A 72,089-nucleotide genomic window follows, 5' to 3' on the forward strand; every position below is an offset into this window, starting at 1 on the left:
ACAAGGACTCGGTCATGGTCGACATTTGGCTTGGCAATACCTGTACCTGTGACGGCACCATGTCTCCTGTCAGTTCTCCATCTGCTACGCTTGTATATATTCGACGCGATGCCGCTTCCTTTCGTGACTTATAATAAACTGTCTGCACGTTTACTGCTTAGCGTCGAACAAAGGGCATTTCTAACTGATCCTCAATACGACCATAAAAAAGTAAAAATTTTGATTTACTCCTTTACAGCAGACCTAGCCGATCATCTAAAAACGTTAACAGAGTAAATTTTTTACTCCAACTACCCATTCCTTCCACAATTTTCCTAAATATACTCCATCGTGCGGCGGTCGAGTAAAACTCCTTCTCGCCCTCCCGCGCCGCACTGCCTCCCGCCACCGCCACCACCAACCCCCTGCCGTCGCCGCTGCCGATGACCTCCGAGCCGGTCGGAATGGATAGCCACCCCACCCCCTCCCCGCTCACCCCGCCGGCCACCAGCGCCGGCTTTTCGCCGCCAGAAATCACCAACGTGCCGCTGGTGGTGCCAAAGAAAAAGCTTGAGGATGACAAAGAACCACCGGGGCCAAGCTTCGCCTCCAACCGCACCAATGGTGTCCGGGTGGCCACCGCTTCTCCGGCAAATGGCACGCCGCACCTACATGAGGAAAATGGGCTCGAAAGCCGACGACGGCGGCGGCGGCGCTCGCCGAGGCGGCCGCCAATAAGAGGATGAAGAAGACTGCGGTGGCGCCTCGTCCAAAGCCTACGCCTCGTGCGGCAACTCTGGTTGCCTCTACGGCAACTGCTCCGACGTAGGCGGCGGCCGCAGCCGACAACAAAAAAATGCGGTCGTCAAGTGCTCGATGAAATGCCAACAAGGTAAAAATAAAACCTCGCGTCCCGTTGGTATTTGATAGTGATTGTTTATGGTGCTTACCTTTGAGATTGTAGAGCGGACATGCATGTGTTTAATTTGAATGTTTTTAAGATATGTATTATGTAGTGTTTGAAGTTGGTGTGATTAGGACACAAAAATCAAGTCAATTTTATTTTTACTCCACTAAACATTTAGGGGATCGACTAGGTGCGGCCACGGTTACTCCAACTTTACTCCACTAACTTTTAGGGGATCGGCTAGGCTTTACTTCACTAATTTTTAGGGAATCGGTTAAAAATGCCCTAATACTGGCGGAGGTTTCATGCGCTGTCACGATGAATAAGATTCAAGTGCATGCTGCGGCAAGTGTCCTGTGCGGTGGTAGCTTTTGCAGCGGGCTCGATCGTGATGGCGAAAGGGAGAGTGAAATCTAACCAAGTCTAATCGGACAAACACATGCACCTCACGCACATCAGTGCTGTGAGAGCTAAAATTCCTTGGGCATCATCATGCGTGCGTGCCATTTTTGTGGGAAGCACGAAGCTCGCGGGTGGGGTCGGCAGGTGCGTGCGCGATGCGACCCGTTCGCCTCGGGCGTCGGGCGGGTCCCATCCCCGGTCCCGGGGGCCGACAAGGATCAGGTGACATGTACATTTGCATGTCACCGTGTGATTTGTGGCCCAAATTCATATTTAAACATTGTAAAAAAATCTAAAAAAAATCATGCATGTTCATAGCACATATTAAGATAATTCTTAAAAAATTTAGATCAAAATTCGAAACATACATCAAGAAGCAAAAAAGAGAAACTCGTATGTGAATAGTATACAAAGAACCATTCGCAACTATTCATAACAGATTTCTCTTTTTTGCTTTTTGATGTATGTTTCGAATTTTGATCTGAATTTTTTAAGGATTATCTTAATATGTACTATAAACATGCATGATTTTTTTCAGATTTTTTTATAATGTTTAAATATAAATTTAGGCCGCAAGTCATACGGTGACATGCAAAGGTGCATGTCAGCTGATCCCTGTCCCCCGGGGCTGTAGCCGAGTCGCCGGTGCAGTGCGCATGCGTGCTGTGCTCTGCTGACCAGCGCCCCACAGTCGCGCCCGCGCGCACGTACTACGTTCTGCACGAGGTCAATGTTTTCGACTCCGATCAACCCTCTGCTCTCCCCGGTTGGTTTGGCACCACGGGCCTACGTACGTGAGCCCACCCTCCACAAACGCTAGCATCGAGTCAAACACCTTATCTTATCCGATCCATTTTTCATAATCACGCCTATCACCTGGATCTTAAGATATTCAGGCCACTCGTACTCCTAGATAATTTCGCAGGATCTAAACGGCAATCGAAGGCATTCGCTTTTCTTCTCATGTTTTTTTTTTCAGATTAAAAAGAAAAGTACTCTCTACGATAACGATCGCCCTCTGGGCTCTGGCTTTGCCTGTACGCTCCCGCTTCCCTGTCATGCACCACCACAGGCCAAGCGCCCAAGCCACGACCGCGTGGCAAAGGAGAACCCGAGCCATGGAAAGTGCAGCAGCGGCAACAGTCTCATGTGCTTGAGTTTATCGAGCGAAGCGAAGGCTCGTTGTCTGTGTCGACTGTCTACGCAGCAGTGAAAGGTCGGCGGCTACGAATCATGTCAAATTTAGCTCAGCTGTTTGCTTGCTTGCCCGACAGGATTGGACCGTGAACACATGCCTCCTACATCTGCGTTGCACTCCTCCCCGGCTCCTCTTCGATGGTGATGATGACGGCGACGGGTGTGTTGGATTTGATTCTCTGCCTGCCTTTCTAGGCCCCTCCTAGGTTGCCAAAGGTTCAAGTTCCAAACCAAAAATCAGAAGGTGTCTGTACTTTCTGCCGCTTCGTTGTTCCAACATCAATCAAAGCAAATGGCTAGTAGGAGAGTGTGGTTACAATGATCGATGCTGTTTGGAGTGTGTCACGAACGAGGGTTTGGAACTATGGGTGTGTTTGGTTCTTGGCTATGCTTGCCCTACCAAGTCTTTAGCTGCGGCTAAAATCTTGGTTGCTCGTAATTTGGCCAATATATTGGTAAAAGCAAGTGAAGTAGATTGAGCAAAGAGTCGTTGACATGCCAACCAATTACTCCCTCCGTAGAGAAATATAAGGACGTTTTTTTAATGATCTAAACGCTTTTATATTTTTTTACGGAGGGGGTATCAAACGTCAAAGCAAAGAGCAATTTTTCTTTTCATCTCCCAACATAATTTTCACCCAGTTTATAACATTTTTTGTTCTTAAATAAAAGAGAAAGAAAGCGTTTTCCAAAAAAAAGGTATCCAAACATGTGTTCAACTCTCTGGAGTATACTTCTCTTTGAGACCATATATTCATTCTCTCTCTCTCTCTTTTTTTGCGAAAAAGATTTATACCTATTATAAAATCTATCAAAATTATAAGTCATCTCAAACATAATAAAAATTACATCAAGGTGTCCAAACCATGCACGATCGCTACCGCCACCAGAACGAGTCGTCGAAACGTCGCTCCCCTACCGGAGCTGGCTTGACCTTATTGATAACAACCGGGAAGTCTTCATGCACATGCCCCCAAGAATCAGCGCCCTTGAAGTGTAATTGTCAACGCTAATATGGCCCTCTCTGGCCGATAAAAGGGACTTCCGAAACCGCCCCTAGGGAAATCCCCATTAGATCATTTGGAGCTCTCTATGCCCATTATAAACAGAAGAGCTCTCTCTCTCTCTCTCAACGCACAACCAAGAACACACAAGCAGAAGCAGAGTATTACACCGAGGGACGAAGCTAGAAAAAAAAGTATGACGGGATCATATATTTGGCAGTGGGTTCATCCTTCTATAAATGTTGGTGATTAGTATCAGACTAGTGAAGGATTTTCAAATTTCATTGGGGTCAATTGACCCCAATGCTAATAAGGCGGCTCCGTTCCTGATCACACCTCGTGGTACCCTGAACCTTGGTAAATTACCTCTGCGATGAGAAGTGACTTAAGTGTTTTGAACCCTAGCCGAACAATCTAGGAGTGCTCTCTAAACTTCGGTCTCGATTATCACCCGTCAACAGGCACCTTATACCATGCACACAAACTAACTGAAAACGACACCTCCGAAGCTAGTCAACCTCCCACTAGCATCGTACACAAGAGGTCGTGACCGCTATTAGGAGGGCGGGGGCTCTTAGGCACGTATGAAGAAGCAAGCATCCCACGAGACAATGAGTCATAAGCTTCACATGGCAGGCCGCCGACCAACATCGATGGCCACGTTGTCCTTGTATGACAACAAAGATAATGCCCTCGACCCCGTTGAAGCTTTGGGGGTGCCGCCCCGACTTTCCACCCTCGACACCACCTTCCGAGGTCGTCACCCTGACCTACCGGCGCCCACCCTCAAGCTACAGTGTTGCACAACCCGACTACATCCATCACGAGGCGCACTTCTTAATTGAGTCAGTGTTTTGCCAAAATCCAAACCTTTTGCTTGGGTGAATAATTGATGAGAATAAAGTAGTTGGCTATTTTTTCGATAGAAGGTAATATATTAATATCAAAACAATACCAATTACTTATGGCCTCTGCACTGCCACAATTTCAAGATCTAATCAAGACATCGAGGATGCACACAACCAAATACGATAAAATAAGAAGGAAAGTGAAGAAAGCCGACACGGGCTAACGACTTGCGACTGACCAACAACAACTGTCGGTGAATCTTGGTGACGTGTAATCAGAACTGACGGTGAATTTTTTTTCTGAATGCACACACGAGCGATTTCTAAAGACATGTTGTTATAGTGGTGGCCTATTATTATTGGAGGGTCCCCTTTGTTCCTTCGCCACAAGCTGCGAATTCAAAACGAAGGAACAAACATTGTGTCAAAAGGTAGGGCCAGGAGCTGTTGGTACTTGGTAGGTGTTGACTTGGGGATAACTCTCCGAAATCAGAACTGGCAATCCAGAGTTCTACTACACCTCAGTTCTTTTACAGAAGTTCTTCTGCGTTTCTACTGGTTAGCGGCACTGTTCTCCTCTGCAGTCGTGTTTCTTTTTTGCTTGCCTTTCTCTGTGGACTTGACACCACATTCAATTAGGACATGTACAATGGCGGCATATGGATACATATGTCGCATGACAAAAATTAATTTGAGGTATCTATATTATTTTTTTCTCTCTAATGCAAGCTATCATTAGTGGGCCTCATTAAGAAGTAGAAAATAAAAATTTAGTACATATGCATCTCTACTTTTCACTCAACCTTTTCAGCTTTTGTCACCGGACCACACTTTTTCTCTCAATCACCCGCCTCCTAGAAAGGATCCCGCTTCCCTATCCGATCCTACTTTACGTCATATCCGATTCTATATGGCATGCGAGGTATCACCTTAAGGCTACGCATTGTACATGCCCTTGTGCCTAATGCCTACCCACATGGCCACAACTGCTTAATTTCCTGTGAGAAAACAAGAGATTAGCACCGTTCATGATGATGTCTCGCTCTCATGTCTAATCATCGGTACATAAATTCCTCCAACACGAGGATTATCACCATCCATGGTTTTGGACAGGTCTCAATAGACAAGTTTTAGGGCTTAGACAGACAAATCTTAGACAAGATCGAATTAGATGCTCTCCAGATAGAGGTAGCGAAACATCGCCCTTGTAACATAGTTTATCATCATTATCAATATCAATCGAGCAAGATGTCGGCTTCTATCTCCTTCGTGAGGAGGCGAACCTAGGTAAAATATCGCGTCTTTCGTCCCGTTAAACCCCATTCAAGCTACCACTTGCGTTGGCCTCACGACGAAGTCTTCACGGTAGGACATCTGTCGTGACAAAACCACAACAAGGCGCAATTGTCACCATTCGTATAAATCCCCATTATATTATTTGGAGCTCCCTATGCCCATTGTAAACAGAAGAGCTCTCTCTCTCTCTCTCTCTCTCTCTCTCTCTCTCTCTCTCTCACTACAGAAGCAAGAACACACAAAGCAGAAGCAGAGTATTACACCGAGGACGAAGCTAGGAAAAAAAGTATGACGGGGTCATGTATTTGGCAGTGGGTTCATCCTTCTATAAATGTGAGTTATTAGTACCAAATCAGTGAAGGATTTTCAAATTTCATCGGGGTCAACTGACTCCAATGCCAATAAAGCAGCTCTGTCCCTGATTACACCTCGTGGTGCCCTGAACCTTGGTAAATTACCTTTGTGTCTGAGAAGTGACTTAACTGTTTTGACCCCTCGCCGAACAATCTAGGAGTACTCTTTGAACTCCAATCTCGATGATCACCCGTCGACACGCACCTTATACCATGCACACGAACTAACAGAAAACAACAACACCGAAGCTACTCAACCTCCCACTAGCATCGTACACAAGCGATCGTGACCACTATTAGGAGAGCGGGGACTCTTAGGCGCGGATGAAGAAGCAAGCATCCCATGAGACAACGCGTCATAAGCTTCCCATGGCAGGCCGCCGACCAACATCGATGGCCACGTTGTCCTCGCATGACAACAAAAATAATGCCCTCATACCTGTCGAAGTTTTGCGGATGTCGCCCCGACATTCCACCCTCGACATCACCTTCCGAGGTCATCACCCTGACCTACCGGCGCCCACCCTCAAGCTACAGTGTTGCACAACCTGACTACATCCATCACGAGGCGTACTTCTTAATTGAGTCGGTGCTTCACCGAAATCCAAACCTTTGCCTGGGTGAATAATTGATGACAAAATAAACTAGTGGGCTAATTTTTTCAATCGAAGATAGTATATTAATATCAAGACAAAACGATAAAATTAGAAGGAAAAATAAAGAAGGCCGACATGGGCCAACGACTTGCGACTGACCAGCAACAACCGACGGTGAATCTTAGTGATGTGTAATCAGAACTGACGGTGATTTTTTCTTTCTAAAGACGTGTTGTTATAGCGGTGGCCTATCATTATTGGAGGCCCCCCTTTGTTCCTTCGCCAGAAGCTGCGGATTCAAAACGAACGAACAGACATTGTGTCAAAAGGTAGGGCCGGGAGCTGTTGGTAGGTGTTGACTTGGGATAACCCTCTGATCAATCTGAACTGGGCAATCCAGAGTTCTGCACCTCAGTTCTTTTAAAGTTCTTCTGCACTTCTACTGGTACGCGGCACTATTCCCGTCAGCAGTCGTGTTTCTTTTTTGTTTGCCCTTTCTCTTTGGACTTGACACCACCTTTAAATTTTAATTATGCCTAACGGCTAATGCCTACCCACATGGCCACAGCTGCTTAATTTCCCGTGAGAAAACAAGAGATTAGCACCGTTCATGATGTCTGCTCCAACACGAGGTACATAAATTCCTCCAACACGAGGATTATCACCATCGATGGTGTCTGCTCCGGTAGAGTACATTCCGGGTACTACCTCCGTCTTTGTTTATTAGTCTCTTATGTAATTTATGCTAAATTTTGATTAAAGATTTAACAGATAAAATCAAACAAAAATTATATCATTGCATTCGTATTTGAACATAGTTTTCAATGATATAATTTTTGTGATATGCATGAACTTTTTGTTAGTTAATTTATGATCAAAATTTGGCATAGATTACAATGAAGACCAATAAGCAGCGTATCTTTCTTCCACCGAGTGGTGTTCAGTTAATAAACACTTAAACTCCACAGTCCCAACCAATCAACCGACAATTCCACGATTGAAATCCAGGCCAGAGAAAATTACTACTCGCTACTTGTCCAGTTGATGAGAAGAAAGAGAATCTTTGCAAGAAAAGCTCAGATGAGAATCTTGGGAGAGGCAGATGGGTGATGCGCCTGCTTGCATCATGCAACGAGCAAGTCTCTACGCTACCACCAGTAACAAACACATCAACACCTCAGCTCATCTCAGCTAGCTCTAAGGCTCTAATCATGCCGGTTACTAGCATCCAACCCCCATCAGTTTTAAACTCTGGGAATGTCAGATCCGCCAGCTTATCTTAACCCGGATTATTCCGCGGTGGCGATGCGGCGAGGACTACGCCCGCGGAACAGCTCAGGGCGTCAGCAGCTTGCTGCCGAGCCCGATCGATCCATCCACCCAGCATCCCATCGCATGCACGCAGCATCACGCTCACACACCCCGACGGAATCCCGCAACAGTGTCCCCATGTTGCCGCGCTGCGTCCTCCCTGGTTTCTCATTAGATTAATCGACAATATACGTGTGCCGATGCAGGGTTTGGTCGCCTAATCGCGCATGGAATTAGCAGACAGCCCTTGCAAAACGAGAGATTCAAGGTGTGATTGAGTTCTTGGGCAAAATTTGCAAAGAATTTGCGAGTTGCATGTGCTGCGTAGGTACATAGCTTATCTACACTTGTATGAGAACCTTTGTGGTGATTCACACACGAAGAAAGAAAGAATACAGATCGAGGAGGGCGAACCAAGCGGGAGCAAACGAATGAAACTGTTCTCTTTCCTTCTTTTTTCTTCTACTGCCAAAGTGGCCAGCATGCCATGCATGTGCGCGCGGGAGAGCGAGCTGCGTCGTCGGCCGTCAGTTGGCGGCGGCGGTGGCGCTCCGGCCGCGGTTGGAGTTCGACGAGGAGTAGCTGCTGAGCTTGCGGCTGATGGAGTGGATGGCCGGGTTGGACCGGAAGTAGCCGAAGAGGCTGTTGCGGTGGAACGGCAGCGGCGTCGTCGTCCTCCGCCGCATCTCCTCGGCCGCCGCCCGGCTCACCGTGTACGGCGCCATGTCGCTGGCCGACGCCGCCGAGCCCCGCCCCTTCCGCATCGACGCGTCGCCGCCGCTCTTGAGCATGCTGTACTTGAGCAGCGGGTCCTTGCCGGCGGTGGCGCGGCCCTCCGACGCGCTGCGGAACAGGAACAGGTCCTTGAGCCGCCACTTCCGGCTGCCGCTCCCGCACCCGCGCATCAGGGAGGCGGCGCCGCGCGGGGAGGGTGGGGAGGAGCAGAACTCGTCGTCGATCGGGTCGCCCCTGTACGGGGAGAGAGACCGCGTGGCCCTCCGGCTCCGGGACGACACGCCCGACGAGGACGACGCGGGGGCCGGCCGGCCGGACCTGCCCCTCGTCTGGCCCTGATCGGCCGACGCCTCAGCCCGATCCCCTGCGCCGCCGCCGCGCACCGCGGACATCGTCCTCGCTCTTCTCGGCGACCGGGGGGAGACGGAGAGGGAGGCGTAGTCCTCGTCAGCGAGCAGGCCGCCGCTGCAGCGGGGGCCGTTAAGCGGCCGGATCCTGCCGCCCTCGAACAGCTCGTCGGCGGCGGCGAGGATGGGCGTGGACTCCCTGAGCTGGCCGCTGAACCCGAAGGCGAAGTCGAACGTCCCGGCGTCGCCCTGCTCGTCCGCGGCGTAGCTGCTGGCCCTGGACGGGCTGGTGGGGGCGCTGGAGAAGAAGTAGCAGTAGCTAGGTAAATGGCTGCCGCCGCCGCCGCCCATGGCAGCCGCGGTTCTTGGGCTGCACGGCGCGCTCGGCGCCATGACAGGAACCGCCACCTCCATATCTCTCTCTCTAGCTACGGCTCCTCCGCCACACCTCTCTCCTCACTCCCCGCCCCTGCTCCTCTCCTCTTCTTCTGCTACACTTCTTTAAAGATAGATGCCTCCGGATTTTGCTTATGTAGGTGTCCGGAGATGGAGATTGGAGAGGGAGAGGGAGAGAGGAAGGTAGGAGGAAGCTGGATCGATCGTAGGGGGTGGGGGGATGGTTGAAGGGAGAGGGGGGGAGGGTACGTTAAAAGCCGTCGCCGAGACATCGATCATGTGGTCTTATGCGCAACTTGCTCGTTTTCAATTCGATTGACATCAACAGTTCGTTAGAGAATTAGCTGCTTGGAGGTTTGAAAATAACACGCTCTTTTTGTTCCCGTGCATGCAGCCGCGAGCACGGTAAAGAGACCGCATGAATTGGTTGGTGAATGTGTGTGTAGCGAGAGGAATGGTATTTGTTTTAGTGATCATACAAAACCGTTTGGAATAAGCGGGTAACTATCTTAAAAAAAACAATCAGCAACTCAAAAAAATTAGTGAAAGGTAAATAAAAATTTAGAGAGATTAAGGGTTCAAAATTTGCCTCCTCAAAATTTGTTGTTCTTTTTTATGACACCCGGGAGAATCCAGGCCACTTAGGGATGCAAGTGGACGCATCCGCGTCGCCGCGAGGCCCTAAGTACACTAATCTTTGTTACTTTGATTTTTCATGCCAGGCTTAATTCACGTGACGCCATCCGCTTGCATGTCGAAAACCACTGTCTAATGTTGAATGAAATGAAAAAACTATTGCAAAGAAATATCTTCTTAAGCTTCTAGCCTAGTAGAACACATACCGAAAGCAAAGGGCCGCTATAAGATTTATTAAAGTTGGTGAAGAAAATACCAAATTTCTGCAATCAAAGGAAGCAATGAAATACAGTAGAAATCATATTGCAACGCTTTAAGATGAGCAAGGCAAAGAACACAAAGAACGTTAGACCAAAACAACAATCTTATGCATAGCTTTCAAATAGAGGCATGGTAGTGTGAAAAATGCCAACGGAGGCCGAGCTCCAGTGAGCTCGTTTTCAATTTTTATTTTTTTGGAGCGCGAAAAATTCCAAATTTATTTTTTGAACACACATGCACATGTATACTATGTATATGCAAAATTTCACAGTATTATACGTTTACATGTGGCGTACACGAAAAAGACAAATACCCATTTTTAATGGGCCTTTTATTTTTGTTATTGGGCCAGAAATTTGTTATTTTTGTACAGCCTACAAATCACAACATTGTTTCGACGAAATTTGACACATTCTTGCGGAATACATAAAAGTTTTCATGGTATTATTTTCAGATTTTTCTGGAACTTTTAAATACGCTTTTTGATTTTTTTTTTCAAAATACCGAGCTCACTGGAGCTCGGCCTCCAAAAATCCGCACTCCATGGTAGTGTCCCTACATATAACTTTTTCAGCTTGGACTTATTGATTACTAGACATAATGATCTTCAAGCTCTAAAAGAACCTTCCTCCAAAGAGAAAACGGATGCAGTGATCAAGGAACTCCCCTTGATAAACCTCCAGGCCCTAATGGCTTCAATCTGATTTCATCAAACACTATTGGGATATAACTTCTCCAAAATTTTACAAGCTCATTGCACCGACAAAATTAATTCATCTTACATCACTTTGACTCCTAAGAAAGGTTCTCCTGCTACTGCCAATGATTTTAGGCATATTTCTCTGCTGAAATGCACACTAAATGGCATTGTCAAGTCGTTGGCCAAAAGAATGCAAAAAATTGTGTTGAAGCTGGCACACACAAATCAATATGGATTCACTAATTCAAGATTACTTGGTCTGGGCATATGGATACATCCATCTATGTCATTAGTCAAAGAAGGATGTTGTGATTCTAAAACTAGATTTTAAAGAAATTCTTACTGCTAGAGGATTTGGACCTAGATGAATGACATGGCTAGACATGATATACTCCTTCGGTTTTTCCTCTCTTATGATAAAAGGGGTGTGTGGGAAACAATTTTTATGCAAGAAAGTTGTCAGTCAGGGTGGCCCTTTATCCCCTCTAATATATTTGCTAGTTGTTGATATCCCTCAATCGATTCTAAATGAGGCAATGTAACAAACTTGATTTTGCCCCCCCCCCCCAAACACAAATACCAGCACAGAATTCCCAATAATACAGTATGCAGATGATGTGGTTCTAGTTATGTCAGCCCGCTATACATAATTACAACAACCTAGGAATCTCCTTCTGTATTGCTCTGTTTACACTGGTCTCAAAGTGAATTATGAAAAACCTATCATGGGACCAATCAATATTCTAGTAAATCCACCTGAGGCCGGTGAATCGTCCTAGCCACCCAAGAAGCTTGCTGAAGTCTTGTAGTAATTTGATATGCAACTCCAGAAGCTGAGATCCGACAAGAGGAAGAAGAAAGAGGATGGCAACCGTGAAAGCCATCTTCATATTCCTCTGATCACCAGGAACCACATCGGGATCTATGCACCTTCTTGTACTCTTGCCATGGTTGCATTAAAAAGACGAACGAACGGCTCCTGATCCAGCCAGATATTGCGTTCCCACTGTATTATCAAGAGGGAACTCGAGCCCTTGCTGATACGTCTCCAACGTATCTATAATTTTTGATTGTTCCATGCTATTATATTATCTATTTTGGATGTTTAATGGGCTTTAATATGCCTTTTTATATTATTTTTGGGACTAACCTACTAACCAAAGGCCCAGTGCAAACTGCTGTTTTTTTGTCTATTTCAGTGTTTCGTAGAAAAGGAATATCCAACGGAATCCAAATGGGATGAAACCTTCGGGAGAGTTATTTTTGGAACAAACGCAATCTAGGAGACTTGGAGTGGACATCAAGGAAGAAACAAGGCGGCCACGAGGTAGGAGGGCGCGCCCAGGGTGGGTAGGCGCGCCTCCCATCCTCGTGGGCCCCTCGTGGCTCCACCGACCTACTTCTTTCTCCTATATATACTCATATACCCCGAAAATATCCGAGAGCACCACAACACCCTATTTCCACCACCGCAACCTTCTGTACCCGTGAGATCCCATCTTGGGGCCTTTTCCGGCGCTCCGCCAGAGGGGGAATCGATCACGGAGGGCTTCTACATCAACACCATAGCCTCTCCGATGATGTGTGAGTAGTTTACCAAAGACCTTCGGGTCCATAATTATTAGCTAGATGGCTTCTTCTCTCTCTTTGGATCTCAATATAAAGTTCTCCTCGATTCTCTTGGAGATCTATTCGATGTAATTCTTTTTGTGGTATGTTTCTCGAGATCCGATGAATTGTGGGTTTATGATCAAGATTATCTATGAACAATATTTGATTCTTCTGTGAATTCTTTTATGCATGATTTAATATCTTTGCAAGTCTCTTCGAATTATCAGTTTGGTTTGGCCTACTAGATTGATCTTTCTTGCAATGGGTGAAGTGCTTAGCTTTGGTTCAATCTTGCGGTGTCCTTTGATACGTCTCCAACGTATCTATAATTTATGAAGTATTCATACTATTATATTATCAACCTTGGATGTTTTATATGCATTTATATGCTATTTTATATGATTTTTGGGACTAACCTATTAACCTAGAGCCTAGTGCCAGCTTCTATTTTTCCTTGTTTTAGAGTATCGCAGAAAAGGAAACCAAACGGAGTCCAATTGACCTGAAACTTGACGGAGCTTATTTTTGGACCAAAAGAAGGCCATGGAGTAAAAGAGTTGGGCCAGAAGAGTCCCGGGCTGCCCACGAGGGTGGGAGGCGCCCCCCTGGGCGCGCCCCCTACCTCATGGACAGCCCGGAGACCCCCCTGACTTGTTCTCGACGCCAAAACCCTTTATATATACAGAAACCTCCAGAGATTAACCTAGATCAGAAGTTCCGCCGCCGCAAGCCTCTATAGCCACGAGAAATCAATGTAGGCCCCTCCGGCCCTGCCGGAGGGGGGCATTATCATCGGAGGCTATGGAGGAGGATCTCGGAGGGGCCATCATCACCATGAAGGCCAAGGACCAGAGGGAGAACCTCTCTCCATCTAGGGGAAGGCCATGGAGGAGGAAGCACAAGGGGGAGAGTCTCTCCTCCTCTCTCTCGGTGGTACCGGAGTGCCATCGGGAGGGGAATCATCGTCGCGGTGATCGTCTTCATCAACATCATCATCCTCATCTCTTTTACGCGGTCCACTCTCCTGCACCCCGCTGTAATCCCTACTTAAATACGGTGCTTTATGCCACATATTATGATCCAATGATGTGTTGCCATCCTATGATGTTTTGAGTAGATATCCTTTGTCTTTGGGTTGATTGATGATCTAGATTGGTATGAGTTGTATGTTTTACTTTGGTGCTGTCCTATGGTACCCTTCGTGTCGCGCAAGCGTGAGGGATTGCCGCTGTAGGGTGTTGCAATATGTCCATGGTTTCCTTATTGTCTGCGTTGCGTGAGTGACTGAAACACAAACACGGATAAACGGGACACGACGCATGGGAATAAAAAGGACTTGATACTTTAATGTTATGGTTAGGTTTTACCTTAATGATCTTTAGTAGTTGCAGATACTTGCTAGAGTTCCAATCATAAGTGCATATGATCCAAGAAGAGAAAGTATGTTAGCTTACGCCTCTCCCTCATATGAAACTGCAATAGTGATTATCGGTCTTGTTAACAATTGCCTAGGACAATTCCGCACACCGATCCATCATTATTCCACACTCGCTATTTATAATATTTAGTAATATATTATAACTTTATGATAACAGCACCTACTTTAATATTTTAGCTCTCCGATATAATACAACGTTATCCACTTCATACCCATAACGTAGTTTTATTTCTCGTTTCTAGTTGTAAGCAAATGTTCGATGTACGTAGAGTCGTATCAGTGGTAGATGGGGCTTGAGAGAATATTGATCTTACATTTAGCTCCTTGTGGGTTCGACACTCCATACTTATCACTTCCACCTTTGGAAATTGCTACGATGATTCCCTGCACTTGGGGATTATCGTCCTTTCCCAGTGACAGCAGGAGCAACAAGGCACGTATTGTATTGTTGCCATTGAGGATAAAAAGATGGGGTTTATATCATATTGCTTGAGTTTATCCCTCTACATCATGTCATCTTGCCTAATGCGTTACTCTATTCTTATGAACTTAATACTTTAGATGCATGCTGGATAGCGGTCGATGTGTGGAGTAATAGTAGTAGATGCAGAATCGTTTCGGTCTACTTGTCGCGGACGTGATGCCTATATACATGATCATGCCTAGATATTCTCATAATTATGCACTTCTCTATCAATTGCTCGACAGTAATTTGTTCATCCACCGTAGAATTTGCTATCTTGAGAGAAGCCACTAGTGAAACCTATGGCCCCCGGGTCTATCTTCCATCATATTATTTTCCTATCTACTTGCTATTTTTGATGCTTTTTATTTTGCAATCTTTACTTTCCAATCTATACAACAAAAATACCAAAAATATTTATCTTATTATCTTTATCAGATCTCACTTTTGCAAGTGGCCGTGAAGCGATTGACAACCCCTTTATCGCGTTGGTTGCAAGGTTCTTGATTGTTTGTGCAGGTACGAGAGACTTGCGTGTAGCTTCCTACTGGATTGATACCTTGGTTCTCAAAAATTGAGGGAAATACTTTACGCTACTTTGCTGCATCACCCTTTTCTTTTGAAGGAAAAACCAACGCATGCTCAAGAGGTAGCACTTGCTACCCCCCACCGCCGGCCTCCACCATGGAGATGCCAGTCGCTGTCAAGGCAAGTCCTAACACAACTAAACTATATCTACTATGTACAGGAAAATCACAAGCTCCTCTACCTGGCCATCGTCGGCCAACAACGCAGTCGGACAAGGTATGGTATTGGACCTGGGTGCCCTGTGAAGCTCTCAAGCTAACGGGGGAGGAGAGAGAGAGAGGGGGGGGGATTCGGTAACACGGTCGAGAGTAGTAAAATGATTGCATCAGTGATCACCTCTCCTCGACCTAGTGATGCTAATTGGATCTTGACGCATACTTAAGGCAGAGCCCTGGAGGGTTCAATACACAGTGATGTTGGATCTCAAGAATAAACCACAATAAGGGTCCATATGCAACCATGGATGAAGCTCTCAGAGAAAGGAGTCGCTAAAAAGACAATGTCGAGGCCAATAGTTGAGAAAGAGTTATTGGCCCACCAAATTGGAGATATTTGCATGATTGTCACCACCGAGTCGAAATAGAGAGATTCCGTACGTTGATGATTCCCAAGATTAGAGATTTTGAGCTCGGTATTTGCGGGCTACATGGAATCCACCCCCCCCCCCTCCTCCAATTTAGAATTTGGCCCTTTGCCACTTAGACTTGTGAACTGGTTAGTGGTGTAAGAAATTTAGTGTCGATCAATATAAGATTGCATGGATTTCATAGTTAATTACTGCATGGGACGTGGACGAAATGCCTCTCTCTGATACCATACCGAGTTGCTCGTACCAATTAACTCTTCTTTGGATTAATGTATCTCGTGAAAGAAATTCATCTTCCCACATCTCTTTTTTGTGAAATACCCAAATCTATTATAAAAGTTCACTTGAAGCACAAAATACATCAAACATAATAAAAATTACATCAAGGTGTGTTGACCACCGAAGAACCACTACCGTCGCGAGAACGAGCCGCTAACGTCGCTCTTATACCGCAACCTCTCTGAAGTTGTTGATGACAAATCGAGAATTCTTCGTGCACGTGCCACTAAGGACTAGCACCCTGGATCCGTTGTTGCCACCGTTGAACCCTTGAAACGGTTGAAGCACGCATGGCAAGAGACTTCAACCTTGCTGCTCAAAGAAGACTGCATGAATCTACATCGGAGTCCTGTTGGTTCCGCGCCGGTGGACGAATTTGAGTTGGATCGAAGTCCGGAAGACCAACTTGAAGATAAAGCGTCAGCATCCGTCCAAGTGCCGAGCCCCGCAAGGTAAACAAAATCTAACCTCAACTACTAGCCGGAGCCGAGCCACCGGGATTTCCCTCCCCGCCCCTAGCCGCCAGAGCGACACGCAGAGGGAAGGAGTATCCACGAATTGGCCGGTGAAGTTTGAACGGGAGAAAAACTTTACCCTGGCCGCTTTATGGCGAGGGGAAAATAGGTCTGGTGTGTCATAGAGACGTAGAGTATATTTTGTGCCCGTGCAACAACATACACACACACACACACATTTTGCACATTATAAATAGGACGCCGATAAGTGCCACACGTGTGGGCGTTAGGGAGTCTGCCCACACATTTTGTGTGGTGTATATGACGAACAGCCCACACACCTACGTGTGGGCAAAACAATTAGCGCCCACACGCCTCTTTTCCCCCTCCTGATCCCTCTTACACGCGTGCGTGTGGGCGAAGTTGATAACGCCCACACGCCCGTATTCAGGCCTCGTACCTCCTGGTCCCGCACGCCACGCGTGACGGTCACCACGCGCCCGCAGTTGCCATGGTCCAGACCCTCGTCCATGCTCGTTTAATTGCAGTTGCCATGTCGCTGAACTACGGTTGCCATGTCGGACAACTGCAGTTGCCATGGTTGCTCAACTACAGTTGCCATGTATGGTCTGATTTAATGTAGTTGTCATGATTTCATAACTTTAGGAGTTGCCACATACTAACACTAGGCAGTTGAGAGAGTTGCCATGTGCTCACAAGCATGCTAGGGCAGTTGCCATGTAAAAAGGAAGAGTTGCCATCTGCTTACGTGCACGTTAGGGCAGTTGCCATGTACCATGCAAAAACATATGGCAACTCGATAAAAGAGAGTTGCCATCTGCTTACGTGCACACTAGGCAGTTGCCGTATACCCTGCAAAACACATGGCAAACTCGGGTAAAAAAAAAGAGTTGCCACCTGCTTATAAAAGCACACTAGAGGCAGTTGCCATGTGCAGTGCAAAAACACATGGCAACTAGCAGCTTGGGTATGGGAGAGGAGAAGGGCGTGTGGGCAAGATGCAAAACGCCCACACACTAGCTCTTGTGTGTGCGTGCAAAGTGGCGTGTGGGCGAACTGCTGAACGCCCACACACCAGCCCCTCCTGTGTGGTGAAACGGCCGTGTGGGCGACCGGCTGAACGCCCACACACCAGGCCAGTCCTACGTGGCACTAGAAACATGCCAAGATTCGTGCGCTCACGAACGGACGCGGATCCACGCGTGTGGGCGAGAACGGACGCGGATCCACGCGTGTGGGCGAGATGCAAACGCCCACACGTGTAGGCGTTAACATTTCCGTATAAATATTGTATTAATGGAATGTATAATTCAGCTTTTCCGAAGCGAGGAACTCTGCAGCGCCAAAGGCGGCAGCTAATCACCACCACCGATTAATTAACGACGAGTTGGCGACTAGCGACTGCCGAGTTAGTGAGCGAGAGGAGAGGAGATGGATGAAGCAACGGCGATCACGTGGAGGATTCGGCGAGGAAAGTGGTCGAATTCTGCCGTCGAGGCGTCGATCGTGGACATTTCTTTTTGACGCCGAGAGCGGTAGGTGGATTTTATGGCGATGGCGACCCGGGGGCTGCTGTCACGGCGGACGGCGATCGAGCCCCTGAAAAAGCCCCGGTGTTCTAGAATCCGTTGAAGAGTTGGAGGTTTCGGCACACCACACAAGCTCTTGATCGGGTCGGGTTCTGTGCTGACATGCATACATGTCGCCGTTTTGTGGGAAGACCACAGCTGTTCCAGAAAACGGCAGAGCGTCTAGGGAGCATATCCACAGCTGACGAACGGGAACAGTCGCACGTACGTGTCTCATTTTTTCGTTGGTCGAGGTTATTATTATCCGTATATGTGGATCGATGCAGGAGGCGAGTGCTGGTAGAGAAAACGAACACCTTCACACCGTTCTGTCTTGTATCTAGAAGCAGAACGAGTCGTGACGTGGACCGGATCGGTTTGCTGCAGTGAAACCGGAACGGATGTATCGCGTGTGTCCGTGTGATTGTGTGAGGCGGCTTTCATTTCATGTCGATGAACGAACGAATGGTGTTGCTTTTGAATTAGGTGACCTAATAACTCGCGCTTGCAAGGTGTGCAAAACATCTTTTTCTAAACCTTTGAGGTACCGCACGGTCGGTCAGTTAATGAGGGGCGGTACAGTTAGCAACTCGCAAAATCGCAAGCAAGCAACCCCGGTGCGGTGAGGCTTCGAATTTCAAGGCGGTAGGTGCGCACGCGGTGGCTCGCCGTCGCCGAGCGCGCTGGCCATCCACCGACGTCTACACCCCAGCAGCAGCAACCCTAGCCGTGGGGCGATGCACATGCATGCATGCATGCACGCGTCGCACGGCGGGCGACGTGGCAGTGAAGGAAACCAGACAAAATGACGTGACGCGGGCGGCCCATGCCGTCCTCCCTCCGAGGCGACGTACCTTACGTTACGTAGCTCGTCTCATTCCACGCCCCGTCCGCCCGTGCGGACCGTGCGGCCTGATCTGGCTCGATCGTTCGCCGACGTCCATCAACGGCCTCTTCTGTCTCCTTTCGCTTCTCCTCCTTGGCCATCGACCGCTGGACGTGACTCGTGAGGCGATTCGACGGCCACCAGCCCAACTGTTGCGCGCGTCCGGCTGACTTCCGGGAACGTACGCACGCATGCATCAGTTCGCGGGAAGCCGTGGGACGGACGGATGGACGGGCCTGGGCGAGATCGTTCGTTGGGTCGACGTGGCGTGCAAGGCAGAAAACGGTGACGGATGATGTGATGCGGAAATAGCTGACCTGTAGCCACGGAAGAATTGATGGGAGCGGCCGGCAGCCACGGAGACGTTTGATGATGAGATGTTTCTTTGCTGCACGTTTTCCGTTAAGGAAAAAAAGGAGAGCTTTCAGAGCGCACAGTGCAGCGAGGAAGCCCGTAACGAGGCATCAGTCCTTGTCGTCTTCACGGTGTTTTAACTCCGTCGACTTCTCTCCCGCCGAGAGAGAAAATACTGTCCATTTCAGTTTTAGCCGAATGTTGTGATCTTTTATTCCGAGACAGGAGCATGCCGTCGGCAAACTGGACCCTCCCAACGGATGTCAATTTTCGGATACTGACTGAATCGTTATCGGCTCACGAAGCCTCTCCACACATGGGCAACTCTTCTTATTACTTCCTGCCTAGCTAGTATCCTCCTCTACTTATGGTCTTTCTTTTAAGTTTCCTAAATGGGTTCAAAACATAAAATAAGAGCTCTAAAGTGCTTTCCAAAGTGGAGTAGCATCTTTGGAGCAATAGTTTTTTCCCCACGACTTCCACGAATGTGATCCTATGGTAAAAATTTTGCAAGCACTCAAAACATTTCCTATTGTATGCCGTATTTTTTTTCTCCAGATTTTTATGAATTATTTTCATATTTTTCTGATTTTACTGTTTATACAGGCTCATTTGAGCCCGAGCTACATGTCCCACTGCTAATTTTCTTGAGGCAATTTGTTTTCCTTTTTTTAAGAGGATCTTGCGTCAATCTGCTTTTTTTAGACAACTGTGGCAATCTGCTGCTCTTTTTTTATAGCAAAATCAGCTCTTTTTTTGAGACAATGGCAAAATCAGCTTTTTTTTAGGGAAATGGCAAAATCAGCTGTTCCTTTGTCCCCTTCGACGTGAGGCCCACACAGCAAATGGAAATGCAGCCTCAAACAGCAGGCTGGCTAAAGACGAGCCATCCAGAGCCCATAACCCCGCTAACGGCCCACATACAGAAACAAAATGGAGGGAAAACTTCAGAAGCGAGGGAAAAACTCTTTCCCGTCCCCCAAACGCGCGCGCCACGCCGACGGAAACCCTGGTCGCGCGAAGCCGGCAATGGTGGAACCACGCGCCGGCGCCGGCGCCGCCGCAGCCCCCTCCCCCGCCGCGACCGTCGCACCCCCCTCCCCCAACCAGGTCCGCCCTCCTCGCCCGCCCTCCTGGTACCACTCGATGGACTCGCCGCCACCGGTTCCGTTGAAATCTCTGCGTTTTGACCTCGCAGGGCACCACCGCCGGCGCGAGGAAGCGGAAGGCCCCGGCGACGGAGAAGGCTCCGAGGAAGCCCCGCAAGCGGCAGGTCTGTACTTCACTGTACCCATCACCCGCCTCCCCGCGGCAATCTTGCTTGGTAGTCTCACTCGTCTGAATATTGTGGCATTGCTTGGTACTCTGATTCGTCTGAATGTCGTGGCATTGCTTGGTAGTCTGATTCGTCTGAATGTCATGGCATTGCTTGGTAGTCTGATTCGTCTGAATGTTGGTAGGTTGAAGAACCGATTCAGATCCCTGTGTACTACGGGTGCAGAAAAGGTGATTTTTCAAGCGTGCACGGCGATGATTTAGTTCAAGATTGCCCAGCCATTTATGCAGAAAACATATGTGCGCACATAATCGGCGAGCTGCCGCTGCAGCCACAGTCGATGTCACTGGTGGATCTACAGCTCTGGGTCTTCAAGCTGTTCAGGCTCCATCCAGAAACACAAGATCTCCATATTAAGGGGTTCCTCAAACAGCGCAAGAATGACCCGTATGACGAAGAGGATCCGGACTGGTATTTGGAGTACTACCAGTGGGACACCCATGAATTTTATTCCGACAAATACTGGAGATCCTTTGCCAACAGATTGAAGAAAAAGAGAAATGTGACACAGAAGTTCATGTTGTACGTGGAATCCTCTGAGATCAGGCACTATGACATATTGCGCAAAGCCATAGGTGATGGTTACTCTCAACAGCTGCCGCTTGTGTTGCCTGGGACAGAAAGCCTGACAAGGTGTGAATTCAGCTTCCGGTACCTTAAGGAACACCTGGCAGTTACTGCTGAGGAAATGGCAGTTTATCTCACTGGTCACAATGGCGAGCATGTTACTCCCGCCGAGGCGTGGAGGGCAAGACAGATGGCTCTGGAGAAGGAATTCGGTACCTTTTATGATTCATACAACTTTGCCCCGAGGTTACTCAAGGAAATAGCACGTAAAAACCCTGGTGGTTTTGTAGACATCAAGGATGCAGAGGTTTCAGGGTGTAAGGATTTTCGAGTCCTCCACCGTATATTTTGGGCGTTTGGACAATGCTTACAGGCCTTCGGTGCCTGTCGCCCTGTGCTGTGCATTAAAGGCGCACCCCTATGCGGGAAATATCAAGGGGTGCTGTTGACAGCTGTAGCATTAGATGCTAATGATTTCTCCATTCCAGTAGCATTTGCCATCGTCGAGTGCGAGACAAAGGAAAGCTGGCTGTGGTTTCTTAGGAATCTGGAGCGAGCAGTGGTTGATCAAGCTGATGTCTGCATTATACACGACTACAAAAAGGAGTTGATCGACGCTGTGGAGGATCTTCTGAATTCCCGTCGACGACAAGGGCTGAAAGCAGAAAGCCGGTGGTGCATGGAACACCTTGCTGAAAACTTCTATGCATATTTTGGCGACAAGAACCTGGTGATGATGTTCAAGAAACTTTGTCAACAGAAGCGACAACATACGTTTGATAAACTCTGGAAGGAGCTCGACGAGTTGACATCCAAATATATGACAGAAAGAATTTGGTGCTAGTGAGGAAGTGCAGCAGGGGTCAGTCAAGCATGATGAGGCAGAGCTTCAGGAGCAAAACCCATCCAGCCATACTGATTCAGTGGAGGATGGGAAGGAAGGAGATCATGCCGGTGACAGCAAGGGAAAGATAACAAAGTTCTCTGATTGGATTCGTCTGAAACCAATGGAGAAGTGGTCACTGGTGCATGATAGCAACGGAGCAAGATATGGCATCATGGGCACTGATATAACGGATGTATATAAGAACGATCCTGTATTGAAAGGTATAACTTGCCTTCCACTCAGTGCGATGGTGGAGGTGACATTCCTGCGCTTGGAAGAGTATTTCAAAAACACAAGTGCCGCAGCAAACAAAGCAATCGGCAACCCATCAGTCAGCTTCCCGGAACGTGTCCAGGATGACATGAACTCCAAAATGCAGAAAGCCGAGATGCATCAAGTTCTTGGGGGTGAAGAAGCTCTGAAATTTACGGTGAAGTCGGGGCAGAGGCAGGTTACCGTGAACTTGAAGTCGGAATATACCCACAACATGGATAAGTCTAAAGGATCCACAGCTCGAAAAACTGCTACCTGTTCATGCAACAAGCCGGAGCTGCTTCACAAGCCTTGCTCTCATGTCATTGCCGTCTGTTGTCATATTGGGGTTAGCACTGCTGAATACATGTCCCCATACTACAGCCTGACTTGTCTAGGCAGGACCTGGAGTAAAAAATTCAATGAGTTCTCACGCAACTACAGAAAGAATTTGCCACGCTACTACAGAGATATTAGACCATTCGAGCGTGAAACACCAACTTGGATCCCAGACAAAAGATTGGAGTGTGGTTTTCCTGTTTATCTGTTGTCGGACTGCGCACAAACTGCCGTTGTCGTTGAAGAGCAACAGTGCACAACTGAAGATGAATCAGTTGCAGACAATGAAGCAACAAAGGCACGCTCAGAAGAATCAAGAACCTAGCCAAGTTTGAGTTTCTTTTATCATCTGTGAAACTCCAGGCTGTTCATATTTTGGACCCTTAATATGTGGTGGCTGCTGTGCTTTAAGTTATCCCATGTAAACTCTGAACCTCTAGTATTATTTGCAGTACTTTCCATGCTGTCCTGAAAACTGAAGTTTATGTTTCTGTTACAGTTTGTTACTGAATTTCTTGGCTGGTTTATATTTTCTTGAAGCTCTTGTATGCCAAAATGCTAAATCATCCCAGAAGCCATTACTTGGCTGACGGCGTTTCAGGGAATAACATGCATACCAGTTCAGTTGAGAAAATCGTTGTCAGTAGAAGCAGATTCCAGTTATCTTACGTACGAGTATATATAACAAGCACACATACATGCACTCATAATTAACCAACTGCACAGTAGCAAAGCTTGATCGATTCTCCTGATTTTAGTACACACATTATTCTGCATAATTTGCCATGTCGAAGTTGAAACTAGAGCACACGACTCAAGGTGGTACTAGAGTGCCCACTAGGTGGTACTAAAGTTGAAACCGAGCTAGTTACCAGGCAGAGATCTTCATGCCGAGGTCTTTCTGCATTCTCAATCTCGGCGTCTTCAATGTAGCCGCTCTTGTCCCTGTAGGCGTGGCGGAGGGCTCGGCCAGCCCTGAGGGTGGCGAACCAGCAGCCCCGGCGGCGGATGGCCTGGCGGAGCTCCGCCTTGCTGATCCGGCCGTCGCCGTCTGTAAGACAATAAGTTTTGGGAACCAGCACAACCCTCTAGGGGTGGCTTATCTCATTATATATAATGGTTGTGTTACAATACGTACATAGGTACAGAAGTTATACATAGTCTAACACCCTCCCTCAATCTTAGCCACTTTCTAAAGAACTGAGAAGGGTAAGATTGCGCCTACAAGCCTCAAACTGTGGCAGTGGTAAAGGCTTAGTGAAGATATCTGCAAGTTGATTCTTAGACGAGATAAACTTGATCTGAAGTTGCTTCTGTGATACACGTTCCCGTACAAAGTGATAGTCAACTTCAATGTGTTTCGTTCGGGCATGAAATACTGGATTTGCAGAAAGGTATGTAGCACCGATGTTATCACACCAAAGAATAGGAGGCTGTGGTTGAGACAAACCCAACTCCTGAAGCAAAGACTGCACCCAAATAATCTCTGCAGTAGCATTAGCCATAGCCTTGTACTCAGCTTCAGTACTGCTACGTGACACAGTAGCCTGTTTCCGAGCACTCCAGGCGATCAAATTAGAGCCAAAGAATACTGCATAACCCCCCGTGGATCGCCTGTCATCTGGGCTACCAGCCCAATCTGCATCAGAGAAGGCCGAAAGGACCCGAGAGGAAGTCGACCGAATATGCATACCAAAAGTCAGGGTGAACTGAACATAACGAAGAATGCGTTTAACAGCAGCCCAATGAGTATCTCTGGGAGCCTGAAGATACTGACAAACCCTGTTAACAGCATAAGAGATATCTGGTCTCGTGATCGTCAAGTACTGAAGTCCACCAACAATGCTTCTGTACTCTGTGGCATCCGCAGGAGACAAAAGCTCACCATCAACAGCTGTTATCTTGTCGGTAGACGACATGGGTGTGGTGGTCGGTTTGCACTTCAGCATGCCGGCTTTTTGTAACAACTCCAAGGAGTACTTTTTCTGCGTAAGGACAAGACCAGTAGCACGAGAAGTGACCTCAACTCCAAGAAAGTAGTGAAGCTTCCCAAGATCTTTGACCGCAAAATCAGCACCAAGAGAGCAGACAAGAGCATCAGCAGCATACTGAGAAGAGCTGACAAGGATAATATCATCGACGTATACCAAAAGATACATAGTGACTTCTGGCTTCTGTAGAAGAAATAATGAAGTGTCAGCAGTGGACGGCACAAACCCATGAGCACGAAGGGCAGAGGCAAGGCGGGCATGCCAGGCACGAGGAGCTTGCTTCAAACCATATAGTGCTTTGGAAAGACGACAGATATAGTCAGGACGATCAGGATCAGAGAAACCAGACGGCTGTTTCATATAAACCTCTTCCTCCAAAAATCCATGTAGAAAAGCATTCTGCACATCAAGTTGACGAAGTGACCAACCACGAGAAACAGCAATGGAGAGAAGAAGCCGAATAGTGGTAGGCTTGACGACAGGACTGAAGGTGTCCTCATAGTCAAGACCATGACGCTGCCGAAAACCGCGAGCAACAAGTCGCGCTTTGTAACGCTCAATAGATCCATCCGAATGCTTCTTCATTTTGAATACCCATTTTGAGTCAATAACATTTACCCGTGGTGGTGGAGGAACGAGAGTCCATGTCTTGTTACGAAGAAGAGCATGAAACTCCTGCTCCATAGCCTCTCGCCAATGTGGAATGCGCAGGGCAGCCTGATATGAGCGAGGCTCAGAAGATGGATCCGCAATAGCAGCAGCCAAACAAGCAGCCAACCAAGCAACCGTACCATCCGTACGTTCCTTAGGTTTGAAAGTGCCACTGCGACTGCGTGTATGTGGTCGAGACACAGGAACCACCGAGGTCGACGGAGCAGCCTGCAACGGGCTGGAGGACGGCGACGTTGACGAGTCAGCCGGTGACGAGGAGCCAGGCACGGTAGCCTCGGACTCAGTCGGCGAAGAAGGCCGGCCCACCGGCGAAACCGGCAGAGCAGACGAAGTAGCTGGCGACTCCGGCATCCCAGACCGGGCCGATGGCGAGCCCGGCATAGTGGGCCGTGGCGCGGCCGGTGTCGCGGGCTGATCCGCGGATGAAGGCGACGTGAGGACGGCGTCGCGGACCCGAGCTGCAGGCGAAGACGGCGTGACGGGCCGAGCCGCGGGCGAAGACGGCGTGACAGGCCGAGCCGCTGAAGACTCGGCGGCCGCTGGCGAAGAGGGCCGAGCCGCTGGAGACTCGGCGGTCGCTGGCGTAGCGGACCGAGCAGTGGAGATGCTCGGCGCGACGGGCTCTTCGGGTGACCATGCATGGGCACGCGAATCGATGCCATGCAACATAGGGCAATCGACGTGCCCATCAGAAGGCGGCGATGATGATGGTGAATCCTCCAACAGCTCCAAACGAGCCCCACGTCCGGTTCCTGCACCATGGTTAGGTAACAGCAAAGGAGAGTATGCAACATCATCAAATTGGTCAGAAGCAACAGAGGATGAATGCAGAGATGGTGGTTCGACAGTGGACACAGGAAGTTTGGCAAAGGGAAAAACATGCTCATCAAACACGACGTCCCGAGATATATAGACACGATTAGTGGGAACATGAAGACATTTGTAACCTTTATGAAGAGAGCTATAGCCAAGAAAAACACACTTCTTAGAACGAAACTCAAGCTTGCGCTTATTATATGGACGAAGATGCGGCCAGCAAGCACACCCAAATACCTTGAAAAAGGTATAATCAGGTTGTTCATTAAGGAGAACCTCAATGGGAGTCTTCATGTTTAAAACACGAGTGGGAGTACGTTTGATGAGAAAGCATGCAGTGGTGAAAGCATCACTCCAAAACCGAAACGGAACAGATGCATGGGCCAAAAGAGTAAGACCAGCTTCAACAATATGACGATGCTTACGTTCGACTGAACCATTCTGCTGATGTGTATGTGGACATGCTAAACGATGAGCTATCCCAAGCGACTGAAAGAAGGAGTTGAGGTTGCGATACTCGCCCCCCCAGTCCGACTGGACATGAACAATTTTGTGCTTGAGAAGACGTTCAACATGTTTTTGAAACTGAACAAAAATATCAAACACATCAGATTTGCGTTTAATAAGGTAAAGCCAGGTAAAGCGACTATAAGCATCAACGAAACTGATATAGTAATTATGACCACTGACAGAAGTCTGAGCAGGACCCCATACATCTGAAAACACAAGTTCTAAAGGATGTTTCACCTCACGACTGGACTCCGAAAAAGGAAGTTGATGACTCTTTCCCTGCTGACAAGCATCACTCACTGCTACATCTTTATTACTAGACAAACTAGGAAGCTCATGACGACGCAAAATATGACGGACAATAGGTGTGGCCGGGTGACCAAGACGAGCATGCCACTGTGACGGAGAGACCCGAACTCCACTGAAAACACGGGCGACGCCAGGATGCTCCAGACGGTAGAGGCCCTGGCACAACCGCCCACTAAGAAGAATGTCCCTCGTGCCCCGATCCTTAATAAAAAGATCAAAAGGGTGAAATTCACAAAGCACATTATTATCACGTGTGAGTTTAGGAACTGAAAGAAGATTGCGGGTCACAGATGGAACTCGAAGAACATTGCGAAGCTGAAGACTCCTATTGGCATGTCTAGTGAGAAGAGATGCTTGACCAATATGAGAGATGTGCATACCTGCTCCATTGGCGGTGTGGATCTTGTCGGAGCCATGATAGGGTTCACGAGTGTGAAGCTTCCCCATCTCGCTGGTCAGATGCTCTGTCGCCCCAGAGTGCATGTACCAGTGTGGATCGATGGAGTAGGACTGAGTGTGTCCCTGTTGCTTCTGCGGCGCGGGACGATCAGCCATGGCGACCTGACGGGCATTGTTGCGTGTATCTTTGCCGTTATTGCCAAGACCAAGGAAGCTTCGCTGGAAGTGCTTATGACACTTGGAGGCCCAGTGCCCATCGCGGCCACAAAGCTGGCACACACGTGGACCGCCAGCCCCCGGTAAGGTCGCAGTAGGTGGGGGGGCCGAGGCGGGCGACGGTGGCAGCCCCAAGGGAGACCGGGGTGATGAAGAAGAGCGGCCACCCTTGGTGGCGACGTTGGCCGAGAGGGAGCCAGTTCCCCTGGTGCGGCGAGTCTCGACCCGTTGCTCAGTGAGAAGAAGCCGAAAGAAAACCTCGTGTGCCAGCATGGGTGTCGAGTTGCCCCGCTCGTTGATGATCTCGACTAAGGCATCATACTCCTCATCAAGACCATTGACAATAAACGAGTTGAACTCGGAGTCGGTGAGGGGCTGTCCAATGGAGACCAGTGTGTCGGCAAGGCCCTTGACCTTGTTGTAGAACTCAGTGGCCGTGGAGTCAAGCTTCTGACACTCTCCAAGCTGACGACGGAGTGCAGAGACACGAGCCTGGGACTGCGCTGCAAAGGTGCGCTCAAGGATGGTCCAGGCCTCATGAGACGTCTTCGCGAAGACAACAAGGCCGGCAACTGCCGGCGAGAGCGACCCCTGGATGGAGGAGAGGTTCGCCTGGTCCTGCCCCGTCCAGACGCGATGGGCCGGATTGTAGACCGGACCGTGCACGCTGTCTACCAGCGCGGGTGGGCAGGGAAGCGATCCGTCGACGTAGCCTAGCAGGTAGTGACTCCCCAAGAGCGGGAGAACCTGCGCACGCCAGAAGATGTAGTTGTCTGCGGAGAGCTTGATGGTGATGAGATGACCGAAGTGAAACGGCGGCGGCGAAGACGATCCCATCGAGGAGGCTGCCTGGGGTGCAAACACCATGGAGGCAGCCGGAGGCACCGAAGCCGATGCGGGAGGAGGCGGGACCGCAGCCAGGGCGGGCGCCGCAAAGCTCGCGGCCGGTGCGGACGCCGCCAACCCCGCCAGCGGGGCGGTGTGATCCGCTCGCGGCAGGAGCGGCGGGACGACGCCTGCGAAATCCGCAGCGGACGGCGGCGCCGCGGTGTGGACCACGAGGTCACACCCGAGCGAGGGCGCCGGCGGCGTGGAGAAGACAAAGCCGATGCTCCTTGTCCCGATCGGAGCCGGAACGGAGACGGCATCGAGCGGGAGGTTGAGCAGAGCCGCAAGAGAGGCCGGGAGGAAGCCCGCAGCAGTGGAACCGGTGATGGCGGCGCTCGACATGGCGGCGGCGCGATCGGTGGCGCGGCGGCGGCGGTGAAGGCGGCGGCGGCGGCGGCGGCGGTGCGGGTATTAGGGTTTAGAAGCGGAAGCGATCGTAACCTAGCGTGATACCATGTAAGACAATAAGTTTTGAGAACCAGCACAACTCTTTAGAGGTGGCTTATCTCATTATATATAATGGTTTACAATACGTACATAGGTACAAAAGTTATACATAGTCTAACACCGTCCAGGTCGAACTGCTTCAGCCACTCCTTGAATTGCTCCAGCGTGGTCCCTCCCGGCCAGAGGAGCCACCTCCGCGCTGCCATGGCCGGCGGTGCTTGCAGGCTCAGAGTCAGCTAGTCCTTGACGACTGTGCTAGGCAGGTGCATCGATCATGGATGGTTCGAAGCCTCTCGCGGCTGCAGCTCCTTTTATAGTTGGATCGTTACACCCATGTACGATCTCGTGGCTTTATTCGTTTATATCTGCAGGTTGCGACTTGCGAGGGGGCGGTGCTCTGAATCGTATATCTCATTTCTTGGTGGAGTCCGACCTAGCTGAATTTCAGGCTTGTGTCCGACCTAGTCACTACTCACTACACGGAATGCATGCAAGGCTAGTAAGCGCAAGTGTATGCATGCACTGTTCAACTGTAGACTATATTCCTATATGCTTGCAGCGACCAGAAAGCTTATTAGTTAGCTTGAGAATAAATTTGAAGTCGGGGAAGTAGCAATGTCGTAGGGCCCGTGCATGAAAGAGATTCTCCATGACCGAGCAATCCAAGAAGGAAACATCAGGGAGATTTTACCACAATTGCTTAAGGCCTCTTTTGATTCATAGTGTAGGAAAAATCATAGGAATAGGAAAGTCATAGAAAATGAGATGTCATGTATCTCAAATCCTATGAATAGGAATAGGAAAGGAGATGCTCTTTGATTCACATCATAGGATTTTTTTCATTGAGTCTAGGCTAATGTTTATTTTCCTATGAAATATGAAGGATAGGAAGAATTCCTTCATAGGAATAGGATTCCATTCCTACAAACCAAAGGGCTCCAAAGGAATTTTTCCTATAAAAAACTTATCCTATGAAATTCCTACAAGATTCCTCTAAACCAGGAGGCATAAGGCCTCTTTTGGTTCATAGGATAGAATTATCATAGGAATATGAATCTTGTAGGAAATGAGATGACATGTATCTCAAATCCTATGAGTAGGAATAGGAAACAAGATGTCATTTGGTTGACACCAAAGGAATTTTTTCATTGAGTCTAGGCTCTTTTTTATTTTCCTATGAAATGTGAAGGATAGGAACCAAGCCTATGTAGGAATAGGAATCCATTCCTATGAACCAAAGGGCTCTAAAGGAAAAAATCCTATAAGAATCCTATCTTCTAGAATTCCTATGAAATTCCTCTAAACCAAAGGAGGCCTAAGAATGTTCAAAGTTTTTTTTCTCGATGTCATTTGTCATTTCCATGCCACCTGCCAACACTACTATGGAACAGTCCATCAGTGACGGGTCGTCTCTCATCTCCGAACCGCTTGAGATAGGCCTTCATCTCAGGCAGTGCAAGCCCTGAAAACAGTGGCGAATGAACTGGCCAGGCTTTAATAGGCAAAGATCGCAATGCGAAGTGGACAGCCGGGCAAAGATCGCTCTACTCATTAGAGAGTTGAGCGATAGATTTCCTCTCTGTGTTGTATTTCTTCAGTAGTATTGAATTCATACTTCAGCCAACTCATCCAAAAGTCTGAACTGATGGAGGGCGTTGGCAGAGTCTTGAACTCAAGACCTCTTGGCTAGGATACCATATTGAATTGCATGCTCTAGCCAATGCAAGCAAAAGACCGATTTGATGGAAGAGACTAAGCAGCACATTATACGTCAACACTCCCCCTCACGTGTAGCTCCCTCAGGCCTAAACGTGGACCAAAAGTGGGTTGCAATTTAATTACGTCAGCCGGGTCTTGAACTCAAGACCTCTTGACTTTGATACTATGTAGAAGTGCATGATCTAGCCAATGCAACCAAAAAACCGATCTGATGAAAGGAGGTGGGCAATATATTTCAACAAGTAGGGCTCAATCTCTGACGGTTTTGGCTAAGTCTCTTCATATGGAGATGTGTTCACAGCCCAACTGCCGTCTATAAAGTATAAACCCAAAACCATGTGTGGCCGTTGATCCTAGTTCATTTCTAAACACTCTTGCCTGACGCGTCGCAGATATTTCATTAGGTATTCCCATTCTTGCAACAGCCAGCGAGCTCATTGGCTAGCATGGAAAAATTTCATGTGTGGGAAGTAGCAATGTGGTAGGCCTGTGTGCATGAAAGAGATTCTATATTGACTGACCAATCCATGAAGGACACATCAGGAGATTCTACCGCGGTTGCTCAAGAATGTTCGAAGTTCTTTCCTAAGCTCGGCGATCGCCTTGACCTGGTGGTCCATTAGGAAGGAGAGGAACGATCGCCACCATTCCTGCTCGGTGTCGGTGGTATTCTGCAAGCTCCAGATTGAAGCTGCACTTTGGTCGGACACTGGAAGGAAAAGAGTCCAGTCACTTGCTGACAGATCACACGCCCTGACTAATTTGCTGTAATGCGTCAACTTTTGCTGCTGTTGGTCCTTGGCTGTTTTTATTTTCTTCAGTTTGTTCCAGCCATGTGATCAATTGTATAACTGTTCTATCCTTTCTTAACGCAATGAAAGCAGCGCATAACTGCATTTCGTCCCGTGTGCCTTCATCTCAGGTGGTGCCCAAAACTGTGCAAGGCGAAGATCATTAGAGTTGTGGATGTGGGCTCATTTCTGATGGATTTCACCTTCATATTGTGCGGTGCCTTTTCAGTATGCAGGAAATAATTGCTCAACCCTACCTCTTGTGAAATACAATGGTATGTTTGGTACGAATAATTCTTGAAGGAGAGTGTATCGTTGTACAGCAGAGTAGCATCGTGAAATAACATTTGTTGATGATACGTCGTCAGGCTCATGTCCTAAGACTTGACAGTTCCGTTGGGACACTTGTGAGAACTTCAGAGTGGACGACTGAGCTAAAATGCTGGAGGAGCGCGACTAGGCAAAACAAATGTAATCCATCAACAAAAAGATGCAGTATTCATACGCCCCTTCCAAATTTTGGGGTACGGTTACGGCATCGAGCAGTCAAAGGAGACGTGGCCATCCCCAGCAGCCAAGACACGGTTACTTTGCTTCTCTATGTTAGAGGATCCCGTTCCGCAGCGAAGGTCCGCAGTCAAAATGCGCAAGCCACGAGTACAACTTGTATATATTAAGCACTTCATGCAACTTTCAAATCTTACAGCAGACACACTCACAATTAAGCAACTGCATACATAGTAGCAGACGTCGTCGTCGTAACAAACCTTGACAAATTCTCCTGGATTTTTACACATAGTATTATTCAGGAGAAGCTTCCATGTCAAGTTGAACGCATCACACGATACTGGGCATTAGTCTGAGCAGGTAACGCTCTAGCGAGGTAGCTAACGGGCAGAGATGTTCATGCCGAGGTGTTCCCGCGCGAAAGCGACGAGGTTCTCGAGCTCGGCGTCGTCGACGTAGCCGTTGTGGTCCCTGTCGGCGCGGCGGACGGCGCGGCCGGCCCTAACGGTGGCGAACCAGCAGCCCCGGCGGCGGATGGCCTGCCGGAGCTCGGCCTTGCTGATCCGGCCGTCGCCGTTCACGTCGACCCACTTCTTGAATTCCTCCACCGTCCACGCACACGGGGCGCTCCTTATCGGCATGGCCTATACTATTTGGTGTTTAGAACCTCAGAACCAGCTTATCTAGTCCTTGCAGCTGGAGACTGCCGAGCTTCTCGCGGTCGTGCCTCCTTTTTATAGTCGATCCGGTCCTGGAAGCATCGCGTGACTTTATAGTTTATTCGTTTCTATCTGCAGGCTGCGAGGGGTGTTGATCAGAATCCGAATCTCGTCTCAGTTATTGGTGGGGGGCAGCAAAGGTAAATTTCAGCCTTGAGCATCGCATCGATCATTAGTTTAGTCGCTACACTTACCGCGATGCTAGTAATGAGCAAGTGCATATGACATCGTTTGACCCTAACTATTTTGGCTGATTTTTTGGATAAAGGATGGATTTTATTAACTCAAAATAAAGTATTAAGGGGATACAAACACAATGAGCACACACCCGACCTCTGCATAGCTAAGATGCACACAGCCAACACTAACACACATATAAAAAATCACACCGGTAAATAGCAAAATCATACAAGATCCAAGTTATGCCTTGGTGGCGTAAAAAGAAAAAAGAAAAACTCCAAAGTGATCAAAACAATGATCAACAAGTTACAGCAGCGACCATATCCGCACCAACCATTCTTAACATCACAAGTACAATGAAGAAGTTCTCCAATAGCAACACCTTCAGAAAGGGAACAACACTCAAGTGCCGCCATTGCCGGGTCCAACCGCCGAAGGTTAGACCATGGGTTTTCACCCTGGAGATCAAGTCCGAGCAATGCCTTCAACAAGGTAACGACACAAAAACATCGCCATTGCTAGGTATAACCAATTAAAGTTTGACCTTAGATTTTCACCCCGAAGTTCGAGATCGGTACTTGAGAAGCACCACCAAATCGAAGTCACCATGTAATGTCGCCACCACCTTCCGCAATCCCAGCGGCTATATGCATTTCATGGCCTTGACGTGACTGTCACACAAGTGAAGACCATGTTGGCACTAGCAGGCAACTGAGCCGTGACAAGAGCAGGCAACTATTTTGGCTGATGGGACACGGGCGGCTAATTCATTAGAGCATCTTCAGCTGCGTCCCCAAGAGGCCCCCCCCAAGGCCATTTTTTCGCGTCGGTGCCAAAAAATTGGCCTTGTCGCGCCCTCAGTATCTCATTTATCGCCGGTTTGGGCTGAAATAACAGCCGGCGTACCCGAGCCGAACCCAAGCCCCCCGCGGGCGCCTGGGAGGGCCGGCCGAAGCAAAAAGGCGCGTGGGTCCGCTCTGTCGGTGAGACAAAGACCCTTTCCCGACGATCACCCCGCTTTTTCCCCTCCGTTTCCCTCCATCTTCCCCTACTCCCGCCATTCTCCTCCCTCTCCCATCCATCCGGCCGCCATGCCGCCGAATAAGTACGCCGCCCCTCGCACCGCCACCGATGCCAGCGCCTCCCAGTCGAAGCAGAGGAAGCAGAGGGCGCCGTCGTCCAAGCCCCCGAGCATGTCAAATGCCGACTGGAAGGTGCAGGTTCAGCGCCAGGAGGCTGTCACCACCGACCGGCGGAACAGGCTCAATGCCAAGAAGGCCCGAGATAGAGTGGCTCTGGCAGCGGCGACTGCCTTGGCCGAGCAGGCGGATCGCGCGACGGAAAAGGCCGAGGCGTCTCGCGCGGGGATGATGAATCCGCCCGGCGGCCACGGCCCGCACGCCTGCAGCCAGCAGAGCGTCGGGTCGCCGGCTGGATTCTCGGCGTCTCCCTGGGGCTGCGCGCCCTCGCCTGGCTATGACGAACAACGCCGTCAAGCTCGACCTGCTCCGGACCAACGTCGCCGCGAAGAAAAGGAACACCGACCTGGCTTTCCTGATGGGGGGGGGGGCATGCTCCGTAGCGACGACGAGCAGCTCAAGGCGTGGTACCTGACGGAGCGCGGCCTCATCCTGAACCAGATGCCGTCGACGGCGGCGCCAACTCCCACGCCGACCCCAACGCCGCCAAGCCCGGGAGATGATGCCTCCACGACGCCCAGCACTGAAGCCACGCCGACGCCGATCAGCCCGCGCACGCCGATTCCTCCGACGCTGGAGGCCGACGCCGCGGTTTGATGCATTGCCTACGCGTCATTTTTTTTGCACGTCGAACTTTTATTGATCACCGAACTGTGGCAAGGTGATCACCGATCGCCGGGACTTTTGTAGCGCTGATCCCCGGACTTGTGGCATTTTTTGGGTAGTGAGAACGGACCAAGTTTGAATTTACTATGCCTTGGGGGCGGCACCTGGGGGTGTGGTTGTGACCCAAGTCGTCCCTAGGGCCTAAAAATCGCCGGGCGCATGCCCAAAATAGCGCCGGCCTATGCGCTGGGGGGCCAAACGAGTGGAGTTGCTCTTAGATTATATTCATATGCTTCACCATCAAGAAAGTATTCATATGCTTGCAGCAACCGGCCTGTGGCAAGCTCATTAGCTAGCCCTGGGGATAAGTTCAATGTAGAGAAACTAGCATCGTGTGGCAGGGCCCGTGCATGAAAGAGATTCTCCATTGACTCACCAATCCAACAAGGAAACAGCAATCACAGGACGCAGATCTTTTCTCAACTAGATAAGGCCCGACACGTTGGTACGAAAATTTGTAGCTCTTAAATTATATATATTAAATATATGAGAATAATACCTAGAGATAAATGGACGACCGATGCATGTTATATTGACTCGTGACATTCAAGTCCAATTATTCGTTACTGAACAATAAAAAGTAAAAAAAAATATTGATGTAAGAGCGCTTGCATATGGTGGAAAGTGAAAAGTGGATTGCTTGCATGCATTTGATGATGTGAATGGCTTGCATGTGGATACAAATGAGATCACTTGCTTACATGAGCTTGATAATGTGAAGGGCTTGCACGTGACAGAAAGTGAAACTAAAAAAATGAAAGGCCCGGATAAGTCCCGAACATTCGGATTTTGCCAATGGCAACTCGAAGGCTTATTATGGCAATTTTAATTATTACGAGGATGACGAATTTAGTTGATAAGCATAGCAATTTTACTTGTAACTTGTTTTTTGTCAGAAAATTGCCATGTGTGCGAACTAAACTTGCCATCCTTATGTCAACTAAAGTTGACGTACAATTTGCTGTGGGCAAAATCCAAATGTTGGAGATTTATCTTTTTCGAAAATGAATTGGTCGCATACACTTGACGATGTGGATGGTTTACATGTGCATTCCAATGAAAGCATTTACTTAGATATACCATATAGGATATTATCCTAGCTTATACCCGCGCGGCGGCACACTGCGCCTTGTACGCGTGGCAGCGTATGACACTGTATTTTGTTGTATACATTGTTCTTATTTGTTAGTCTTGGTAAAGGGTGCAGATTGTAGAAGTGGCGTTCATGGATGTTTATTTATTTAATATAAGCTAGTTCAAGTATTTTACATGAAAAAACTACAGCGCAAATTGAAATAAAATGAAGTCGCACAAGTTTTACATAAACGGAATAAGAGCAAGTAGATCGTGAACTGAGTAGTACCATACGCGCCAAAGTTCGTACACTCATCTACAGATCACAATATCAATATAATTCAATTTTCATCTGATGAGGAAGCCATAATCATGCCATTTTCAGTTTCTCTACTCTCCATTTGCGGAAGCACTGCTTGCTTCATCCACTTCTTCCGTCTCTGTTTCCATATTGTATGCTTGCCATTGTACATAATCTTCTTTTAGCACTCGTCCCATCTCTTTTATGTATGCAAAATGTTGGTCAAACTGAATGGGGGATGGAATATCACGATGTAGGTAGGTCAAAGACGTTCATCCATGATATCATTAGGGACAGGAGTGCCGTCAGGAATGGAGGCACCATTAAGCATATCGACGATGCTAGCTTCAGGAAGCGGCATAGGATTAGGTGGAATATATGGCTGTGAAGAAATGCGAATAAGTGGAGATGACTCCTGGTTTTCCATGCGGGAACAGGGCTAGGGGAAAGAAAGCATTCTTAGGACTTGCAAGAGTAAACAAACTGAAGCTGTACTGTCATAAATGCAGAATTACTTCTATAAACAGAACAGAACAATTTGACAGCTAGGTACATTGGCACTTATTATTCACACCAAGCTGATGACATCTTAATAAATACATAAAAGAATGGTTAGTAGGTGAAAGTGCTAGTTATTGACTAGAGGGGGATGAATAGGCGATTTTTGTGAAAGTCTTCAAAACACGAGGTCTTGAAGACAAGCAGTAGAAATGAATCTATTAATATGCAACGGAAGGTAGACTACACTAGATAGGCCATAGTCAATTATGCAATGAAGTGAAAGCACGAAGACTATCAACAGCTATGTAGTATGGATCATGATGGAAGACAATATGAAACCAAACAGTTAATAGTCTTCACTCAGTGAAGTCAATCAAAACAGACAGGTAGGCAATGACTTCACGAAGACAAACTGTAAAGTGAAGTGAAGGATAGAATCAGTTGCTTGATGAAGACAAGGATTTAGTAGACCAGTTCCAGTTGCTGTGACAACTGTATGTCTGGTTAGGTAGACTGAGATTCAACTCAGAAGACTGCGTCTTCACCTTATTCCCCTTGAACTAAGGACACCCAGTCCTCGCCCGATCACTCTGATAAGTCTTCAAGGTATACTTCCAAACCTTCACACACTTCGTTAACCGGCAATCCACAATTACTTTTGGATGCTCAGAACGCGACGCCTAACCGGCTGGAGAATTCACAGTCCTCAAGTGTAACAAGTCTTCAGGTCACGCAGACAAAAAGACTTCAGTGATGCCTAACACTCTTTGGCTCTGGGTGTTTTGAGCTTTGTCCTCGCAAGGATCTCTCTCTCAAATGCTTCGAAGGTGGGTTGCTCTCAAATTACAAAAGCCGTGCACTAACTCTGAGCAGCCACCAATTTATGGTGTAGGGGGTGGGCTATTTATAGCCACGAGGCAACCCGACCTGATTTGTCCGAAATGACTCTGGGTCACTAAGGAACCGACACGTGTTCAACGGTCAAATTTCAAACACACGCGACAACTTGACTTGGGCTACAAGTAAAGCTGACTCATCCGACTCTGGATAAGATTTGTTCTCATTGTCTTCGCTCGAAGACATAGGATTTGGTTGAGCATCACTTCAGTCACTCTGACTTTGTTCACTTGGACCCCACTTAACAGTACGGTGGTTCCTATGACTCAACAAAGAAGAAAAGGAAACTACGAAACAACTATGTCTTCGCACTCCATAGTCTTCATATGAATGTCTTCTCATGTCATACTCTTCATCGTGAATGTCTTCATGTACCACCATTGTCTTCAAAGTCTTCACACATTTTTAGGAGTCATCTCTGGTAGGTAAACCGAATCAATAAGGGACTACTACCTGTGTTATCCTACAATTCTCACAAACACATTAGTCCCTCAACCAAATTTGTCGTCAATACTCCAAAACCAACTAGGGGTGGCACTAGATGCACTTACAATCCCCCCCTTTTTGGTGATTGATGACAGACTGGTTGAAATTTTCAACAAGGATAAAAGTATGTGAGAGTTAAGGATAAAGACATTGTCTTCATAAGTTGTAAAAGGCTCCCCCTGAAGATGTGCATATAAGTAGTTTGCCTTTGAATACAAATGCACATGGCACATTTTACTTTGTGGAGATCCTCTTCAAATCACGAAGACAATTCATCATGCATGTATAAGTATAATAAAGATAAATGACATGCACAATGAAAAATGAGCGTCTGCAGAATGACTTCATGCGGAATTTATCATCGCATCACAAAGTAGCAGCAAAACGTGGCAGGCGACCATCAGGTTCAAGTGTTACAACTCAAAAGCCAAATTGTTTCAAAACGAGAGTTGAAGAACTTAGCAAAAATAATGCAACCACCCATCTGGTCCTACTTGAAGACTATCAACCTCATATGCTTCTCCCCCTTTTATCATTAATGACCAAAAAGGTTTGAAGACATAGAGGATCTACTTGTTCCCAGCAGGAGTAGAAGATGGAGCAGGGTCATCGTTGGAGTTTGGTGGTGCAGACGGGCTTGACGCAGTGCAGCCAGGATTGGTGAAGTGGCGTAGTCTTCTTCATCGACGGCTCTCGCAACAACAGTTGCAGCCGAAGATGAATGCTCAGAATCTTCAATGGAGGGAGTGCAACGCCAGTTTGCATTTTGAGGAGGCCTGGAGTCAAACTTGAATTGCTCAGTGAATCCATCTGCACACAGATCATCTTCAGAACATAGCAGTGTGAGGCTCATCTAGAACCGCCTACAGGCTTCATGTGCAACGAACGACTTCTTGGTGGCCAAGTTGCGGATGCGATTGACATCCATCAAGAGACTCTGCATCTAACGCTTCAACCAGTCATGATGCCTGTCCTGCTTTTGATGCAAATCCACCAGAAGCTCTCGGTCATTGAGTACACGAGAACGCTTCTAAGGCCTTTGAGCAATTGTGCTTGCAGTGCCTTTAGTGTTGGCTCGGTGCGGAAAGCGCATGTTGCCAGCCAGAGGGTATGCAGGGGTTGCAGCATTGGGCACAAGAATTCCTTCAATTGGCTGTGAGAAGCTTTGAAATTCAGCATTCTGAAGGTGGGGTTGCTTCCTTGCAGGCTCGGGGTAGATGACTTCAATGGACAGATCAACTTCAGGCAGAAAAATAATATGGTTGCGCGCTGAGGGCTGATAGTCAATGGTGGAATGAAGCTTAATCAAGCGCATCACCCATGGTGCATAGAACTTCAGGCCAAACAGATCAATCCCAGAAGTAGCAAGTTGTCTGATGAAGAAATCCCGGGTGTTGAACCTGATGTCATTGATGATATAGAATACCAAAGTCTTCATGGCGCCTTCAAGTTTAGCTTTAGAAGAATGTCCCTTGATGGGACATAGAGTACGCCTCAGAACATGATACACTATGCGTGGAAAGTACTCAAGGTCCTTCACAAAGAACTCCTTTGGATATTCAGCGTCTTGTGGCAATGACTTCATCATGCTAAGCATTTGACGCATATTTGGCTCTGGCTTCTGAAAAATGCTCTGCAGCTCATTCCTATGAAGCTGACAACCAGGTTCATATAACTTACCTAGAGTGGGCAAGGAAGTCAGCTCGATGATGTCTTGAGCTTTGGCTTCATGATGAACATCACATGTCATCCACTCAAGGACCCAAGTCGTCGGATCCCTGTTGTAGTCTCGAATGTGTAAAGTGGGATAGAAGTGCAGCAGAAGCTCTTCATTCCAGTGTTCCTTATCAGTCACAAAGGGCAGAAGACCAACATCCTTAAATCAGTCAAGAGCCTCTTCAAGACATGGCATCACAATCCAGACGCTTGTGTGGAAAGATCCGGTCTTGGTTGTACATGATGCATGAGTAATAGCTTCGCTGCTGATGGCTCCAAAATCTGTTAGAGGATATTTTGGGCTTTGTGTATGGGTTCTTGGCGCTGTCAAAGAAATTATTGTGCTCTCTGAAGCTGAGCACGTTGAATGAGTCATGAGTGGTGACAGCACTTGGAAGCTTTGGCAGACGTGGCTTGGGCTTCTGCACTTGAGGCCTATGCTCCACATGGTAATCATACCGTGGCCCATGAGTAGTGGGTGGAACCAGAATCGGCCATCTGACAGTTACCAATTTGCCATGATTGAACACACGTTCCATGGTGTGTAGCCTTGGTGGAGGAACGACGCCATCATTGGTGATTGGCGTCGTAGTGGTGTCAGCTTGCACATTGGCTTCAGGCTCCACATTGTCTTCAGCCATGACTGAGTCATTGACTTTAGTGGTGTTGTTGGTGGCAACCTCAGGGTTTTCAACCTCCATCTGTTGAACGACTGGAGGGTCGGGCACGATCACATTCTCCTCGAGAATGACGGGATCACTTGCTGGGGGTGTGGCTTCTCTTTCTTCTTCTCTTTCTTCTCCTATTTCTTCTTCGGCTGATGCAGTCGGAATGTCTTCAGCAGCCTTGGCTTCAGACTCAGAGGCAGTCACATAAGGAGTGGCTTCAGGAAACACTTGACGTGCTACTAAGCTAGTGTGTTGCGCTTCTTCTTCTGGGATGCTCGACATGGAGACCTGTGGCCTGAGGCCCTTGTGAAGCCTGCGGAATGCTGGCGACGCCTTTGGAGAAGGGGTGGTCTGTTCTATGTAGTCTTCATCATCAAGTGCTGAAGAGGTAACTTGAGCAGGGGGGGTTCATGGTGTCTCGTCTTGAACTGGGGTGTCTTGTTGTTGGCGCTCGGCTCATCAGTCATCTTGAGCAATTGGCGTCAATGGACGACCAATGCTAATAAGTTCACTGCTCGTTGGAGTAGGCGATGATACCGACTGGGGCTCGAGCTGAGGAAGGACTTCATCATCATGCACATTGTCTTCATGACCAATGTCTTGAGCTGCGGTGGGGTCAATAGCTGGAACTTCTTCACGTTCTGGAGCCTCTGTGGAAGCAAGCTCATGGATCACAAGGTGACGTTCTCGGTTGGTGGAAGTAGGAAAAGCAATAGAGATATGTTCAACTATGAGGGGCTCTGGGGCAGCATCGCGCTCTTTCTTTGAAGACTTTGAAGCCTTTGTCTTCAATCTCTTCTTGGAGGGAGCATCATCAGAGGTGTTCTTGAGATTCATCTTCCCGGCTTCACCCTCGGCTTGCCGTGTTTTCTTCATTTCTGAAGCTGCCGAGGGGACCTTTGGCTTTGAGCCAGTCATGCTGACAGGGAAGACAATACTTGGTCGATCCTGCCGTTGAGCTTCAGGTTGGGCTTCAGCAGACTTCTTCTTTTGCTTGGCAGCCATCCCGGGGTCGATGCCAGGACGCCCAAGAGCCTTTCGCTTCTCAGCTTCATTATGCGCTTGAACACATTTTTGCGCATAATACTTCATGCGCTCGCGTGAGCCTTTGGCTTCTTCACGCTTCTTGTGGAATTCAGCCTTGAGATCATGCAACATCTTCTTGAAGATTTGCACATCAGCCACACTGAGCTTGGCCATGTGCTTCTTGAAATGTGCCTTCTCATGATCAATCTTGTTCTTGAGCTCAACGATTTTCTGAGCTAAGGCCAATTCGTTTGCAATAGCTCCATGAAAAGTGACACTGGTGTCCACTGGCAGCTGCAAGTCATCAATACTGATGCTCTGGTCGTCGAACCACTCATCGATGAAGTTGTTCAAAATGATAACATCAAAGAGGGGTAGATCATTGAAGATCTCCGCCTCTTGCTTGCTCTTGATCAACATCTCTAGAGCTTCATCACCAAGATCTTCATCGCTGGACAGATCAATGATGTCTTCCTTGTTGCGCAGAACGGCAGCAGGAGTCAAGTCATGCCCAGAAATCTTCTTGGGCTTCTTGGTCTTCTTGGAGACATGAGACAAGTCTTCTGACCGCACACTAGGTTCAGGAGGTGCAGCCCTCAAGGGCTTCATAGGCGAAGCGGTTGGCGCAGCAGATGGCTTCAAAGCTTTTGCCTTCTTCTTCTTCTGCTTCGGTGGTGCTGGCGCATCTTCAGAGTCTGCGTCTGATACGTCTCCGTCGTATCTATAATTTTTGATTGTTCCATGCCAATATTATACAACTTTCATATACTTTTGGCAACTTTTTATACTATTTTTGGGACTAACATATTGATCCAGTGCCCAGTGCCAGTTCCTGTTTGTTGCCTGTTTTATGTTTCGCAGAAACCCCATACCAAACGGAATAAAAACGGATGGAGAATAGTTTTTGCAATATTTGGGAAATATGGGAAGAAGAATCAACGTGAGAAGGTGCCCGAGGTGGCCATGAGGCAGGAGGGCGTGCCCCTGACCCTCGTGGGTCCCCTGTAAGGCGGTTGCTTCTCTTCTTTGTTCGCAAGAAAGCTAATTTTTGGAAAAAAAATCTGGGCGAAGGTTTCAATCCAATCGGAGTTACGGATCTACGGATATATAAAAACGATGAAAGGGCACAATCCAGGAGCGTAGAAACAGAGAGAGACAAAGAGACAAATCCAATCTCGGAGGGGCTCTCGCCCCTCCCACGCCATGGAGATGTAACATCCCAAAAATCTAAATTTTGGAATGTTATAATAAATAGATAGATTTGATTGATTGTTTGATTGATTGACTGAAAGTGAGTGAATTCGAAACTCTTTGAAAGTTAAATGAGAGGGAATAAAATGACTTTCCCAAACTTTCATATTTGCTTTCTGATCTCCATGAATTCAAATTCTTTTCAAACACAAAACCCCGGAGAGAAGATGACATGACTTCTTCCATTTATTTAAATGACAAGGGGTGTTGAAAATATTTGAATTTCATTTGAAAATATTTCCGATTCTGGAACTTTATGTAACTCAATGATTTTCATGAGAGAAGATAAAATGACTTCTTCAAATTATATGAAATATGAGTTGGGAGTTTCGAAGATTTAAATTCAAAGTTTTTTTGAATTTATTTTCAATTTGAAGTTATTTGAGTTTTATTCAAATTATTTTTCTCCAAAAATAAAATATATGGAAATTAGGGTAACATGATTCCCTACAATAGAAACTTGGAGAAAAATTAATTTGAAATCGTTTTGGTATTTTTAAAATGATTTTTAGTTGGATTTTACTAGACCAGTAGCACTCTTTGAATTATTAGAATTTGCTTGTACTTTATTTAATGCTAGAAAAATGTTCATGTCGTAGAAAGTCTTTTTCTGAAAATTTTGATATATAATATGCCTATATAAAGTTTTATTTTATTTTCGTTTTTCAGTTTATTGCATTCTGTTTTTTTAAAAAATAAAAACTGCGCGCGCGCCTGAAGCTAACTGTAGCCCACGTGCGCATCAAACTACCAGCGGGTGCCCTAATTTTTTTTATCCTATATGGGCCAGGCCCAGCCAGTCTTTTCAGTTTTTTTTCTTAGGCCGAATTTTCCAAAAAAAAAAACTGCACCGCGCACGCTGTGGCCGGCCGAAGGCCTTTAGGCCAATCGCCTCTTTTCTTCTCTGTTTCGTATATTGTCGTCTATGTTTAGTCTCACATTGCCTAGCCTTTGACCTCTAAACCTCTTTTTCATCAATAAATATAGACCCATAGAGCCTCCAACAATCATCTGATTCGGGTTAAATCAATATTTTAGTTTGACTAGATTCATTTAAGAAAAATATATTTCTCCTCTCCGGCGCGACTTCTAGAAATTTTCTCTTCTCTCCAAAGTCATCTTTTGTCTGCCTTATAAAGGTATATCTCTTTGTTTTTTTTTCTTCTTATACTTTTGTAGTTTATTTTTTTAGACTAATGCGATAAAATAATTAGATTATCAATTAGTCTACGTATTTATACATTAGACCCTAGCTTGTATCTATTTTTTTTTCTTCCGTAAAACAACTTGGCCCTTATTTTTCAAATAGCCATAACTTTTTACTCGTTAGTCCAAATCCAACGAAACCAACTCAAACATGTTTTTGAAAAGTTTAAAATTTGAATTAGATCAGATTTGAATTCAAACTTCGTTTGATCATAACTTGAGTTTCGTAGCTCCGTTTGAGTTGATTCTTTTTGCAAATCGAAGCTCTTGACCTAAACATTCTAATAAGGCCAAATTCACATAATTTTGGTACTGTTAGAAATTGTTTTATGTTGCAAGAGATATTTGCTTGGTTTTGATGTTTCCAAATCGTCTTCTTCGTTCTTTTTGGTCTTTTGAGTGATTGCTTACGTGTGGTTACTATTGCTTGCTTACGATAGATTGACCGGAGTGTGACGAGTAGAGCTGTCAAGAGTTTTGAGTGCGAAACATCTTCATCAACATTGCAGGCAAGTTCACACTTTGATCATACCTTTTCTACAACCCATGTTTTATTGCATTAGATCAATCCTCTCACATTGCATGATTAGGATCTAATTAAATTGTGGGATGGGAAGTAGATGAGGTAGTACCTATCACCTGTATTATTATGAAACCTTTGGGAGTTACTTCTACGTTTGCTTATTATGCCATGCTATGCTAGTAGACGTGGATTGGGTGAGTGATATCCATGACAGATGTGAGTTTATTAATTTTAATGGTTTATCTAAGGTGGCCACTTAAACACACATCTGGGTGGATTGAGGCACCTGATGTCTATCAGGACTTGCCTGTTTTATTTTGGACCACCACCCAGGCTCAAAGGGATCATAAGATAATTCATACTAGAAACTTCCGTGTGCAGCCACATGCTACTATGGGCTCTGGCATAGTTGACTAAGTTGTGCAAACTCTTACTGGGTGGACTAGCAGATGTAGGGGTTGTAGGTGGTACGGTCTACCCCACATGTAAGGTGCTAGCGCTTCTGAAAGACTATGTCTCGGTCATCCGTTTCTCAAACACCATGTAGTGCGAGAAAACAAACGGAGGCGATCGAGTCATGTGGGGAAAAGTGCGCAAACCTATGCAGAGTGTATAAACTAATCATGATTAGCCGTGTCCCCGGTCATGGACATCTTGAGTATCTAGTTCTTGGATTATCCTGTTGATCTCATCACGTTACTTTAAATAAATATTGTTGGGTTTTAATGATGTTACTTAATTGGGATTGAGAATGCTGTCAACCATTCTCAATGTTCAACAACCACCATGATAGTTAATTAAAATGTATTCCTTTGCAGTAGGGAAAAATTGGCTTTACGCAAAAACCTTATAACCATAGAGCTTTTCCACCAGCCAAATATGCATGTAGTGATAGCCATTATTCATCATTCTCTATGGTGTGAATTTGCCAGTACATTCAATGTACTGACCCGTTTCAGGCTGCAACGTCTCATGTTGCAGGCTTCTTACGACGAGTGAGTGATACGTTAGGGTTACGATTCTACACTCAACTTTGCATTTGGTGTTGATGGGAATCCACAACCTTGTTGCTTCCGCTATTTTGGATTGAGGTAATAGTTTTACGTTACTTTATACATGTGATTTACCTCTGTTATAAATCCTTCGAGTACTGTGTGTGTCAGCATACCGATCCAGGGATGACACTTAAGCACAAAGACTTGATCCATTCGGGTCGGGTCGCTACAAGATGGTATCAGAGCACATGTTGACTGTAGGACGTGACCCTAGAAATTGGCAAGCCCATAGCAAAGATTTTTCTCTACAACTTTCCCTTTCAAAAAGATCTTTTACCCCTCTTCTCTTCCGAGCTTATTCAAAAATTCCCTTTAGTGAGACCATACCCCTTTCCCTTTTGACCACTCGAAGATTCGACTGATGAGACCACTCCAAGAAGTACAAGATATTGGGCAACTAAGACCGCCTCGGAATGAGGAGTATTTTCCATGCATCTGAATAATGGAAACTACAACGGTTGAAGGCCAAAGACAAGTAGAATTTGAAGGCTCTGAAGAATTCCCAGATTTGTATGACCTAGGAAGGCTACCCTTATGGAAGTTGGCAGATTATGGAAGATGTCAATACCCGAGAATCAAGGTGTATCAGAGAAAGACTGAAACAAGGAGCATGAGAACTCGAAATTTTGTCAAAGAAAACCCTAAGGCAGGAGATATCAACTATGGAGAGATAGCTCATGAAAATGACAAGAGAACAACCACGGCTATCCATGAGGTTATCGCTCGCTTATGCTATTGTCACCGTGCTGAGTTAAGCATGCATATGCATGGAAGGATTAAATGGTAGAAGGCTGATGGAGCACCTATTAGTAAGATGAAGTTTTAACCTTAGCTAGTGTATCACCAGGATCTGGAGTATTACATCAAGAAGTTAAGATGGAGCCACAAGAAGCCGTATTTGAAAGGAAGCATTTCGTGAAGAACTCAGGACCCAAAAGTTGAAAGTAGCCAAGCTAGAGTAGAAAAACCTCGAGATACCGAAGATTCGTCAGGAACGGAAGGACAGTAGTACCATGGTTCATGCCAATGTTGAAACCCAGAAGTTTGGAATGCCACTCCAGAAATATTAAAGGACGTCACGAGAAACTTTTTGTCAACAGAGAGGATCTGGCAGAAGAAATTGAGAAGGACAAGCATGATCGGAAGAAGCCATTGGAGGCATGAACAAGGCTTGAAGAGTTTGGAGACGTTGAAGATTTATTGACCTTTAGAAGACCAAACCCCTGTTATATACCTACGTTAGATGCGACGTTTGTGAGCTGTCATTTGTTTGATGTTTTTCGACAGCCACAACAAAAATATGTCTTTTCAAAACTTTTGTTTGTATTGTGTGCATCCCTCTCTATCTCTCTTATCTCACCCCAAACCCATGGACCCAATAGAGGATGAATGGAGATGAGCTTGTATTTTCTGGACCGATGAGTCAGATGGAGACAGACCGATGGATTCAGAACATGGAAGATCACATGTAGAATAACCCTATAGTTGGAGAGGATATGACCCAGCATGCTCTTCAGTGCTTTGAAAGAGGTGCTGCTACTTGGTGGAGGATGTAGCAAACCATGAATGGATGGCAAGGAGTAACCACCTGGAGAGAATTTAAGTTGACCTTGCTGAAGTCTCAGTTTGTGTCCCAGAAATTGAAGCCTTATGGAAAGGATATGAAGAAAACTTATGCATGCAAGCTTTATGGAGAAATAGGACACAACCATAAAGAACACAAGGATGAATGCCCTAATTGTGAAGGAAGTCACCCAGCTGAAGAATGCCCAATTAGGCAGATTACTTGTTTCTTGTGTGAAGGGACTACCCACTACCCTGCTCAGTGTCACATTTACCCCATGGTACAAAGAACCATCCAACAGAAGAAAGAAGCAAAGAGAGGAGCCCTTATGGAAAGTTTAGAAGAACCTGTGATGAAGGAAGATGTGGAGGACACACCCAAAGAAGAGCCAATTAAACCCTGCACCAAGTCATGCTATTCATGTGGAGAAGAAGGACACATCTCCCAGAATTGTTTGAATGGGGATTTAGTAGAATTCCCGACAAAGGAAGTAGAGTATGACCCACTGGAAATAGAAGCTCTGATGGGAATGGAAAAGTCCAGAAAGAGAAGTAGATTGGATTCCAAGAAGGATCTGAGTCATGTCACTTGTTATAAGTGCAAGGAGTCAGGGCACTACCTCAGCAATTGCCCAAAAAGGAAGCCAAGGACCCAAGTAGGCTACGTAATTACAAGGAAACCTCGAAACTTGTCAGAAGTAATGTGTTTTAGTTGTAAAGGAGCAGGACACTTTGCTAGAGAATGCCCCAAGGAGAAGGAAACTTGTGCTAGATAGTTGAGTTTGCAACAAAAGCAATGGAGTAGTAGAAGTGAGAACATTTTCTTTTATATTGAGGTGTTGAGTTGAGACATGTAATGGAAAAGCGAGAGATTGTAATCACTTGAGAATGAATAAAGTTAGCATCATTGGTGCTGATATGGATTTTATGAGTTGTTACTCTATGAAGAAGGATTTTGACCATTTCTGAGGATATGAGAAATATGGCCTATGGAAGATTTGTGCATTTTAAGAGTGGTAGTACCCTGTAAGAACCATTGACCCCTGGAAAAGATAAGGATACTCCATTGAGTGGATTTCGGACAAAATGAATACGAGTTTTGTCTCGATATGTGTGATGCCCCAAGAGTATGTGGGATGAAGTTGGAGACCGTCAGTTGTTTGGACCAAATGTGATCAAGGAGTCAGAAGAGAATGTTAAGTTGATTCGAGATAGACTGAAGGTAGCTCAGTCCAGGCAAAAGAGTTATGTAGACTCAAAAACTCAAGGAGGTAGTCTATGAATTGGAGACAGAGCATGTCTTCATGTGTTCCCTCTGCGAGGAGTTAAACTAATTGGAGTTAAGGTAAAGTTAGCCCCGAGATTTGTAGGACCATACCGAGTTTTGGAGCGTATGAGAGAAGTGGCCTACAAGTTGAGTTACCCGAAGGACTGTCAGGAGTTCATGATGTGTTTCACGTTTCCCAGTTGAAGAAGTGCCATGCAGAGATGGCCAATATTCCCTTGTAAGGACGCTTGACCGCGGAAAGGATAATGATGTTCCACGAAGTAGAATATGGACTTCATAAGTATAAGTTTTTATCTCGGTATGAGGGATATCCCACGAGGATGAAGAGATGAATTACCATTGGATATAAAGGAGGTATGATGTCGGAAATATGGATCAATGGAAACTCCATGATGAGTCTGAGTAATCATGTCTAGTTTGGTGCCAATAGAAGGAAGGAAGACAATACAATTGGATGGATTTAAGAATACTAGGAAGTTGGAAGTTGGAATAATGATCAGTTGCCCAATGATAAGTTCAAGGACTACAAGTGATGAGATGTGCCATAACCCCGGGCCCCAGAACCTGCCAAGAAGCAAGCACATTCTTGCTGAAGGAAAAACCCTGGAAGTGGATATACCTTTGTCGACAGACGATTTTATAGGAGTTTACGCAAAACCTGAGAGTTGTGAAGGAACGATAGATGTTTGTCTGGCTTGCAGAATCAATGGATTTATTCCGAACTTGGTTCGTCGACAAGAGAAATTCTGCAATGCTTGTGAGGATGACCGAGTGTTACAATGCGAGATTCGCTAAACCGTATACAAGGTAATGATTTGGGTGCGGGATGGATTGATCACCATACCGACTTACTCTTATTATTCGCCTTGCTATATGGGATGGTAAATCTGAGTGACTTGCCTATAGTAGAGAGACGACGATATAAACCTTGTTAAACCTTAGAATGGTATAAGAATTTTTCCCTTGTACACGGCAGCTTTTGCCAACCGTAGGTTATACGGTGAGGATCAACCCAGACCCATTTCCTGCAGGAGAAACCATAAATTGTTGACCACCATGAGATATCGATAGTTGTTTAGTTTTGGCGCCCGACCCGTCAGCTAAGAAGACCCAATCTCGAAATAACCTTACCAAGAGGAAAGGACAGAAGAATTGAGGAAAAGGTTATGCCACTACCGGAAGAGCCAGAGAAGGAATTTTTCGAGGATTTGAGAAGACCGACACTGTTAACAATATGGATGAAATATATGAGTTTCGATGGAGCTGTAACCATGCTTCTAAGGGTGGTAGCACCCCAGACCCCGGAGACGATTGATGGATTTTTTAGGAGACCCCAACCCTAACCCATTTCTTTCTAGCCTCTCCGAATCTCGAGGACGAGATTCATTTTAAGGGTGGTAGGTTTGTAACATCCCAAAAATCTAAATTTTGGAATGTTATAATAAATAGATAGATTTGATTGATTGTTTGATTGATTGACTGAAAGTGAGTGAATTCGAAACTCTTTGAAAGTTAAATGAGGGAATAAAAGGACTTTCCCAAACTTTCATATTTGCTTTCTGATCTCCATGAATTCAAATTCTTTTCAAACACAAAACCCCGGAGAGAAGATGACATGACTTCTTCCATTTATTTAAATGACAAGGGGTGTTGAAAATATTTGAATTTCATTTGAAAATATTTCCATTCTGAAACTTTATGCAACTCAATGATTTTCATGAGAGAAGATAAAATGACTTCTTCAAATTATATGAAATATGAGTTGGGAGTTTCAAAGAATTAAATTCAAAGTTCTTTTGAATTTATTTTCAATTTGGAGTTATTTGAGTTTTATTCAAATTATTTTTCTCCAAAAATAAAATATATGGAAATTAGGGTAACATGATTCCCTACATAGAAAATTGGAGAAAAATTAATTTGAAATCATTTTGGTATTTTTAAATTGATTTTTGTTGAATTTTAATAGACCAGTAGCACTCTTTGAATTATTAGAATTTGTGTGTATTTTATTTAATGCTAGAAAAATGTTCATGTCGTAGAAAATCTTTTTCTGAAAATTTTGATATATAATATGCCTATATAAAGTTTTATTTTATTTTCGTTTTTCAGTTTATCGCATTCTGTTTTAAAAAAAACTGTGCGCGCTCCTGAAGCTAACTGTCACCCACGTGCGCATCAAACTACCAGCGGGCGCCCTAATTTTTTTTATCCTATATGGGCCAGGCCCAGCCAGTCTTTTTAGTTTTTTTTTCTTAGGCCGAATTTTCCAAAAAAAAAACTGCACCGCGCACGCTGCGGCCGGCCGAAGGCCTTTAGGCCCATCGCCTCTTTTCTTCTCTGTTTCGTATATTTTCGTCTACGTTTAGTCCCACATCGTCTAGCCTTTGACCTCTAAACCTCTTTTCCACCAATAAATATAGACCCATAGAGCCTCCAAAAATCATCTGATTCGGGTTAAATCAATATTTTGGTTTGACTAGATTCATTTAAGAAAAATATATTTCTCCTCTCCGGCGCGACTTCTAGAAATTTTCTCTTCTCTCCAAAGTCATCTTTTGTCTGCCTTATAAAGGTATCTTTTTTATTTTTTTTCTTCTTATACTTCGTAGTTTATTATTTTTAGACTAATACGATAGAATAATTAGATTATCAATTAGTCTACGTATTTATACATTAGACCCTAGCCTGTAGCTATTTTTTTTCTTCCGTAAAACAGCTTGGCCCTGATTTTTCAAATAGCCATAACTTTTTACTCGTTTGTCCAAATCCAACGAAACCAACGCCCACTTCTTCGTTATGATCTCCTCTATCCAGTAATCCAACCCAAACATGTTTTTGAAAATTTTAAAATTTGAATTAGATCAGATTTGAATTCAAACTTCTTTTGATCATATCTTTTATCCGTAACTCCGTTTGAGTTGATTCTTTTTGCAAATCGAAGCTCTTGACCTAAACATTCTAATAAGGCCAAATTCACATAATTTTGGTACTGTTAGAAATTGTTTTATGTTGCAAGAGTTATTTGCTTGGTTTTGATGTTTCCGAATCGTCTTCTTCGTTCTTTCTGATCTTTTGAGTGATTGCTTATGTGTGGTTACTATTGCTTGCTTACGATAGATTGACCGGAGTGTGACGAGTAGAGCTATCAAGAGTTTTGAGTGCGAATCATCTTCATCAACATTGCAGGCAAGTTCACACTTTGATCATACCTTTTCTACAACCCAGTTTTATTGCATTAGATCAATCCTTCACACATTGCATGATTAGGATCTAATTAAATTGTGGGATGGGAAGTAGATGAGGTAGTACCTATTACCTGTTTATTATCAAACCTTTGGGAGTTACTTCTACGTTTGCTTATTATGCCATGCTATGCTAGTAGACGTGGATTGGGTGAGTGATATCCATGACAGATGTGAGATTGATAATTAATGGTTTATCTAAGGTGGCAACTTAAACACACATCTGGGTGGATTGAGGCACCTGGGTTATCCAGGACTTGCCTGTTTTTTTTGGACCGCCACCCAGGCTCAAAGGGATCATGAGATTATTCATACTAGAAACTTCCGTGTGCAGCCACAAGCCATTATGGGCTCTGGCATAGTTGACTAAGTTGTGCGAACTCTTACAGTGGTAGACTAGCAGATGTAGGGGATGTAGGTGGTACGGTCTACCCGATCGTAAGGTGCTAGCGCTTCTGAAAGACTATGTCTCGGTCATCCGTCTTCTCAAACACCCTGTAGTGCGAGAAACCAAACGGAGGCGATCGAGTCTTGTGGGGAAAAGTGCGCAAACCTCTGCAGAGTGTATAAACTAATCATGATTAGCCGTGTCCCCGGTTATGGACATCTTGAGTATCTAGTTCTTGGATTATCCTGTTGATCTCATCACGTTACTTTAAATGAATATTGTTGGGTTTAATGATGTTACTTAATTGGGATTGAGAATGCTGTCAACCATTCTCAATGTTCAACAACCACCATGATAGTTAAATAAAATTTATTCCTTTGCAGTAGGGAAAAATTGGCTTTACGCAAAAACCTTATAACCATAGAGCTTTTCCACCAGCCAAATATGCATGTAGTGATAGCCTTTATTCATCATTCTCTATGGTGTGAATTTGCCAGTACATTCAATGTACTGACCCGTTTCGGGCTGCAACGTCTCATGTTGCAGGTTTCTTACGACGAGTAAGTGATACGTTAGGGTTACGATTCTACACTCAACTTTGCCGTTGGTGTTGATGGGAATCCACAACCTTGTTTCTTTCGCTATTTTGGATTGAGGTAATAGTTTTACGTTACTTTATACATGTGATTTACCTCTGTTATAAATCCTTCGAGTACTGTGTGTCAGCATACCGATCCAGGGATGACACTTAAGCACAGAGACTTGATCCATTCGGGTCGGGTCGCTACAGGAGACCATGGACCAGAGGGGAAATCCTTCTCCCATCTAGGGAGAAGGTCAAGGAAGAAGAAGAAGGAGGGGGGCTCTCTCCCCCTCGCTTCCGGTGGCGTCGGAACGTCGCCGGGGCCATCATCATCCCCGCGATCTTCACCAACACCTACGCCATCTCCACCAACATCTCCATCACCTCCCCCACTCTATCTACAACAGTCCACTCTCCCGCAACCAGCTGTACCCTCTACTTGAATATGGTGCTTTATGCTTCATATTATTATCCAATGATGTGTTGCCATCCTATGATGTCTGAGTAGATTTTCGTTGTCTTATCGGTGATTGGTGAATTAATATGATTGATTTAATTTTCTTGTGGTTATGTTGCTGTCCTTTGGTGCCCATCATATGAGCGCGCGTGTGGATCACAGCATAGGGTTAGTTGTATGTTTATAGGACTATGTATTGGAGGGCAAGAGTGACAAAAGCTTCAACCTAGCATAGAAATTGATGCATACCGGATTGAAGGGGGACCAATATATCTTAATGCTATGGTTGAGTTTTACCTTAATGAACGTTAGTAGTTGCGGATGCTTGCTAATAGTTCCAATCATAAGTGCATAGAATTCCAAGTCAGGGATGACATGCTAGCAGTGGCCTCTCCCACATAAAACTTGCTATCGGTCTAATAACGTAGTCAATTGCTTAGGGACAATTTCACAACTCCTACCACCACTTTTAATTCCACACTTGTTATACTAACTTTATTGTTTCTTTATCTAAACATCCCCTACTTTTTATTTACGCACTCTTTATTATCTTGCAAACCTATCCAAAAACACCTACAGAGTACTTCTAGTTTCATACTTGTTCTAGGCAAAGCAAACGTTAAGCGTGCGTAGAGTTGTATTGGTGGGCGATAGAACTTGAGAGAATATTTGTTCTACCTTTAGCTCCTTGTTGGGTTCGACACTCTTACTTATCGAAAGAGGCTACAATTGTTCCCCTATACTTGTGGGTTATCAAGACCTTTTTCTGGCGCCGTTGCCGGAGAGCCATAGCATGGGGTGAATATTCTCGTGTGTACTTGTTTGCTTTATCACTAAGTAATTTTTATTTGCTGTTCTTAGTTGTTCTCTATCTTTAGTTATGGATATGGAACACGAAATACCAAAAAAATTAGGTTTACTTGCTACTCGTGGAGATGGGGAACCTCCTAAAACCCTCGATGCTCATTATGTGAAATATATTATGTACTACTTTGATAATCCCGAGAAAACTCCATTCAATTTTGTAATGGGAGACATGTTGGATCAACGTAAATACTTTAGGGATTATCACTTGACTCAAAAAGGGAAACTATTATGGGATCAAATTTATATGTTGAAGTGGTATGCTAGGCAACTATGCTTGAGATATGATTATACTTGTTGCTCTAGGATGAAGGCTCCACACCTTCCCTTTTCGTGCAAATTTAATGATAATAAAACCTTGGCTTCTTATGCTAGAGGTATATATGATTACTATGATGTGGAACGAATAGAAGAATTTGTTGCTTTTAAGGGTGCATGTGAAATTGAATCTTTGTTTAAAGAGTTTGAAGATTTTGATGATTCAGTTTATAGAACTGAAAATTTGGCTATCCTTAAACATTGCTATGAGAATTATGAATACAATGCCGATATTTATGCGTTTATTAATTAAGTCTCCGCTGTCCAAGAAGAGACTAATATTTTGCAGGAATCTATGGAAGAAGAAATTAATGACATTGTGAGCTCATTGGATGAAAAAGATGACGAGGAGAGCGAAGAACAAAAGGAGGAAGAGCGGATTGATCACCCGTGCCCACCTTCTAATGAGAGTAACTCTTCAACTCATACATTGTTTAATTTCCCTTCGTGCTTACCGAAGGATGAATGCTATGATGATTGTTATGATCCCGTTGATTCTTTTGAAATATCCCTTTTTGATGATGCTTGCTATGCTTGTGGCCAAGATGCCAATATGAATTATGCTTATGGAGATGAACTTGCTATAGTTCCTTATGTTAAACATGAAATTGTTGCTATTGCACCCGCGCATGATAGTCCTATTATCTTTTTGAATTCTCCCAACTACACTATATCGGAGAAGTTTACCCTTATTAAGGATTATATTGATGGGTTGCATTTTACTATTACACATGATGATTTTTATAGATATAATATGCATGTGCTTGCTGCTCCTACTTGCAATTATTATGATAGAGGAACTACATCTCCGCCTCTTTATGTTTCCAACACGAAAAAATTGCAAGAAACTGTTTATACTATGCATTGGCCTTTACTTTGTGTGCATGAATTGTTCTTTTATGACATGCTGATGCATAGGAAGAGAGTTAGACTTCGTCATTACATGATATATGTTACTTTGTGCTCACTACTAAATCACAAATCATTGTTAATTAAAATTGGCTTTGATATACCTTGGGATCCGGGTGGATCCATTACTTGAGCACTATATGCCTACCTTAATGGCTTTAAAGAAAGCGCTGCGAGGGAGACAACCCAGAAGTTTTAGAGAGTCATTTGTTTCTGTTGTGTGCTTTTATAAGGTTTAGAAACAAGAATAATGTGCCAAGATTTGCCTTTAGGATGTTTACATTGCTTGTTGGTTTGTGCGGTGCAAGACAGAAACTTTGGCTGTAGTGCATGATTTTACATTTTTTACTGGAACGTCAAACGGTTCTGAAACATTTTGCACTGTATTTCTATACAAATTTTTTATTTTTAATAATTTTTGTAGAATATTTGGAGTACCAGAGGTATGGTGAATGTTCAGATTATTACAGACTATTCTGTTTTAGACAGATTCTGTTTTTGATGCATAGTTTGCTTGTTTTGATGAAACTATCGATTTATATCAGTGGATTAAGCCAGGGAAAAGTTATATTACAGTAGCTACAATGCAAAAACAAAATATGTATTGGTTTGCAACAGTACTTAGAGTAGTGATTTGCTTTATTATACTAACGAATCTTACCGAGTTTTCTGTTGAGTTTTGTGTGGATGAAGTGTTCAAAGATTGAGGATGTCTCGATGTGAGGAGAAGAAGGAGAGGCAAGAGCTCAAGCTTGAGGATGCCCAAGGAACCCCAAGTAAATATTCAAGCAGACTCAAGCGTCTTCGCTTGGGGATGCCCCGGAAGGCATCCCATCTTTCTTCAACAAGCATCGGTATGTTTCCGGATTCGTTTCGTTCATGCGATATGTGCAAATCTTGGAGCGTCTTTTGCATTTAGTTTTCATTTTTCTTTTATGCACCATGCTGGTATGATAAAGTCCTTAGTTGATTTATAGAATGCTCTTTGCACTTCACTTAAATCTTTTGAGTATGGCTTTATAGAATGCTTCATGTGCTTCGCTTATATCATTTGAAGTTTGGATTGCCTGTTTCTCTTCACATAGAAAACCGCCATTTGTAGAATGATCTTTTACTTCACTTATATTTGTTAGAGCATGGGCATATCTTTTGTAGAAAGAATTAAACTCTCTTGCTTCACTTATATCTATTTAGAGAGTTGACAGGAATTGGTCATTCACATGGTTAGTCATAAAATCCTACATAAAACTTGTAGATCACTGAATATGATATGTTTGATTCCTTGCAATAGTTTTGCGATATAAAGGTGGTGATATTAGAGTCATGATAGTTGAGTAATTGTGAAATTGAGAAATACTTGTGTTGAGGTTTGCAAGTCCCGTAGCATGCACGTATGGTGAACCGTTATGTAACGAAGTTCGAGCATGAGGTATTTATTGATTGTCTTCCTTATGAGTGGCGGCCGGGGATGAGCAATGGTCTTTTCCTACCAATCTATCCCCCTAGGGGCATGCGTAGTAGTACTTTGCTTCGAGGGCTAATAAACTTTTGCAATAAGTATATGAGTTCTTTATGACTAATGTGAGTCCATGAATTATACGCACTCTCACCCTTCCATCATTGCTAGCCTCTTCGGTACCGTGCATTGCCCTTTCTCACCTTGAGAGTTGGTGAAAACTTCGCCGGTGCATCCAAACCCCGTGATATGATACGCTCTATCACACATAAACCTCCTTATATCTTCCTCAAAACAGCCACCATACCTACCTATCATGACATTTCCATAGCCATTCCGAGATATATTGCCATGCAACTTCCATCATCATCATATACATGACTTGAGAATTTATTGTCATATTGCTTTGCATGATCATAAGATAGCTAGCATGATGTTTTCATGGCTTGTCCATTTTTTGATGTCATTGCTACGCTAGATCATTGCACATCCTGGTACACCACCGGAGGCATTCATATAGAGTCATATCTTTGTTCTGGTATCGAGTTGTAATATTGAGTTGTAAGTAAATAAAAGTGTGATGATCATCATTATTAGAGCATTGCCCCAGTGAGGAATGGATGATGGAGACTATGATTCCCCCACAAGTCGGGATGAGACTCCGGACTTTAAAAATAAATAAAAGAGGCCAAAAAAGCCCAAATAAAAAAAGAGGCCAAAGAAGCCCACCAAAACAAAAAGGGGAAAAACAAAAAAAATGAGAGAAAAAGAGATAAGGGGCAATGTTACTATCCTTTTACCACACTTGTGCTTCAGAGTAGCACCATGTTCTTCATATAGAGAGTCTCTTGAGTTATCACTTTCATATACTAGTGGGAATTTTCATTATAGAACTTGGCTTGTATATTCCAATGATGGGCTTCCTCAAATGCCCTAGGTCTTCATGAGCAAGCAAGTTGGATGCACACCCACTTAGTTTCAGTTTGAGCTTTCATACACTTATAGCTCTAGTGCATCCGTTGCATGGAAATCCCTACTCCTCACATTGACATCAATTGATGGGCATCTCCATAGCCCATTCATTAGCCGCGTCGATGTGAGACTTTCTCCTTTTTTGTCTTCTCACACAAACCTCCATCATCATATTCTATTCCACCCATAGTGCTATGTCCATGGCTTGCGCTCATGTATTGCGTGAGGGTTGAAAAGGCTGAAGAGCGTTAAAAAGTATGAACCAATTGCTCGGCTTGTCATCGGGGTTGTGCATGATTTGAATGCTTTGTGTGGTGAAGATGGAGCATAGCCAGACTATATGATTTTGCAGGGACGAGCTTTCTTTGGTTATGTTATTTTGATAAGACATAATTGCTTGGTTAGTGTGCTTGAAGTATTATTGTCTTAATGTCAAATGATAGACTATTGCTTTGAATCACTCGTGTCTTAATATTCATGCCATGATTAGATTATGTGATCAAGGTTATACTAGGTAGCATTCCACATCAAAAATTATCTTTTTTTATCATTTACCTACTCGAGGACGAGCAGGAATTAAGCTTGGGGATGCTGATACGTCTCCATCATATCTATAATTTTTGATTGTTCCATGCCAATATTATACAACTTTCATATACTTTTGGAAATTTTTTATACTATTTTTGGGACTAACATATTGATCCAGTGCCCAGTGCCAGTTCCTGTTTGTTGCATGTTTTACATTTCGCAGAAACCCCATACCAAATGGAGTCCAAATGGAATAAAAACGGATAGAGAATATTTTTGGAATATTTTTGAAATATGGGAAGGAGAATCAACGCGAGAAGGTGTCCGAGGGGGCCACGAGGCAGGGGGCGCGCCCCTGACCCTCGTGGCCCCCCATAAGGCGGTTGCTGCTCTTCTTTGGCTGCAAGAAAGCTAATTTTTGAAGAAAAATCTGGGCGAAGGTTTCAATCTAATCAGAGTTACGGATCTCCGGATATATAAGAAACGATGAAAGGGCAGAATCCAGGAGCGCAGAAACAGAGAGAGACAGAGAGACAGATCCTATCTCAGAGGGGCTCTTGCCCCTCCCACGCCATGGAGACCATGGACGAGAGGGGAAATCCTTCTCCCATCTAGGGAGAAGGTCAAGGAAGAAGAAGAAGGAGGGGGGCTCTCTCCCCCTCGCTTCCGGTGGCGCCGAAATGCCGTCGAGGCCATCATCATCACCGCGATCTTCACCAACACCTACGCCATCTCCACCAACATCTCCATCACCTTCCCCCTATATCTACATCGGTCCACTCTCCCACAACCCGCTGTACCCTCTACTTGAAGATGGTGCTTTATGCTTCATATTATTATCCAATGATGTGTTGCCATCCTATGATGTCTGAGTAGATTCTTGTTGTCCTATCGGTGATTGGTGAATTACTATGATTGATTTAATTTGCTTGTGGTTATGTTGTTGTCCTTTGGTGCCCATATATGAGCGCGTGCGTGGATCACACCATAGGGTTAGTTGTATGTTGATAGGACTATGTATTGGAGGGCAAGAGTGACAGAAGCTTCAACCTAGCATAGAAATTGGTGCATACGGAATTGAAGGGGGACCAATATATCTTAATGCTATGGTTGGGTTTTTACATTAATGAACGTTAGTAGTTGCGGATGCTTGCTAATAGTTCCAATCATAAGTGCATAGAATTCCAAGTCAGGGATGACATGCTAGCAGTGGCCTCTCCCACATAAAACTTGCTATCGGTCTAGTAACGTAGTCAATTGCTTAGGGACAATTTCGCAACTCCTACCACCACTTTTCCACACTCGCTATACTAACTTTATTGTTTCTTTATCTAAACAGCCCCTACTTTTTATTTACGTGCTCTTTATTATCTTGCAAACCTATCCAAAAACATCTACAAAGTACTTCTAGTTTCATACTTGTTCTAAGCAAAGCAAACGTTAAGCGTGCGTAGAGTTGTATCGGTGGGCGATAGAAATTGAGGGAATATTTGTTATACCTTTAGTTCCTCATTGGGTTTGACACTCTTACTTATGGAAAGAGGCTACAATTGATCCCTTATAATTGTGGGTTATCATCGTCATTAGCAGATTGATCCATCGTGGCCCTCTGAGCAGAAATGTGGGAGAGGAGCCCATCGAAGCTGGTGAAGGGGCCGATGACATTGGGATTGGCTTTGCGAGTGCCATCCTGTCTTGGAGTAGTAGGACCGGGGTTGAAGTTGAGTCCAAGCTCCTTTCTGTTCTTGGTAGCTGACTCCTTAGTGAACTGATAGTTGCGCTTGAAGAGATTGTGGTCACGACACCATAGCAAAGACGATGGGTCAGCATTTTCAGGCTACAGTCCTCTGACCATGCAAGGATAGAAACCTTGAGCAATAGCTTCAAGCTTCAACTTGGGTTGTAGATTTCTGTAGAGAATATCACCCCGCGGGCGCTTGATAGCGTTCTTCTCAGCATATTCAGCAGTGACAAAGTTGTACTTGAACCACTATTCTGCCCAATATCTTTGGATCCATTGAATCCGGGTCTTGCGCTTATTGTAGTTCTCCTCAGGATCTGTCTTGTGTAGTTCATACAGATCTGGAGGCAGATCTAGAGCAGTATTTCCACGACGCTGTCTGCCACCCTTCCTAGTAGATTTCTCAGTGGCCATGATATTCAGACAGATAGGCTTCATAACTGTGAAAGGCTTCTGTCTACTGGTCAGACAAGAACTGGCTTCAGGGGAGTGAATGTGATGCTGTAAGAACTCTGCAAATGAATGCAGTCTATCAGAACTAAGGGATTCTCCCACGGACATGTACCCGTGACAACATTAGAGATGCGAGGGAAGGGAAGAGGTCATATGCATCCTCAGAAGATTTTGAAGATAAATTAGTTTGAAGACATTGACCTCATAGAGCGAAGACATTCACTTATCTGAAGAGAGTCGGTTTCAGATTTGTATGAATCCAGGAATAAGTACAAGTGAAGAATCTAACTAGTTATGAAGCATAAGTGAATATACTTTGCAAGATACGGGATTCAGAAAGAGACAGATCCGGATTTGGAAGAGTATAAACCACTTTTGGGTGAAGTGGATGGATTTGACAGATCAAAAAGTCTGTAAAAAGTGAAAGTTATTTACCCCACACGAACTGCTAGACAAAGCGGAAGGGAGGCCGAGTAGTTCCAATCTCCCACGCCCTAACTCGGCGGCAGAAGACACCTACGGCGGTGGCGGAGAGGACGAGGTCTGCGGCTGGCATGAGGACGGCGTCGAAGAGGTCATGGCAGCTAAGCGCTTCGTCTCCGACGTCGACGCGAGCAAGCGGTGGCGCTAGGGTTTGAGCGAGGTGGCGAGGTGGAGGAAGAGATAATGACCGTGCAGGATGGGTATTTATAAGGTAGGGGCGGCACAATGCAATTACGCAGGTGCCCCTGGCGGTTCACATCTGATGGACACATGGCATGCATGCAACTCTTTGAAAGTTGTTCCATGTTCCACGCACGCCTGGTTTGTCGGGTGGTTGTCCCGGATTCTCCGGCATTTAGGCAAAAGAGATATAGCATTGAAAGCGGTTTTAAATGTGTGTCTCTGTATCTTCAGCTGACACGGATGCAGTGAAGACATTCAAAGGTTTCAACAGAATGCATATGACTAGATAAAGAGAATTTGAGAAAAAAGCATAAAAGGGGTTAGGGTCTGATCACATTCACTGACGAGGTCCCCCCGAACCGATACAGTGAAGGAAAAAGAAGAAAAAAGTCCATCTCAACACACCCCCACGATCCCCACCGGCCCATCCCCTCCCGATCCCCACCTTCCCCACAGCGCTGGCAGTTCCTGATCCGCCGCCCACCATCGTGCTCTGCAGGCCACCGGAGCCGCCGCCCACCATCATGTGCTGCCGGCCACGGGAGTCTCCGCCCACACCCACGCCCATTGCCATCTGCTGGTTGCCGCCGTCCCTAGATCCCCTTGCGCCGCTGGGCTGTGGATCCCCGAACGCCACCACCAGGCAGTGGAGCCCCGCACGCCGCCGCAGACTCCACATCCATCCTCTGCCATGGATCCCAGGTTCCCCACCGCCCCTATCTCCCACCGTCGTGGCCCCCAGCTTCTCGACGCACCATCCACCACCGCCATTGCCATGCGCCGCTGCCGCCCGATATGATGAGGCGGCGCCGCCTCCCAAGCCATTGCCTAGCTCTAGCATCTCCACGCGTCCACGCCACCGGACGATGAGGGAGACCCGACCGGCCGCCCGCGTTCTGCTGTCCTTCTACGACCTGTTAGTTACCATGTCAAAACCGCATGGTTGGTTGAGGATCGTTCGGTGGCCTAGTTTGCTTGCCTTCGTCACCTTGAGATGATGGCTGCTGCTGCTAACTAAGGTTTCTTTACTGTTGCTTTTCTATAGGGCACACATCGTTCTAACAAGTAACAGGTGACATGGTGAGGTTATCTACTTGCTGGCTCTACTCTTCTGAAGATGGAGATTAGTAGTATGGGCACACATCGTTCTGCTGTCCTTCTACGACCCTGCCTCCACAGGGCTTGGCCGGGAGCAACTTCTCTGAATTTCCCGACGTGGCCGCATCACGTCTGAGACCCCGCGCACCTTGACTTTCCCCAACCTCATCCATTCTGCCTCTGTTGTACCCTATTTTTTTGTGAGGGAAGCTCTCCCCTATTAGTTGAACTTCTCGCGAGGGCCGCCTTGACCTTTCCTGGGACGGTTAGAGCATACGACAACCACAAAAATCGTCATCGACTGAGAGACAGAGCACCTAATTTTCCAGTTCCTGGTACGCATGTGCTTTCTCTTATGTATTCTTCATGAGAAGAGTAGGAATAAAAAAGTGGAATAAGTCTTGTGTCAGATGAACAACGTTTGCCAATACAATTTTGTTGTTGCTTGGTTTCTTTTATCAAATGGGATTTTGTCAAAACTTTGAACCGAGGATTGTTTTGTCTCTTGCCTAGGTCTCTGTTGCTATCTTTCTCTTCAAATATTTGCACCAAAAAACTGCTACACGTTTCTGTGTCTAAGTAGTGTTTGTGTTAATACCTGAGAAGGGAGCAATGGTGTAGGATGAAGAAAATGTTAAAGCATGGTGCACACTTCATATGTTTGCCTAACTAGAAACCTAATAATACAAACTATTGGTTGGTGGTTTCATACTTTCATGTGCATATACTTGTGCTCTTTTCACTAGAGAACAAAAATATGTTCTTTAAAATGCAAAAAATATATTTCTTGCATTAATTGAAAAAGGCTAAGATCTTTCTTGTGATCTAGGAAATTTTATGGAGTTTGTTTCTCAATTAACTTGCGTGGACCTTCAATCGTCCATCCTAAACCTACCACCTCCTGAGCCTAAAAATGTCTCAATGCAAGTGTGTGCAGTACCAAGAAGTTCTACCATGGGTCTATGTCAAGTTCATATTTTGTGTTCAGTAAAAAATCTTAGTGCGAGTCTGTGCAGTACCTGGAAGTTCTATTACAGGTCTACGCCAAGTTCAATGACATTGCCGCCGGCAAAATGTTCAGACAATGTGGGTGACTATGTCATGTGTTCAAAGCAACTTGTTTCAGCAAGGTCGAAGTTTATCGTGTGTTCTTGGGTCGAAGTTCACATAAAGAAATGGCAGAAGGTCGATTGTGAATGTGATCCCACCTTGTAACATATGGTCATACACATGCGGTGATTCAGAAATGCGACCGAGGACAGAGAGTGGAGACGCCAAGGAGCCACTGCGTGAGCTAGTTACATCACGATTTGGACCATGTTCCCAACCTGCATGCATTACATTGTTTAGCTGTCAGCAGCCACATGTTTGCATGGTTGATATCAACAAAAACTTCAGTTTTTTGTGGACATTCTGTATTAACATGTTTTATTTGGACGTTCTGGACTAAATACCGATGTTACGTCATTGCTGTTCAATTTCTAGTCTGTGTACACATGGCAAGCACACTGGTAGCACCACACACACATTTCTCCCTGTGCACGTATGGGATTTTTCCCTAATAACTTGCATGTTTGGTGAAATGTGTGAAGTCCTGCTACTACCAACAGAGAAGGAAAAAGGCCACTGCACCTCATTTTGAGATAAATAGAACCAATTTAGTCCATAGTGTGTCGCCACCCATTTCTTTTATAAGATCGTTGTGTGCGTGTGCGTGTGCGTGTGCGCGTGCGCGCGCGCGCGTGCGTGCGTGCGTGCGTGTGTGTGTGTGTGTGTTCATAAATATCTTCGATATATTGGAAGTTCATACATACAAAAAATTGAAGTCCAAATATCTTCGATATATGTTCTGAAAAAGCTTAGCAGTTATTTCACCGTTTCTAAAAAACAAAACAAAAAGCGAGAAGTTTGAATTTTGAAAAATACAGTAGTTCAAAAATCAGAAAAACACTTTCAACATTTCTATAATTAAAAAAAATTCTAGACGTTCATATTTAATACAAAACTAAAAAATTTCTGTTACTAAAATAAATAAACTAAGAAGTCCAAATTACAAAAATAGAGAAGTTTGATGCTTATTTAAAAACATATTTCCTTTCTAAGAATATGACTAAGAAGTTGAAATCAAAATAACAGAGAAGTTCGAAGTATATAAAAAATTCACATTTCTTGCAAGAAAGTTCACGTGGACCTCCATACACGGTTTAGAATTTATATTGCGGGACGTCCGACCTCCAATTACATGTTTTAAAATGGCAGAAAATGACGTCCGACATTCAATTGTGTGTAATTCGATGTACACACAAAAATGTGACAGAAGTTCATAGTAAAAACAACAAGAAGTTCAAGTACCGTAAGGAATGCATTTCAGGTTAGAATAAAAGTACAGAAAAATTAAAGCTTAAAGGTTTGTTGGAAAGAAGTTCGAGTGCTCTGTCCGAGGAAGTTCAAAAATTATTGCGAAAGAGGTTCACCTTATATTTCCATGTTCAAAAACACAAAAAGAAATTGCTTTTTATGTTTTAAATTAATTCTCTCAATCAACAAAGAAGTTCAGTTATTATTTAGGAGTAATTTGATTTCAAAAAGAAAATAAATAATTCAAATTATAGAAATGGAAAAAGTTCATGTACTACATGGTGTGTGATAACAACCAGAAGTTCACATACTACATGGTGTGTATTGATACGTCTCCGTCGTATCTACTTTTCCAAACACTTTTGCCCTTGTTTTGGACTCTAACTTGTATGATTTGAATGGAACTAACCCGGATTGACGCTGTTTTCAGCAGAATTGCCATGATGTTGTTTTATGTGCAGAAAACAAAAGTTCTCGGAATGACCTGAAACTCCACGGAATATCTTACAATAAATAATAAAAAATCCTCGCCAAAGATGAAGACCAGGGGGCCCACACCCTTGCCACGAGGGTGGGGGGCGCCCCTCCTAGGGCGCGCCCCCTACCTCGTGGGCCCCCTGGAGACCTCCCGACTCCAACTCCAACTCTATATAACTGCTTTCGGGGAGAGAAAAATAGGAGAGAATAAATCATCGCGTTTTACGATACAGAGCCGCCGCCAAGCCCTAAAACCTCGCGGGAGGGCTGATCTGGAGTCCGTTTGGGGCTCCGGAGAGGGGAATCCGTCGCCATCTCATCATCAACCATCCTCCATCACCAATTTCATGATGCTCACCGCTGTGCGTGAGTAATTCCATCGTAGGCTTGCTGGACGGTGATGGGTTGGATGAGATTTACCATGTAACCGAGTTAGTTTTGTTAGGGTTTGATCCCTAGTGTCCATTATGTTCTGAGATTGATGTTGCTATGACTTTGCTACGCTTAATGCTTGTCACTAAGGCCCGAGTGCCATGATTTCAGATCTGAACCTATTATGTTTTCATCAATATATGAGAGTTCTTGATCCTATCTTGCAAGTCTATAGTCACCTATTATGTGTTATGATCCGTTAACCCCGAAGTGACAATAATCAGGATACTTACCGGTGATGACCGTAGTTTGAGGAGTTCATGTATTCACTATGTGGTAATGCTTTGTTTCGGTTAGAGGCCTTAATATCCCTTAGTTTCCATTAGGACCCCGCTGCCACGGGAGGGTAGGACAAAAGATGTCATGCAAGTTCTTTTCCATAAGCACGTATGACTATATTCGGAATACATGCCTACATTACATTGACGAATTGGAGTTAGTTCTGTGTCACCCTATGTTATGACCGTTACATGATGAACCGCATCCGACATAATTATCCATCATTGATCCGATGCCTACGAGCTTTCCATATACTGGTTTACGCTTATTTACTTTCCCGTTGCTATTGTTACAATCACTACAAAATACCAAAAACATTACTTTGCTTTAGTAACTCTTTTGTTACCGTTACCATCAGTATTATATTACTTTGCTACTAAACACTTTGCTGCAGATACTAAGTTTTCAGGTGTGGTTGAATTGACAACTCAGCTGCTAATACTTGAGAATATTCTTTGGCTCCCCTTGTGTCGAATCAATAAATTTGGATTGAATACTCTACCCTCGAAAGCTGTTGCGATCCCCTATACTTGTGGGTTATCATGTATTTCATATAAAAAATACAATAAAGTGAAACAGAGTGAAGTTCAAACAGACATGCTCCAGAAGTTCAACTAATTCATGCAGCGCAAAAAACAACACCTCAAAAACAGAGTGAGGTTCAAACAGACATGCCCGAGAAGTTCAACGACTTCTCGCACTGCGTTTCCATTCGCAATGAAGGCAGAAATCATGATCTCGTCATTTCTCTAATTTACTTCAAAATGACATGAATATATCATTCGTGTAAGTTCAAGTCCTCGGTCAGAGAAAGTTAAGAAAAATATTGTGAGAGAGGTTTGTACAAAAAGAATATCATTTGTATAACACTGACGAAATGGATCAGAAAATTACAAACAAAAATACGTCACAGAAGTTCAATGTGAAAACAACAGGAAGTTCGACTACTATAGTGAATGAATTTGACATTAGTTTTTTTAAAATAATCGCGAGTTTGAAAATACGATTAACATGAGAAAGTTACATGTTTACATCAGCTTTCCATCGGTATATTACTTGCTCAATTCTAGTGAGTGTTCCGGTGAGTGGATGGAGAGCTACGGGCAAAAAAACACGTGAAAAACAGAGTGAAGTTCGAGTAGACATGCCGAGAAGTTCAGGTTCTTCACGCGGTGCATTTTCGAAGAATCTGTTTTGCGATAAAGGTAGAACGAATGATATCGCCATTTTTTAAATTACTTGAAAATAGCTAGGAATCAGAGAAAACCATCAACATGAAAAAGTTTTGCATTTTCCTTAGCTTTTGAACGGTATATTATTTGCCCCATTCTGATAAAGTTTGTAGAAATTATGGCGAAAATACACTTTTAGCCATTTTCAAAGTTGATTTAAAACTATAAGGAATTGGGAGAAACAATATATACCAAAAAGTTCCGCATTTCCTCAAGCTTTCCAACGCCATATCATTTGCTACATTTGGACGCATGGTTAAAAAATTAGCTCGAAAATACGAACTCGGTGAAAATTGGACCGTTTTCTACATTACTTTTAAACCGTTCAAAATTAGAAAAAAGTTTAAACATGAAAAGTAGCGCATTTTCATAAGCTTTACAATGCCATATCATTTGAATCGATTATCCGTTTAGAAAATGACATCGAAAATACGAACTCGGCTATTCGGTTTGCAAAATTTTATGATTTTCCAAATTACTCTTTAACCGTAGGGAATTAGAGAAAACTTTTAACATGTGGAAGGAGCGGTTTTGCAGCAGCTTTCCAATGCCATATTATTTGCCTCATTCCGATAAATGGTTTTTGAAATGCGATCAAAATACGATTCACGTTTTTTGTGGGAAGAAAAACCGGTTTTCAAAACTGCTCTTAAACCACTTTTATTTTGCCAAAAATTTAACTTGGGTCATGATACTCGTGTCCATAGCTTTCTGAGGGTATATCGCAAGCCCCATTTGGGCAATGTTTGCGGAAGTTCAACCTAGCACTAGGGGAAGTTCAGGTCGAACAACTCAGGCAGTAAAATTACAACAAAGACATGTTTCATCATGACCCGAGAGAAAATACGCCAATGAGCGAGATTCCTATTTAAAACGGGCATTTAGTTGGTAAAAAACATTTGTATATTACACTTACATCACAAAGAACATGATTGACCAAAAAAATTCATGTGGGGAGACACGGTTGAGAAGATAGCCCGAAGGTCGGGTTCCTACAAAGGGAAGTTCAGGCATGTAACTCAGGAAGTTTATGTTGTGATCAGAATAATATTTTGATCCCGTGATTAGAATAGTGTTTATGTATATATATATATATATATATATATATATATATATTTTATCCTAAAGGACCAAATCAATATTGTGAAGATAAACCTTGAAGTCAAAACAATGTTGAAGACAATTCAATGCAAAGATAAAATAATCATGACGCCAAACGCAAATCTTTGAGAAGGTTTGGTGGTGGCGTTATCCACCATATAGGAAGTAGACACGGCGCACAATTATCGTGGCGCTCCGAAGTCAAATTCCATGTTAATGTATTCACACTTAGAGGGTAAGTCTTCATTAGTTGAAGATATACGTTACTTCGTGTGTTGCACATCTAAGTCGTCAATATGCATAAGTGTTAGGATGTGTGTCCAATCACATGACATTTGAGGATTCTAAGATATTTAGCTCACACCGTAACTTGCAAAACCTTTTCTCATCCAAGGGATTTGTGAAGATATCTGCCAATTGCTCTTCAGTGTTGATGTGTATGATATCAATATCTTCCTTCATGACATGATCTCTGAGAAAATGATGACGAATCTGAATGTGCTTTGTCTTCGAGTGCTGAACTGGATTGTTGGCAATCTTGATGGCACTTTCATTGTCGCAGTCGAGTGGCACATGCTTCAGGTGGATACCATAGTCCTTGAGAGTTTGCTTCATCCATAGAAGCTGAGCGCAGCAAGATCCAGCAGCAATGTATTCGGATTCAGTAGTGGAGAGTGATACACAGTTCTGCTTCTTTGAAGACCAACAAACAAGAGATCGTCCAAGAAAGTGACATGTGCCTGATGTGGACTTGCGATCAACCTTGTCACCAGCATAATCAACATCTGAGAATCCAACTAGATCAAACTCTGAGCCCTTGGGATACCATAATCCTAGTGTTGGGGTGTAAGCCAAATATCAAAGAATTCGCTTCACAGCTAAGTGATGTGATTCCTTTGGTGCCGCTTGGAATCGGGCACACATGCAAACGCTAAGCATTATATCTGGCCTAGATGCACATAATTAGATTAAAGAACCAATCATGGAGCAGTATACCTTTTGGTCGAACTCTTTACCATTGTCGTCCGGGCCCAGATGACTTTTGGTTGGCATTGGCGTCATGTACCCTTTGAAGTTTTGCATTCCAAACTTCTTTAGGAAATCTTTGAGATATTTTTCTTGTGATATGAAGATGCCATTTCTCTGCTGACGGATTTGAAGACCAAGGAAGAATTTCAGCTCACCCATCATTGACATATGATATTGCTCTTGCATCATATGCCCGAACTCATCACTGAATCTCTTATCAGTATAGCCGGTGATAATGTCATCCACATAGATTTGACATACAAACAATTCACCATCATATGTCTTCGTAAAGAGAGTGAGATCTAGTGAACCAGGTTTGAAGCCTTTGCTCTTCAGGAAGTCTTTGAGTGTGTCATAGCAAGCGCGAGGTGCTTGTTTGAGGCCATATGATACGTCCATTTTGCATCATGCTTTTATATCGATACTTAGTGCATTATGGGCTGTTATTACACATTATGTCACAATACTTATGCCTATTCTCTCTTATTTTACAAGGTTTACATGAAGAGGGAGAATGCCGGCAGCTGGGATTTTGGGCTGGAAAAGGAGCAAATATTAAAGACCTATTCTGCACAGCTCCAAAAGTCCTGAAACTTAACGGAAGTTATTTCCAGAATATATAAAAAATACTGAGTGCAAGAAGTACCAGAGGGGGGCCACCCACCAGCCATGAGGGTGGGGGGCGCGCCCTACCCCCTGGGCGCGCCCCTGGCCTCGCGGGCCCCCTGGTGGCCTTCCGATGCCCATCTTCTGCTATATGAAGCCTTTCATTTGAGAAAAAATCATAAGCAAGCTTACGGGACAAAACTCCGCCGCCACGAGGCGGAACCTTGGCGGAACCAATCTAGGGCTCCGGCGGAGCTGTTCTATCGGGGAAACTTCCCTCTAGGAGGGGGAAATCATCACCATCGTCATCACCAACGATCCTCTCATCAGGAGGGGGTCAATCTCCATCAACATCTTCACCAGCACCATCTCATCTCAAACCCTAGTTCATCTCTTGTATCCAATTTTTGTATCCAAACCTCAGATTGGTACCTGTTGGTTGCTAGTAGTGTTGATTACTCCTTGTAGTTGATGCTTGTTGGTTTACTTGGTGGAAGATCATATGTTCAGATCCATTATGCATATTAATACCCCTCTGATTATGAACATGAATATGCTTTGTGAGTAGTTATGTTTGTTCCTGAGGACATGGGAGAAGTCTTGCTATTAGTAGTCATGTGAATTTGGTATTCGTTCGATATTTTGATGAGATGTATGTTGTCATCCCTCTAGTGGTGTCATGTGAACGTCGACTACATGACACTTCACCATTGTTTGGGCCTAGAGGGAGGCATTGGGAAGTAATAAGTAGATGATGGGTTGCTAGAGTGACAAAATCTTAAACCCTAATTTATGAGTTGCTTCGTAAGGGGTTAGGTTTACCTTAATACTATGGTTAGGTTTACCTTAATACTTCTGTTGTAGTTGCGGATGCTTGCAATGGGGGTTAATCATAAGTGGGATGCTTGTCCAAGTAAGGACAACACCCAAGCACCGGTCCACCCACATATCAAAATCATATGATCATGATGAAAACTAGCTTGACGATAATTCCCATGTGTCCTCGGGAGCGCTTTCCTTCATATAAGAAATTGTCCAGGCTTGTCCTTTGCTACAAAAAGGATTGGGCCATCTTGCTGCACTTTATTTACACTTGTTACTTGTTACTCGTTACCAATTACCTTATCACAAAACTATTTGTTACCGATAATTTCAGTGTTTGGAGAGAATACCTTGCTGAAAACCGCTTATCATTTCCTTCTGCTCCTCGTTGGGTTCGACACTCTTACTTATCGAAGAGGCTACGATAGATCCCCTATACTTGTGGGTCATCACCATACAATGCCTTGTTGAGCTTGTATACCATGTCAGGACGCTTTGGGTCTTCAAAACCAGATGGTTGTGCAACATACACTTCTTCTTCTTCTTCAATTTTGCCGTTGAGAAAGGCACTTTTGACATCCATTTGATATAGAAGAATGTTGTTGTGGTTGGCATAGGCAAGCAGTATGCGAATGGCTTCAAGCCTAGCCACATGAGCAAATGTTTCATCGAAGTCAATCCCTTCAACTTGTGTGTAACCTTGAGCAACGAGACGAGCCTTGTTTCTAACAACTTGACCATGCTCATCTTGTTTGTGGTGATAGATCCATTTGGTACCGATGATATTGTGCTTGCGAGGATCTGGACGCTTGACAAGCTCCCACACATTGTTCAGCTCGAACTATTGAAGCTCTGCTTGCATAGCTTGAATCCATTCAGGTTCCGTGAAGGCTTCGTCAAGTTCCTTGGGTTCTGATATTGATACAAATGCAAAGTGTCCACATAAATTTGCTAGCTGTGTTGCTCTTCAATGAGTGAGGGGACCAGGTGCATTGATGCTATAAATTATCTTCTCAATCTGCACTTCATTTGCAACACGTGGATGAACTGGACGAAGATTATGCCCTTGCTGATCATTGTCTTCATCTTCAGCATTGGCTTCAGGCTGAGCAGTGTCTTCGGGCTGATTAGGAGCAGAAATAATGATTTCCTCTTCAGTCTGTGCCTCTGAAGGTATGATTTCTCCAGTACCCATAAGCTTGATAGATTCACTTGGTGTAGCCTCATCTAGAACATTAGGCAGGTGCTCTCTTTGCGAGCCGTTAGTCTCATCGAACCACACATCCACAGTTTCAACCACTTTGTAGTGAAAGAGGTTGAAGACTCTGTAGGAGTGTGAATCCTTTTCGCAGCCAAGCATAAATCCTTCATGTGCTTTCGATGCAAATTTTGAAGTGTGATGCGGATCCTTGATCCAACACCTAGCACCAAATACTCTGAAATAGCCGATGTATGGCTTCTTACTAGTCAGGAGCTCATATGATGTCTTCTTTAGGAACTTGTGAAGATAAACACGGTTGATGACATGGCATGTAGTATCAATAGCTTCAGGCCAGAACTTCCTTGGAGTCTTGTACTCATGAAGCATCGTCCTGCCATCTCAACGAGAGTTTTGTTCTTGCGCTCCACGATGCCATTCTGCTGAGGTGTGTATGGAGCCGAGAACTCATGTGTGATGCCCAATGTATCAAGATAAGTATCAAGGCTGGTGTTCTTGAATTCAGTGCCGTTGTCACTTCGGATGTGCTTGATCTTGATGCCATAGTTGGTCATGGCACGATTGGCGAATCATCTGAAGACATCTTGCACTTCAGTCTTGTAGATAATTATGTGCACCCATGTATATCTCGAGTAATCATCAACAATGATGAAGCCATAGAGGCAAGCAGTAGTAGTG

At 45.0% G+C, this 72,089-nt stretch overlaps 4 protein-coding genes and 1 pseudogene across 4 annotated transcripts in view; 2 read left to right on the forward strand and 3 right to left on the reverse strand.

The window, feature by feature from the left end:
- Positions 1-4, forward strand: part of LOC123187926 (zinc finger CCCH domain-containing protein 62) — a 6,131-nt gene extending 6,127 nt beyond the window's left edge. Inside the window, exon 8 of the mRNA XM_044599922.1 lies at positions 1-4. This exon is cut by the window's left edge and continues 1,320 nt beyond it. The gene's annotated coding sequence lies outside the window, so the exon portion shown is untranslated.
- Positions 5-8,153: 8,149 nt separating this feature from the next.
- On the reverse strand, positions 8,154-9,620 carry LOC123187927 (uncharacterized). The gene has a single exon (XM_044599923.1). The coding sequence runs from the start codon at positions 9,387-9,389 to the stop codon at positions 8,421-8,423; it is 969 nt and encodes a 322-aa protein (XP_044455858.1). The 5' UTR covers positions 9,390-9,620; the 3' UTR covers positions 8,154-8,420.
- A 10,581-nt stretch (positions 9,621-20,201) lies between these two features.
- On the forward strand, positions 20,202-22,692 carry LOC123187928 (uncharacterized). The gene is made up of 3 exons (XM_044599924.1): positions 20,202-20,327; positions 20,416-20,490; positions 20,678-22,692. Exons 1-3 carry the CDS (start codon positions 20,247-20,249, stop codon positions 21,962-21,964), a joined length of 1,443 nt encoding a protein of 480 aa, XP_044455859.1. The 5' UTR covers positions 20,202-20,246; the 3' UTR covers positions 21,965-22,692.
- Positions 22,693-23,465: 773 nt separating this feature from the next.
- Positions 23,466-29,051, reverse strand: LOC123191581 (uncharacterized; annotated as a pseudogene).
- A 2,960-nt stretch (positions 29,052-32,011) lies between these two features.
- On the reverse strand, positions 32,012-32,561 carry LOC123184990 (uncharacterized). Its single transcript, XM_044597012.1, has one exon. The coding sequence runs from the start codon at positions 32,501-32,503 to the stop codon at positions 32,243-32,245; it is 261 nt and encodes an 86-aa protein (XP_044452947.1). The 5' UTR covers positions 32,504-32,561; the 3' UTR covers positions 32,012-32,242.
- Positions 32,562-72,089: the final 39,528 nt, after the last annotated feature.

The sequence above is a fragment of the Triticum aestivum genome, chromosome 2A (genome assembly GCF_018294505.1).
Source record: "Triticum aestivum cultivar Chinese Spring chromosome 2A, IWGSC CS RefSeq v2.1, whole genome shotgun sequence".
NCBI classification, from domain to species: Eukaryota; Viridiplantae; Streptophyta; class Magnoliopsida; order Poales; family Poaceae; genus Triticum; species Triticum aestivum.

Coding starts and splice junctions, on each gene's coding strand:
- LOC123187927 (XM_044599923.1), bottom strand. CDS start 9,389: ATGGAGGTGGCGGTTCCTGTCATGGCGCCGAGCGCGCCGTGCAGCCCA.
- LOC123184990 (XM_044597012.1), bottom strand. CDS start 32,503: ATGCCGATAAGGAGCGCCCCGTGTGCGTGGACGGTGGAGGAATTCAAG.
- LOC123187928 (XM_044599924.1), top strand. CDS start 20,247: ATGGTGGAACCACGCGCCGGCGCCGGCGCCGCCGCAGCCCCCTCCCCC. Junction 20,328..20,415: donor CACCCCCCTCCCCCAACCAG/GTCCGCCCTCCT, acceptor TTGACCTCGCAG/GGCACCACCGCCGGCGCGAG. Junction 20,491..20,677: donor GGAAGCCCCGCAAGCGGCAG/GTCTGTACTTCA, acceptor GAATGTTGGTAG/GTTGAAGAACCGATTCAGAT.